Source organism: Ostrinia furnacalis, unplaced genomic scaffold (genome assembly GCF_004193835.3).
Source record: "Ostrinia furnacalis isolate ACB-3 unplaced genomic scaffold, ASM419383v2 OfSCF6932, whole genome shotgun sequence".
Classification (NCBI taxonomy): Eukaryota; Metazoa; Arthropoda; class Insecta; order Lepidoptera; family Crambidae; genus Ostrinia; species Ostrinia furnacalis.
The window spans coordinates 833,935-906,023 of NW_021137171.1; the positions used below are offsets into that span (position 1 = coordinate 833,935).

General features: G+C 36.5%; 6 protein-coding genes and 2 long non-coding RNA genes across 17 annotated transcripts; all 8 read left to right on the forward strand.

The window, feature by feature from the left end:
- Positions 1-6,257: 6,257 nt before the first annotated feature.
- On the forward strand, positions 6,258-8,448 carry LOC114362935 (uncharacterized). The gene is made up of 3 exons (XM_028318520.1): positions 6,258-6,314; positions 7,106-7,281; positions 7,823-8,448. The coding sequence occupies exons 1-3, from the start codon at positions 6,258-6,260 to the stop codon at positions 8,052-8,054; spliced, it is 465 nt and encodes a 154-aa protein (XP_028174321.1). The 3' UTR covers positions 8,055-8,448.
- Positions 8,449-18,165: 9,717 nt separating this feature from the next.
- LOC114362918 (uncharacterized) lies at positions 18,166-38,136 on the forward strand. Of its 9 annotated transcripts, XR_003656728.1 has the most exons (8): positions 18,166-21,941; positions 22,141-22,397; positions 22,747-23,562; positions 24,220-24,441; positions 24,931-24,965; positions 36,097-36,331; positions 36,696-36,933; positions 37,787-38,136. XR_003656728.1 is itself a non-coding variant. In XM_028318503.1 (6 exons), exons 3-5 carry the CDS (start codon positions 22,752-22,754, stop codon positions 24,948-24,950), a joined length of 1,053 nt encoding a protein of 350 aa, XP_028174304.1. In that variant the 5' UTR covers positions 18,166-21,941; positions 22,141-22,397; positions 22,747-22,751; the 3' UTR covers positions 24,951-24,965; positions 34,716-35,409. The 9 variants fall into 9 exon arrangements, 5 of the variants coding, with proteins under 5 accessions (XP_028174304.1, XP_028174305.1, XP_028174302.1 ...); XR_003656727.1 differs by lacking the exon at positions 37,787-38,136 and having other exon boundaries at positions 36,696-37,427; XR_003656730.1 differs by lacking the exons at positions 36,696-36,933; positions 37,787-38,136 and adding an exon at positions 34,716-34,881 and having other exon boundaries at positions 36,097-36,234.
- Positions 38,137-39,983: 1,847 nt separating this feature from the next.
- LOC114362970 (uncharacterized) lies at positions 39,984-42,861 on the forward strand. The gene is made up of 3 exons (XM_028318559.1): positions 39,984-40,542; positions 40,865-41,581; positions 41,801-42,861. The coding sequence occupies exons 1-2, from the start codon at positions 40,318-40,320 to the stop codon at positions 40,964-40,966; spliced, it is 327 nt and encodes a 108-aa protein (XP_028174360.1). The 5' UTR covers positions 39,984-40,317; the 3' UTR covers positions 40,967-41,581; positions 41,801-42,861.
- LOC114362936 (uncharacterized) lies at positions 41,382-43,779 on the forward strand. Its single transcript, XM_028318521.1, has 2 exons — positions 41,382-41,394; positions 42,621-43,779. Exons 1-2 carry the CDS (start codon positions 41,382-41,384, stop codon positions 43,121-43,123), a joined length of 516 nt encoding a protein of 171 aa, XP_028174322.1. The 3' UTR covers positions 43,124-43,779.
- Positions 43,780-55,306: 11,527 nt separating this feature from the next.
- Positions 55,307-57,948, forward strand: LOC114362985 (uncharacterized). The gene is made up of 2 exons (XM_028318573.1): positions 55,307-55,781; positions 57,158-57,948. The coding sequence occupies exons 1-2, from the start codon at positions 55,637-55,639 to the stop codon at positions 57,364-57,366; spliced, it is 354 nt and encodes a 117-aa protein (XP_028174374.1). The 5' UTR covers positions 55,307-55,636; the 3' UTR covers positions 57,367-57,948.
- Positions 57,949-59,436: 1,488 nt separating this feature from the next.
- LOC114362973 (uncharacterized) lies at positions 59,437-61,452 on the forward strand. The gene is made up of 3 exons (XM_028318563.1): positions 59,437-59,738; positions 59,918-60,208; positions 60,441-61,452. Exons 1-3 carry the CDS (start codon positions 59,471-59,473, stop codon positions 60,692-60,694), a joined length of 813 nt encoding a protein of 270 aa, XP_028174364.1. The 5' UTR covers positions 59,437-59,470; the 3' UTR covers positions 60,695-61,452.
- A 488-nt stretch (positions 61,453-61,940) lies between these two features.
- Positions 61,941-63,868, forward strand: LOC114362974 (uncharacterized). 2 transcript variants are annotated; one of them, XR_003656744.1, is made up of 4 exons: positions 61,941-61,954; positions 62,442-62,495; positions 62,636-62,729; positions 63,278-63,868. It is a non-coding gene; the product is annotated as an uncharacterized LOC114362974 (long non-coding RNA). The 2 variants fall into 2 exon arrangements; XR_003656743.1 differs by lacking the exon at positions 61,941-61,954 and adding an exon at positions 61,997-62,169.
- Positions 63,869-65,948: 2,080 nt separating this feature from the next.
- On the forward strand, positions 65,949-68,688 carry LOC114362980 (uncharacterized). The gene is made up of 3 exons (XR_003656745.1): positions 65,949-66,423; positions 67,635-67,822; positions 68,302-68,688. It is a non-coding gene; the product is annotated as an uncharacterized LOC114362980 (long non-coding RNA).
- The last annotated feature ends 3,401 nt before the right edge of the window (positions 68,689-72,089 follow it).

A 72,089-nucleotide genomic window follows, 5' to 3' on the forward strand; every position in this document is an offset into this window, starting at 1 on the left:
TGATTAATTTCATTGCGGGTCCAATGACAGTTTAACTTTCCCCCGGGACAAACTTGACCTTCATTGGTTGGGTTTTTGTGGCGGTCAATCTGTAGATCCTGGCTACACAGGAGTTGCAGTGGTGGGAACGAGAGGTGGGAATAGTCCCGTAGGTACTGATTGATCGGTCTCAGTCCAAATGTAATAGTCAAAGTCAGCTAATTAACTTCGACTGCCGCCATCTTGACGCAGTGACAATCGTTACAACTTGTAATCCATTATTTGGGAAGTTTCACCATTTGGGGTGACAATGGTTTATTTTAGTGCTAGTAGGTTTTACAGACTGGGCGTTTCACAATGTAAAACTTTATTCGTAATATTACTTCTTGTAACATCCACTGAGTTTTACCAAAGGTACGTACAGGTAGAAAGGCTTACTATACTGTTTATTTCTAAAAATTGTGACTTCTTTTTTTCTTTTTTTATTTGTTCTGACTTTAAGTCTAAAATTGACGTTTTTTAATAGCCGCTGTGGCTGTAGTTTGACTCTCTCAACTCAAAGTTTTTAGGTTCAATTATTACTAGGTTAAACACGCATAATGTAAAAACACTACACCTATGTTCCCAGATTAGTCAAAAGTGTCAAAACTGCAGGCTGGAATGAAATATTAGGTAATCCATGTAAATAAGAATCTAAGTATAAATATCATAACGGGAAATGTCCAATCTGACCGCCCTAAAGGTTTTTGCCCTAGAAGTTTTTGAGAGGCAGCTGGGCCGAAATCGCCGAACTTTTGGGCCTCGTCATACTGCGGAATGACTATCAATTAGCTGCCCTTGATTGGTGCGGGAATCAGTGGGATTGCTCAAATACAAATATTTAATAATTAGTGATAAGATTGTCATTAGAACTCAGCTGAAGAGCACTTTTTGCTTGACAAATCGTCGTTTAAGTTCTATCACCACGTAAGTCACTTTTAGCAACTTTTCAGGAGATTGGACGAAACGACGCGTCTTTCGATTCTCTAGCTAGAGAATGCCATCAAAATATCAAAACCGCCAAAAAATTACTTGTGTGGCATGTGCGTTACATGCCGTGCAAAGTCAATAACCGGAAAAATAACACACATTAATTTGTAATAAGCGAGCTTTTAGGTACTGAGGATACAATAGCACATATTATTTTTATTTTTGTGACTATGACTTGTACACATGGCATTCAAAAACCCTGGTCACTTAGTACTAGCGACCTCTATCTATCTTATCCTTTGAAAAGAATCCTGCATTTTTGGACAAGGGGCGCCTGCGAAGATTAGCACAACAAACAACCCTTCCTGTGCCCGCAACCAGGCGCTTCCCACGGCCTCCGTCAGGTCATCGATCCATCGAGTGGGAATAGGAAGCCTGCATCTTCACTAATTCATCGAGTTGGTGGCCAGTACCTATCTTCACTGCATATAGGTGGTACGCCCATTTCTGGTTTGTATCTACCTATCCCAAGAACCCCTAAATTCAAACTTCCTTGCAGATCGCAATCGATGTAGTTGTAGACAACAAAAATTATATTCTTTATTATAACTGTTCTAGATTTAAATATAGTTTTTGAGATAGCGTATAGGTAAGTCCAGCTGGCAGCACTTGCCATCTGGTACGGTCTACTTAACCGAGATCGCTCCACAGACGGACGACAGCACATCAAGCTTAACACTGGCACCTTATATAGTTGTAACAAGAACTATTTTCTAACAAAATTGCATAGTCTGATGAGCTGTGGCCTGTACCAGGAATGCGGCCCAGAAGGTCGAAGGGTTGGACATAAATATTTATTTACCTACTCCGACCGAAATCAGCATTAACTTAAACTCGGGCATCCATTTCATTTGGGATTTTATGTGTTTAGGACTAGTTCGGCTTAATTCGAATGGAGTCCGCTGCCCGCATCATTTTAATTTCTCTACAAGTGTAGTAATATTTTGATCGTTTAAATAAAATAAATAGTTACTAAAAGTTTTTTCTGTATGTTATTCTCATTTCAGTCAATAATAAAAAGACGTTTCCGGTGCTGTTTTTTTTTTAGTTATTAGTAGGTAATAAATAGCTTATTATGGTAGCCTTATTAGGATTTTAAATATATCTAGCCTTTTACGTGACACTATAAATCTAATAAATAGTAAAATTATGTAACCGAATTCATTTGTAACTAGCTGACCCGGCGAACTTCGTACCGCCTTAGCGTAGAGATTTTCTTAATATTTTTTTCCGTAAGAACCATCCTTGGACTTCCACAAACATTTAAAAAAAAGAATTATCGAAATCGGTTCAGCCGTTCACACGTGATGCCGTGACAACGCGAAACGGGTTTCATTTTTATATATATAGATGTAAAAAAGTTTACATACAATTTTGAAGAAATTCTAATAAGGCGCCCTCTTCTGTCATTCTTGCGCCTCACATTGTAGGTATATAATTAATAACTCACATCCTAAACAATGAAAACTAAAGTTTTGCAAAAATTCTAGCATGGATTGCTAGATGGCGTTAAAATCCTTTATAAAGTAACACTAATGATTCATACACTCCACGATAGATGTCGCTGTATACACTAAAAACAGTAAACGCACTGAAAATACCTATAAGTTTTTTTCTAAGGTCTTGAAGATTACTAAAATGCAGGCAATTTGCTAAAAATAAAATTGATGACAAACAACTGTTTTTGTATTTATTTTACACAACCCATCAGATTTGGTATTCATTCATTTACAAACATTCTCACCGTGGCTGTTTTTAATCTTTTAGGAAACAAAAACGATTACAAAATAAATATGAGTTGGTATGGTAGACTAAATAATGGAATGTATTTATTTATTGCTAATTAAATAACATTTCATGCCAAAGCAAGCAACATAAACTTAATGTCATTAAATAAGTACGAAAAACAGAGAGAGGTCACTAGCGTAAACAATTTGAAATTTTTAAAATAAAATATTAAACGATTGTTATTAGAATAGAGTAATACTTGACTAAAGTAAAGAACAAAATAAACGAATTTTATATCAACGATGTGCCAGAAATACCCACCGAGACTTTATTCAAATTTTTCCAATCGAATCATCGAGTGCGCGTCAATCTTAAACTTAGGTTTAATTCTCTATGGCGACAACTCTTGGCAAAAGCTGTATATTCGTAGTACTTTCGCTACCCGCAGTTTTTTGCAAGCAAAAAAACACTGACTTAACTTTTGTCTATGGTACATTGGTTTCATTTCTTCCTTTTCGGTTTATCGCAGTTTCGACATCTTCTTTCTCTTTCGGTTTGCATGCAGTCAGTTGAAAGCAACATAGTGAGTTAAAATCGGCCGCTACTTCATGCAGTTCAGAATACGTACGTGATTACTTCGTAAATGTCAAAATAACTCTTTCGATGCCAAATAATATTGTTGTTTTAGTTTGTTGTGTGTTTTATTTTACCGAAATGCATCGAAATCGAGTCGTGCTTGGTTATAATTGCGTGGCCGCGGAGTCGCAAATACCGTTTTGCGTGTTTGCTTTAGTTTTTCGTTGATCTTTTAAGTTCTTATGTCAGATTTGTTTTTATGTGTTTTACGCATAGTTTTGTTTGAAAACACGGTGTTTTTGTAAAATCAGTGCCTTCTTATAAGTGTTATGTGCCTTTTAAAGTTATTTGTGAAAGCTCAAATGCAGTGTTTTGGTGTAAATAGTGTTGTGAAGTGTATTGTGATGAGGTTAGTTTTTGTTCCCGCTATTTAGGGATCTGGTCCCTGTATCCTGGCTCCGGCTCGGTGAGTAATAGCGAGTAAGTTTCTATTGAAAAATTCCCAATATGCCAATACGTAAATCCTAGAACAAGTGTTTGCAAGTGTGAACAAGTATATTTTGAAAGCTTTGTTATTGTATGTCAAAGGCAGATGGCTACTATGAATGCATGAAAACAAATCTGTGAGAAAAGATGTAATTTTGAATTCAAATGCTCCGTTTTAATAAATTTTATTAAATTTGTATTGTATTGTAACAAATGTTTTTACCGTTGCACATGACTTCCGATGATTTCTAATTTTGATGTTTTTATTTCTTACTATTCAACATTGATTAAGGTAAGTGTTTCATGATAGTACATTTATATCCTTTATTAGACTTATTAGTGTTTATTGATCAAAACAATGGTGCTATTGAGATAAAACCACAACCATAAAATATATGAAACATTACCACCATCATAAAGCGAATGAAGCCGCGGGCAACAGCTAATATTAATTACTTAAGGATAAGTAAGCAGGCGAAGCTGCTGGCATCAGCTAGTGTTTATTAAATTAAGGATAAGTATAGGATTTAAAGTATTAAATTAAAGATAAGTAAGCAAGTGAAGTTGTGGGCTTCAGCTAGTATTTATTAAATTAAGGATAAGTATTAAATTAAGGATAAGTAAGCGAGTAAGTTGTGGGCTTCAGCTAGTATTTAATTAACTTAAGGATAACAAAGTGGTTGAAGTCGCGGGCAACAGCTAGTATAAGAGTAACTCTTAACATTATAAGAGTTATGGAGCAGCAGAGACTGAATCATTTGGGTTCTAAGCCCTACTATTGAGGCTAATGCTCTAACATTTTACAACATAAGTTATTTTTAAGTGGCAAATGGAAGATTTGGCTCATTATCACTGCAGTTTATGCTATGAAGCTGCAAAACTTGTAGTTTTAACAAATAAGTTTTAAGGTAATTTTGAATTGGCAAATAGAGGATTTGGCACATTATTACAGCAGTGGTGAAGAAATAAGTTGGTGTCATCATTTGGGTTCTAAGCCCACAAGAATGATGCCCTACTATTAAAGCCCTTAAGCTTATAGTTTTAAGATATTTTTTAAGAAGGAAGACAAATGGAGGATTTAGCATCAACTAGGTCAATCAAAACGGTAACATCATTTGGGTTCTAAAGGCACAAGGCTAATGCCCAACTATTACCACATAAGCTTATAGTTTTAAGGTAATTTTTAAGGAGGAAGACAAATGGAGGATTTGGCACTTACTAGGTCAACAGGGCAATCAAAACGGTAACATCATTTGGGTTCTAAACGCACAAGGCTAATGCCCAACTATTACCACATAAGCTTATAGTTTTAAGGTAATTTTTAAGGAGGAAGACAAATGGAGGATTTGGCACTTACTAGGTCAACAGGGCAATCAAAACCGCACTTAGCCTCTCGATTGGGCTATTGTGTATGGAGGATTTGGATTGAAGATTTATCACAGCAATGGTGTAGCAAATTGGTTACATCATTTGGGTTTCCACATAAGCTTATAGTTTTAAGGTAATTTTTAAGAAGGAAGACAATAGAGGATTTGGCTTACATAGTGGTAGTCAGTCAATCTGTCCTTCCACTCATGATTTAGCAAGAGGAAGACCCTCTCTAATTTACTAGAGGCAAATTAGAGGATTTAGCACACTATTAGAGTAACGGTCCGTGGACGAATGGAGGATTTTGCATGCATTTCCCACAATTTGGATTATTATCTAAACTAAGTGGAAATGTGGTAAGTGGTCAGTAAATCTGTGCTGCCACTCACGATTTGGGTTCAAACCCCAAAATATTATGATTGTAACCTCAGTTGTTACATCTCACGCAGAGAAAAAGAAGACGGAGGGGGTAAGTCAATTATTTTTGGGTACACCAAAGAAATTGTGCCACTACATAGGTAATTGGTTAGCACTATTTTTAATTAAAAATAGTTATGTTCTCAACGCCTGGATTCAAGCAGTGCATCGGTAGTTATGGTAATCCGTGGAAGAGGCCTTTGTCTTACACTACAATACAAAAGGAATTGATTGGTTTTATCCTGCAAAGAAATCCCGCTTTGATGTAAATTCTAGTTTTAACATAGTTTTAATTTAATTATATTAGCAGGTAAGAAATTTTAAAGTACAAATTATTATCGATTCAAGTGATTTTTATGTGTTAAAGGAAGTCAATTTTGATTTTATTTTGACATCATCTTTCCTAACAGAAANGAAGGAAGACAATAGAGGATTTGGCTTACATAGTGGTAGTCAGTCAATCTGTCCTTCCACTCATGATTTAGCAAGAGGAAGACCCTCTCTAATTTACTAGAGGCAAATTAGAGGATTTAGCACATTAGAGTAACGGTCCATGGACGAATGGAGGATTTAGCATACACATCCCACAATTTGGATTATTATAGTGGAAATGTGGTATGTGGTCAGTAAATCTGTGCTGCCACTCACTATTTGGGTTCAAGTCCCAAAATATTATGATTGTAACCTCAGTTGTTACATCTCACGCAGAGAAAAAGGGGACGGAGAAGGAGGTATGTCAATTATTTTTGGGTTAACACCCCAAAGAAATTGTGCCACTGCAAAACAAAGGTAATCGAACTTAGCACTATTTTTAAGTTAAAAATAGTTATAATGTCCTCAACGCCTGAATTAAAGCAGTGCAAGATCGGTAGTTATGGTAATCCATGGAAGAGGTCTTTGTCTTAAACAATACAAGAGTAATTGATTAGTTTTATCCTGCAAAGAAATGATCCCGCTTTGATATAAATTAGTTTTAACATAGTTTTAATTTAAAATTATATTAGCAGGTAAGTAATTTTAAAGTACAATTTATTATCAATTCATTTTTATGTGTTCTAAGGAAGTCAATTTTGATTTTATTTTGACATCATCTTTCCTTACAGAAAGTTTAAATTCGGCTTAGTATCTGCCTTTGATAATATTGGGAGTTCTTCTTTTCTCTTTGATGGTTTTAAAACCATGGTGCCATTACATCGAACTTTTTCAGCAAAAACTTTTAAAATTTTTCATTAGGGATTTACTTTTATATATATTTTTTTGTTATTTTATTATCTTTTCGAAAATGTATTGTATTGTTATTATTACCTTAATAAAGAAATGGTTTTGTGTTATTCAATAAAACAAACCCCCTACCTTCCCCGTTTTGGAAATAAAACATTATGAATCGGCTCGTCTACTTATTTACCCGTCCCATCCTTTTTACCCCAAACTTACTTCCAAAAAGGTAACAAGGTAATATGGGAAATAAAGTATTTTTAGAACTTAGTATGTAGTTTTATTTCCCTCCACAACAAGGTAATAATTTTGGGTTTTTCTCACAGTGCCAGCTCAGTTTATCCCGGGCCGGACAGGGGCTGGTCTGCTTATACTCAACGGCTTCACATTCTACATGAAGAACCACCAAGCACACGGGAAGAAACAGTGGTACTGCTCATCCAGAGATGTCTTCGGGTGTCGGGCTGATGTTATAACGTACAAAGGGTTGGATGGAAGGGACTATATATCAATATTCAGGGGGAGGCACATACACTACCCTCCCCGTTTGAGGCAATGTCATGACGGTAGATTCATTAGGGAAAAAGACTTTATCAATAGACAATCGTTGAAATGATTTTAGTTTTTTTATTGTTATATGTATACTATTGTATAGTTTTTACGGTTTAATTTTTCTGATGAAATTATGTGATGAAGTACTTATATTTAATTATACAGAGGTGTCTTTTGAACGCATGTTTCTGCTGTAGGGACCTGCTAGATTGTAGATTGACAGTATAAATTTTGTGAAGATTTTAGAAAATACAGTATTCTGATAAACGACTATTTGTTATTAGAGATTTTAAACATATCATTTGACTGTTATTGATTCTCAAAAATAAAAATCCCTACCTACTCCCTTCGTAATGCATGAATTAAACTAAGATATTTTTAAGGTGAGTAGATTAGCGGGGATTACAGCATATAGCATGTAACTCTAAAACCTCCCTCAAAAAACTGGTAATAAGCTAAAGGTTTTAATTTCAGAAATATACTATCTTCCGTCGCACCGCACTGGCAGTATGGTGTTGATATTCAAAGACAACAAGTACTGGATCAACAATAGGTATCAGAACACCATAAATTGGACGTGCAGGGACCGCAAGAGGCTGGGATGCAACAGCTGCGTCCAGACAACCGTTGAAGGACGGTACCTGAAGCATAAGGGGTTCCACAACCATGCTGACAACTACACCAAGTATAACTTCAATGATTGATCTATAAAAATATCTATCGTAACTTCAGATGAGAGTTGTCAGCAAGCCAACTAAGGGTAAGGCTCTCCACGTGTTCATTGAAGCGGAGAGGTGAAGCGGAGCGGAGGTGTGCCAATATTAATCAATACTTCCTCTCCGCCCCGCTGTCCCACTCCGCATCAATGGACAGTTCTCCGCTTCAAAGGGGCGATTTGTATATAATATTTCACAATATGTCTAGAGAACTTAAATATTTTGATCTCATTTTTGACGCATCAGTGAAGTTTTAACTGTGCCTTCTTACTGGAACTTTTTAAGACATTTCAGAGTCTGCAGAAGAATCTCTGGCAGTATAAAGGGTTAATTGAAATGAGATAAAAATTTCAAGGGTTCCTTCATCCTTGGCGTATCCAGTAGCAGGGTTCGAGGATATATATCAAGGGATATATATCAAGATATATATCGGATATATATGCGATATATATCACGCCGGTTTTGACGATATTATATCAATTTTTAAAATTTGATACTGTATTTGTACTTTTGATATAAGATTTTTATTTTTTTAGTTGATTTTGCCGTATTTAAAAGGAGATTTTATGTTTTTGCTTTATTTGTCTGATTTTAAGTTTTAAAAACATTAAAAACATGTTAATGTAACACATATGCAATAGTATTCATAAATAATACAATAAAATAATAGTATAGCTTTCATACAAAATTGATATATATCAAAGTTGATATATATCGGATATATATATCATAAATATCCGATATTTTGATATTTATAATAAATATCGGATATTTTCGAACCCTGTCCAGTAGTAGGTACTTAGTAAAAGGGTGTACATACATAGAGCTCTGATTTATAAATACTAGTGTAAAGAACTCTATTGGTAAATGTGCCTACATTTAAGGGTTTCTAGCCCAGTTGTCATTAATATGTTTTTCTTTGTGAAATATTTTCCAGACATAATTTTTTATTGGTTCTCGATCCCGATTTTGCTATGAAATTCTAAGGGATAGGCTTGCGGGATTGGAAACTCTGATTCGTAGTTTATTGATTTCCTTTAGGATTAGTCGTTTGCACATCGAGATTTTCATTATTTAAAATTACTCTAATGTGCCATACCCGTAAAAATGTAAATCGGACCACATAGGAGTGTTGGTAATGGTATTATAACATTTTGGTGCCAAATCAAACGTGTGTATGAATTTTAGGAACGCTGTTTATTATACTCGTATGTACTTGTATTAAATAGTCAAATGAAATTAGTCTTAAATAGGTAATTAAAATTTACAATCATAAAAGACATTTAAAGAGATTGGGTTGGGTTAAGCTTATTTATAATAATTCCTATAAAATAAACTATGAACGTAAAATCATCATGACCCCACGAAATTCTGTATGATAGTCTTTTAGTTGCATTTTGTTTCTTAGTTAGGTACCTACTTAGTTTCAATTGCCAGTTTTTATTTTAGTAGGAATATTAAATTCATAAAAGCTTATTTTATAATACCTTAGCTAGAAGACGTGTGCTGAACAACTTCTACCTGTACGGATGACAGCATCATTCTAAACACTGTGAAATCTTTATTAGTGGTAATAAAGCCTGGTCCGTGAGCACGTAGAATTTTGTCCAATGACCCCAAGCTACCCATCCTTATCGCTCGCGCGTAATTATATTGCTGTCGCGACTGTGCGACGATCGCCCGCAGTGAGTGTGCGAGTGCGACGGCAACATAATTACGCGCGAGCGATAAGGATGGGTAGCTTGGGGTCATTGGACAAAATTCTACGTGCTCACGGACCAGGCTTTAGCTATTATGTATTCTGTGGTAATAGTAGGTATTTTCATATTTTGCAACAAAATTGTTTAGTCTGATGTACTGGAAATTATACTCTCCCGCTATGTTACGTCAGTCCTCTGTTTGAACTTAATAACTTAATAATAATAATATGTCAGTTAACTAAATTGTGTTCATTTCATTCCGGTTGGATTAATTATGTACTTTTAGGCCAAAATACACCAATAATAATGACCGTAAGTAAATACAAATGAGTAGGTCATCTTCATAGAAACGCCCGAGCGCGGTTTGTATGACTGTGAGCGCGCCAATACGTATGCGGCGCGCACGCACGCACACACTGACAAAATTTAGCGTGGATTAGCGGTGAGTTGCCCCGAATTAAAGATGACCTACTCATTTGTATTTACTCTGGTATAATCTGCTACTCTTCTAAAGGATTTGCCACATAGGTACATTATGCGGGTTGCATTATTTGACCAGTCGGGCTAGGATGTGCGCCGTGATAAAATCTTATCGAATGTAGGTGCTTATCGCGTAAAATCGATATAGTGGCGTGATAACTGCTTATCGCGGCGCGCATCCTAGGCCTACTGACCGCAGATCGCATCCACTGTGGCAAATTCTTTAGTCAGGATTGTAAGCACGTCGACTTAATGTAAATTTTTGGATAAAAATCACCCTTTGTAACGACCTAATAGGCCACATTATTTTGCCTGATGTGCCGACGTTTGTAAATTTAACCAATGTTTAAAAAGTACTTATTCTAAATATGTATAAAATAAGCAATAAAGACAGATTGTCTGTGTTAGTAGTTAGCGTAATGTTTAGATTTTAAGTTGTTTGTTTTAGCGCTGTGNTTCATTACACAGCTAAAGACAACATCACATTTGAATATAAATGACAGTTCTATCATAGCGGTTCCAGCTAGCCAGCTCTACGTTATACAGCATGAAGGTGCTCATCAACAATAACAAATCTGTCGAAAAAAAGAAATCCGAAAAAAGTCAACCCAGAAAAAAGATAAAAATGTTTAAAGCCTACTAGGTAACAAAATTTTAAAATATCACAAAATTAACTCTATCTCCTAAACTAAGCACAATCGTATTACATACATGGGGGTGATTTAGGTACACCTTGATGTAAGGAATCTAAATTTTTCTTTTAGACCTCACTGTTTTGGCCACCCTGTATGTATCGTCGAATGTTTGCATAGTTATTTATTATTTATAAGGTAGGTACTTAATTTTCTAGAAATACTCGTAGTGATGGAAAATACTATAAAACTTAATATCATTAATTAGGGGTGTTGAAAAAAGTGAAAAGACATGAAAGATATTATGTTTCAAAATACTAATGTTATTATGAAAACACTTATTAGTTTAAATAGTGTCTTTCTAGTGGTTTAAGGCTTTATTTTATAGCCTTTTTTGTCAATGTATATAAGGCTCTGTAATGAAATTTCGAAAATTTTTATTTACACATTAACGTTCCTTTTCAATTTTTTTTTCGGATTAACTAATAACTAAATTCATACTAGTCATTTTGTATCTTATATGTACATAATAAGATATCGTGCCAAAACCTAAAATATCAAGTTGAAAATAAATTATGTAACTCTGATAATTTTCTTAAAAGATTTCGTATTGTAGTTGAAATTGTGTAGCTTTTATAAATCTTTACATTAATGTTAACATCTTAATTCCAAAATATATTGCGACTTGTCAAACTTGGGGTTTTCCTTTTGTTTCCATAAGTTTAACGACAGAGACAGAATAAGGATGTATTTGTCATTGCTATCCTTCTTTTATTTTTTAATTAAATGCGCTAAAAATGGTTCTACATGATGGATCTGTATCCCCATGTAAACCTTGGATTCGGACCTTGGGTCTGGTCTCCAAAAGCGTACAAATTAATTAAAGATCAATATTATCAATTTAATAACACACAGGCCCAAACCACAGCACATAAAACATCGGTACTTGACTTGACTTGACCTTGTTGCGGGCCGCAAACCCATAGATTTACTCTGCAAATAATAACCCCCTTACTAATAAAAAGTTACACAGTTTTTGATCACTGTTTTAAAATGACATTTCTATACTAAACGTCAATTTAAAACACTGATCAACGAGCGTGTAAGTTTTATTAGTAAGGGGGTAAAAGTGGTCTTAAAATTTCTCGGCGGGACAAGGGTTAAGTGGCGCTGGCGTAGATCTGCAATTATTACGGACGGGATTGCTAGAATTGCTACCATGTATGTACCTTAATTTTGAGTTTCCGATATTTCGGCACTGTTGCAAGCGCTATGGTTACGGAGTAACTGAGGATACTTACGGGTGAGATGTTATGGACACTATTTTCTCGCAACTGATGTTGTTATTCTGCCTGCTATGTGCCTAGATATAGTACCTATCCGTATTCGGAGCTTGGCGCCATTCAAATGTTCAAGTAATGTGATTAATGTGTCAGCAGCGTCATACATCATAACACTTCACAACAGTAATTCACAATAGTACCTAATTATTGTTCAGCGGCTAGCTTCTTGAACCTGATCAGCAGCACCGAGCTAAGCTCATGGTTACAATCCTGGTCCTAAAAGAATAACTAGAACCTTTCTGCATCTTATGGGAAACGAAGTACCATTGCTGCATTGTATGTACAGTCAGTACCTAACTCAATAAAGATTTTCGTCATCGTTTGAATTTCGTTACACTACAGTTCACTACACTATTTCGTTACGTGGTTACTGTTGTTAGGAAATTGTTAATAAAATGGAGTTTAAATCATAATGACCCGGTTTCTGTGGAGATATTTAGTTGAGCGTGCGCATCATAAACTTAAAATGATGACTTACATGAAAAATTCATACTTAAGTATGAGATGAGCTTGGCAGCTAAATCTCAATTCAAAAACCGGGTCTAAGTTTCTTGCTCGAAACGGTTCAATCGACTCATATCTCTGTGATTTTGTCTTATATTTACAGAATTAGTAGAAGAAAAGTACATAACGCTTAGGGGCGGAAGGGTGCTACTAATGTTCAGAGAACATACATACTGCAAGCAGTACCGGACGAAGGCTGGCACCGAGCGGTGGCAGTGCACCAAGCGAGTGACGCAGAACTGCAAGGCTTACCTGACCATGAGCCTGGACAAGGAGATAGAGGTGGTCGTAGGAGACCACACTCACGAACCCTCGAAGTACCACCAAAATAGCGATGGGACTTATGTCAAAATATAATTTAAAAAAAGATTTTACTAAAGCCCGGTCTGTGAGCACGTAGAATTTTGTCCAATGACTCCAAGCTACCCATCCTTATCGCTCGCGCGTATTTATGTTGCTGTTGCATCCTTAACCGGACTACTGATACTAATAAAGTCTCATTCTAACCGAATGTCTAAATTATTTCAAGGTCTAACCGAACTAATGAGACTTTATTAGTATCAGTAGTCCGGGACCGGACAAAACAACCGTACTACTGAGACTAGAGGGCGCTCGCACACTCCACTGCGGCCGCCCGTCGCACAGTCGCGACAGCAATATAATTACGCGCGAGCGATAAGGATGGGTAGCTTGGGGTCATTGGTCAAAATTCTACGTGCTTGGCAACCATACCAGACTATAGTCAGGGTGAGCAGGGTATCATTTGAAGGTGTGTTCTGTCAATTCAATTGAGGAATGGGGCAATCGTTCTTATTTGCAGTCACCAGTTGGCGCCAGTGGCGAATTAGGTAAGGTCTTCACTAGTGGCGCCAACTAGTGAAGTAATATCGTAGTTGGCGCCACTGCTGGTGAGTTAGCTAAGACTTTTACTAGTGGCGCCAACTATTGAAGTAAGTGCAAATACGGTAGCTCTGCCAATTAACTATAATCACAGGTACTTATCTAAAATAGTTATAAAATAAAATGTAGATATTCTTCTAACTGTTGTTGTATAAGAAAGCGCTAACAATTTAGTACTTAATGTCCCTATGACATATCTCATGAGATGTATGTGTAAAATAATAATGGTAACCTACGTTATCGAAATAATGTATGAATGAATGTGCTTGAATTATGTGTCTTAATTTAATAATGAATGTAAATAATATGAGTGATATGTATTGACAATGTTATAAAATGGTACAACTGCTATCAATATTGTAAATTATAAATATACAATATGACTCGAATTTATATCAATGAATTTAAAAACAATTTGTTTGTAACAAAAATTGCACAAATCTTAATCGAAAGTTTTGATGTGATGTTATTAATATATTCGTTCGTACGTTCGTTTCAGCCAAATGACGTCCACTGCTGGACAAAGGCATCCCCCAAGGTTTTCCACGATGATATTAATTAATACGTATGACGTATTTACTCGTATTGACGAAATCTGGAAATTAGAATTGAGAGAGACTGAATGTAATTTTCTTGCCATTGTGAAAAAAATAGCATTTTGTGCCTAGATTTCCAGTTTTTTAAACCTATAAGTAAAAAATAACTTATTGGATCAATTTAAAGTGTAATTAAGTTAAACATTGGATGTTTTAAATTGTAACTGGTTGTTCGTATTATGATATAGAATTCTAACAAGCTGAAAATGTAGTCCATAATCAGTGTTAATAATGTGCAATATTTTGTAAGATAGGCTTGTGAAAGTAATGTCAATTTCAAAGAAATAGACGTCTTATGTTATTAAGTGTAAATAAATAAGTCGATTCTAAGATCGGCGATCGCCGAACGCAATCATTGTTTTGCTAAGTTTCTTAACAAAAAACATTACCAGATACTTTCAACTTTATGTAGATAAAGTTAAGTGTCTGGTAATGTCAAAATAAAAGCTTTTTACATACTTGAGCATTATGAGGACAATGTGTGTGTACTTTCAACGTATTTTTAAGTGTTATGGCTGTATGCGAGGGGTGACTCTAACTTGCATTGAATTTTAAATCTGTGACTGAAATTCACGAAAATTCACGAATGGCAGAGAAGCTATGGTCTGGTCTCTGAGCACATATAATGTTGTCCAATGACCCCAAGCTACCCATCCTTATCGCTCGCACATAATTATATTGCTGTCGCGACTGTGCGACGGGCGCCCGCAGTGAGTGTACGAGCGCAAGGATGGGTAGCTTGGGGTCATTGGACAAAATTCTACGTGCTCAGAGACCAGGCTTTAGTCTGAATACCTGCAGAACTGCCTTTCTCTTAATTAGTGTTTAATTATGTTTTGTAGCGCCATCAAATATTTTACAACATATTCCTGTTTTAATGCCAAAGTTTAGAATCATAATTTATTTTACCAAATGGAATGCAATATAAATTACAGTTGTACTATGAGTATTTACGTATTCGCTAATAAAATAGTTACAGTTACCATTATTTACTATTGTATTTTTTTACCATGAAAATCTTATTTTTTGAAGAATCCAATTGAATTTACTAACAGTCATTAATCTTATTTTCAAGAATACAAATGAAAGTTTTATAAATGCGTTTTGCTGACTTTCCTTTAACAGTAGGGTTTATTTTTGAAAATCAATCTATAAAATCGAATTATCATCATCAGACCTGGTTACCTGTGACTGGTTACCAATAGGATCAACTGGGCAATACTATACAAACGATCCAAAACTCGATGGGGTTGTGTCGTTTTATTGCGGAGTTCCTACGGCCACTATCCAGCTCCATCATCAGAACAGCTCCGCGTATTCATTATATTGGATTGGCACGCGATTTAGGGTCGCCGCACACGGGTTTCACGCCACCATCAGCATATTTACATACATTTTGGTGTGGCGGCCACCGGTGTCAACGCCATGTGAAAATGCGTCAGTGACCCTTACACATGCATTACAAATTTCAGCTCTAAAGAAACCAGAAAATGTGTCTTTAACTTGCAATTGAAACCGTATCTTCATATGGTTCTTTAATTTTAGCTATTGAATGTAGTGGAAAGCAACTGATGCTGCATGATAACCACACCTATTGCAAGCACTACATGACCAAGATGGGCGAGCGATGGCGATGCACCAGGTGCAACTTGAACTGCAAAGCCCACATCATCCTCGGCGCCGAAGTCCGTGAAGGCTGGAGGAAGGTACTCAAAAGCGACACGAACCATAACCACAAACCTCCGCGGTACCATAAGACCAAATACGGTGTTTATGTCAAACTTTAATAATATCTTTAAGTTGGCTTATTCCACTATTCCCCGTACTAAAAAGTTCATTAATCCCCGTTATAATATTAGGATTTTATTTTTAACGTAATGGGGATTAATGAACTTTTGGAATAGTGGAATAAGCCTTTTTTTGTGATATCGATGAATACAAGATTAAAGCTGATTAATTACGCATCTAACGCTTTTTAATTAGCTGTTTCAAGTAAATAGCCGAACGGGGAAAGTGTTGGACTGGCCGACTCGAGATCCGAGGAAAGCTGGTTTCTGCTGATTTTTCAAAAATAAACCTTACTTATTTTTGAAAAATTTTGAAACGATCCTTAACTCGATGCGGCTTGTGTTGTTTTATTGCAGAGTTTCTATGGCCACTATCCAGTTCCATCATCAGATCCCCCTATTCCACATATCCCTACCGACATATTCCCACTGGTAGGGATACTTGGATTGTTTTTCCAATTATTTCTACCGGTAGGGATATATGGAATCTTTTGCTCCATATTTACATTTATNATCTCCACCGATTGCACTGGTTGGGATAGCTATATTTTTATTTCCATTTATCGCTACCAGTAGGGATAAGGTTTCTAGGGTTTCTTATTAGGACATAATAATATTGATTGTTTATAAAAATAGCGTGGTATACCAGTAGGGATAAGTTTTCTAGGGTTTAGCTATAACGATTTTTCAAGATTCTTTGTTATTTTAGCTATTGAATTTTGTGGAANACATTTATCGCTACCAGTAGGGATAAGGTTTCTAGGGTTTCTTTAATATTAGGACATAATAATATTGATCTATATATATAAAAGAAAGTCGTGTTAGTTACTCCACTTATAACTCAATAACGGCTGAACCGATTTAGCTGAAAATTGTCAGGGAGGTAGTTTAGAGCCAGGAGAAGGACATAGGATACTTTTTATCCCGTTCGAAAAAAAAAAATTCTGCTTATTTATTGCCATTAAGGCGGAACAAAGTTCGCCGGGTCAGCTAGTTGTTTATAAAAATAACGTGGTATACCAGTAGGGATAAGTTTTCTAGGGTTTAGCTTTAACGATTTTTCAAGATTCTTTGTAATTTTAGCTATTGAATGTTGTGGAAAGCTACTGATGCTGCACAATAACTACATCTACAGCAAGCACTATATTATGACCGAGTCGGGCTCGCGATGGCGATGCACCAGGTTCAACATGAACTGCAAAGCGTACCTCATCATCGGCGCCGAAGTGCGTGAAGGTTGGAGGAAGGTACTCAAAGGCGATACAAACCACAACCACGAACCTACGCGGTACCATAAGAACAAATACGGTGTTTGTGTCAAGATATATTAATGAGGGCTATCGTTTTTATACTTAACAGTTGCCACCCCTGGCGATTGACAGGACCTTACTCTACAGTGGCGCCATCTTGATGAGTGCAATTGCGATAGTCCTCCTACCACTTTAGCGCTCACCAGTTGGTGCCACTGTCTTTGCTACTAGCAAGTGACAGGACCTTACTCTATAGTGGCGCTAACTGGTGAACGCTAAAACGATAGCCCTCATTAGGCTATTTTTATGTTTTGTGATATCGATGAGTACGAAATTAAAGCTTAATGATTATGCGTCTAAGGTGTTTGATTACCTGTTTAGAGANTTTAAAGCTAAAATAGCCGAACGGGGAAAGTGTCGGATTGGATCACTTGAGATCCGACAGAGTAAATACAAATGAGTAGGTCATCTTCATAGAAACGCACGGGCGCGGTTTGTATGTGAGCGCGCCAACACGTATGCGGCGCGCACGCACACACTGACAAAATTTAGCGGGGAGCCAGTCGTGGTTGCGCCGAATTTTGTCAGTGTGTGCGTGCGCGCCGCAGCATACGTATATTGGCGCGCTCACATACAAACCGCGCTCGGTGCGTTTCTATGAAGATGACCTACTCATTTGTATTTACTCTGGATCCGAGGAAAGCTAGTTCGAACTCCGCCGCCGCTAGATTATAAATTGTGGTGGACCCACTTGTACACAAACATATTTGGCCCAAGACAAGGGGTTAACGGGACTTATTTATTATTAGTAATTTGTGCAATATTGAAAGGTCTTCGATTATCTCGTGTGTATAAAATAGGCTTATGTACCAACTACCAACATGTTTTCAGCTGGCATACATGCTCAAGTTTCCAAGTTGGTGATGTGCAAAATAAGAAACTTCGTAGTAAAGTCCACCACAGCATCTAATCTTTTGAAGCCTAAACCATTTGTGCTTTATTTCAGCCATCATAATTAACGGAAAAGAGTTCATCAAGTATTACCAACACGTGTACTCCAAACACTGTTATACGCTGAAGGGAGAGAGATGGCGGTGTTCCAAGCGTTGCAGCACCGGTTGCAAAGCGTTCTTGATATTAGGGCTGGGCACACGCGGCTTAAGACCAGTTATCAAAGCTGCTGGGGATCACAACCACATGCCACCACAGTACCAACAATGTCCAGATGGTTCTTACATTAAGATTAGTGGCTAGTTCATCAACAGACGTAAATCCATTACAAGTTATATTTTTTCAAAATTTTCTTGTAAAAAGTTAAATTCGTTAATGGAACGTTGCTGCTTTTGTAAAATTTGCTTATAAAAATGATTATTTGTGAATCAATACTAATGCCCGTTTTCACCATCAATCCCTAATTTATGTGACCCCTGTAGTTGGTAACACTATAACAGGAGTTTGTTTTCGAAGGGATCACTTAAAAATTAAGGATTGATGGTGAAATCGGGCATAAGTCCCTCGAGGAAGTAAAATCAATCGGTTTGTTGGAGAACGAAAAATGTTGAAGTTTTTTTTTTATATTTTTTGCTTCAGTGATAACACATGGCGGCAAACAGCTCATGATGTATTGTCAGCATGTCTACGCCAAAGATGTCTTATAAAAATTGGTCAGAAGTGGCGGTGCTCACGACGCCTCAGCGCCGGTTGCAAAGCATATAATATGGTCTTAGGGCCTGAAGTACCTGGAAGCAAATTCAGAAGCGTTTTAAAAGTTTGCAATGAACATACCCACGGGCCGTCAAAGTTTTACCAGCTAAAAGATGGCACTTACGTTAAAATGTGACTGCTGTAATACGATTAAATGTAATAACAAAATGTTAGTTCCATCAAAGTACCAACGATTTCCAGAACTAACTTAGCACTCTTTGAGAATTTACTGTTTTTTACTATCCGTCGAGTTTTGGTGAACATGGGCTTTGAACATAATTTTTCCACCAGCAGGTTGGTAGAGACTAGTGTGTTTGCCAATAAAGTTGTTTTATTTGCAACGACAATTTAATTCTAAGTATTAATTGAAAAAATAATAATAAACCCCCAGTTCATCACAATCGGTTTGGTGAAAGAGGGAAAAATTGAATTTTTTATATTTCTGCTTCAGTGGTAATATGTGGCAGCAAACAGCTCATGATGTATTCTCAGCATGTCTACGCCAAAGATGTCTTTACAAAAATTGGTCAAAGGTGGCGGTGCTCACGACGTTACGTCGGTTGCAAAGCATACATGGTCTTAGGGCCTGAAGTATCTGGTAGCAAGTTCAGAAGCGTTGTAAAAGTTTGCAATGAACATAATCACAAGCCGCCACAGTTCCACCAGCTAAATGATGGCACTTACGTTAAGATTTGACTGCTGTAATTATTATGTAACGTTTGTTAAATATTTTTTTTTGCTAATTCCATCAAACAACAATTTACAGATTCCATACCATTTGTATTTTTTCCAAGAAAATATGTGAACTAACTGAGCACTCTTTGAGAAATTACTGTTTTAAAAACTTTCTGTTGAGTTTTGGTGTACTTGGACTTTGAAAATAATTTTGCCACCGGCAATTTTGCTACTGTAAATAGTTTGTCAATAAAGCTGTTTTATTTGCAAAGACAATTTAATTCTAAGTCCCGGTATTTAATTGATAAAAAATAATAAAACCCCAGTTCATCACAATCAGTTTGTTGAAAAAGGGAAAAATTGAAGTTTTTTATTTCTGCTTCAGTGGTAATATGTGGCAACAAAAAGCAAATGATGTATCAGCAGCACGTCTACGTCAAAGATGCCTTTATAAAAATTGGTCAGAAGTGGCGGTGCTCACGACGTCAAAGCGCCGGTTGCAAAGCATATATGGTCTTAGGGCCTGAAGTACCTGGTAGCAAGTTCAGAAGCGTTGTAAAAGTTTACAAAGAACATACCCACGGGCCGTCACAGTTTTACCAGCTAAAAGATGGCACTTACGTTAAGATGCGACTGCTGTAATGCGATTAAATGTAATTACAAAATGTTAGTTCCATCAAAGTACCAACAATTTCCAGAACTAACTGAGCACTCTTTGAGAATTTACTGTTTTTTTGTTAGGTTTGATAAACATATAAGCTTTGAACATAATTTTGCCACCAGCAGGTTGCTACTGAGACTAATGTGTTTGCCAATAAAGTTGATTTATTTGCTACGAGAATTTTATTCGAAGTCCCGGTATTAATTTAAAAAAATAATAAACCCCCAGTTCATCACAATCGGTTTGGTGAAAGAGGGGAAAAATTTAAGTTTTTATATTTTTGCTTCAGTGATAATATGTGGCAGCAAACAGCTCATGATGTATTGTCAGCATGTCTACGCCAAAGATGTCTTTACAAAAATTGGCCAAAGGTGGCGGTGCTCACGACGTTTCAGCGCCGGTTGCAATGCTAGTATGATCTTGGGACCTGAAGTACCTGGTAGCAAGTTCAGAAGCGTTATCAAGGTTCTCCATGAACATAACCACGGGCCGTCACAGTTCCACCAGCTAAAAGATGGCACTTACGTTAAGATTTGACTGCTGTAATGCGATTAAATTAATATAATAACAAAATTTTAGTTCTATTAAAGTACCAGTTTCCAGAACTAACTAACTCTTTGAGAAATTACTGTTTTTTTTAATTATCTGTTGAGTTTTGGTGTACTTGGACTTTGAACATAATTTGCCACCGGCAATTTTGCTAAGTAAATATTTTGTCAATAAAGCTGTTTTATTTGTAATTCTAAGTCCCGGTATTAATTCAAAATATTAATAAACCCCCACTTCATCACGATCGGTTAGTTGAAAGTGGGAAAAAATCAAGATTTTATATTTCTGCTTCAGTGGTAATATGTGGCAACAAAAAGCAAATGATGTATCAGCAGCACGTCTACGTCAAAGATGCCTTTACAAAAATTGGTCAAAGGTGGCGGTGCTCACGACGTTACAACGGTTGCAAAGCATATATGGTCTTAGGGCCTGAAGTACCTGGAAGCAAGTTCAGAAGCGTTATAAAAGTTTGCTATGAACATACCCACGGGCCTTCACAGTATTACCAGCTAAAAGATGGCACTTACGTTAAGATGTGACTGCTGTTCTGCTTTTAAATATCAGAACAAAATATTAGTTCCATCAAAGCACCAACAATTTCCAGAACTAACTTAGCACTCTCAAAGAGTGCTAAGAAATTACTGTCTTTTTTTAAATTATCTTTTGAGTTTTGGTGTACTTGGACTTTGAACATAATTTTGCCCCCAGCAGGTTGCTACTGTAAATAGTTTGTCAATAAAGCTGATTTATTTGCAAAGACAATTTGATTCTAAGTCCCGGTATTTGAAAAAAATAATAAAACCCCAGTTCATCACAATCGGTTTGGTGAAAGAAGGAAAAATTGAAGTTTTTTATTTCTGCTTCAGTGGTAATATGTGGCAACAGAAAACAAATGATGTATCAGCAGCACGTCTACGTCAAAGATGCCTTTACAAAAATTGGTCAAAGGTGGCGGTGCTCACGACGTTTCAGCGCCGCTTGCAATGCTAGTATGATCTTGGGACCTGAAATACCTGGTAGCAAGTTCAGAAGCGTTGTCAAAGTGCTCAGAGAACATACCCACGGGCCGTCACAGTTCCGGCAGCTAAATGATGGCACGTATATTAAGATATGACTGCTGCAATAAGATTGAAATAATTATTTATCTAGTTTTAATTATTTAGAACTTAGTTTAATAGTTAACTTAAAAGTACTATCAGTACGTTAAGCTTATAGCTGTATGCTCCTGAAACTGTAAATTGTAATAAAATAAAATGTCTAAGGATATTTTTTATTTCTTGATTTACCTTCCAGCTAGATTCATCAGGACACCAACCGCCACACTCTTGCTGTTTCGCGGTTACACCTATGCAAAGAGGTGTTCGTCAAAGACCGGCGAAAGGTGGAACTGCACAAAACGCATTTCGAAGCAGTGCAAATCGTACGTGAGTTTAAATTTGAATAAAATGATCGTCAATTTCGAAGAAGATCATAATCATGAACCACCACAATACACTTGCGACCGTAATGGGATTTTTATAAGATTGAATTAAAAAAGCCGTAATTTCAAGGTAAGCTTACTAGGTATACATTTCTCAACGTTTCACATTATTGAATTTATCATTAACAATATAAATAATAGTACAAAACATTGTCTGTCTTGTAATTTAGTTGTAATCTTTTTATGAAGTAAAAGGCAGCCCCAGCATTTTTTACTGAATTTCTTGTAAGATAAAATAAATCTAAGAATGCCAAAGATCTAGAAAACATTTTTTGTAGTAGGTAGGCTCGCCTTATTTTACCGTTTGTTTTTGCACTTAGGCCAGTCAACTTGTCATTGAAGTAGTTGTTAAAACACGGATGACGTCTTATTTTTAATAGTATTATAAAATTTAACTAACTTTGTTGCACTTTTTACAGACACCATGCCGCTGAAAAGAAGGGTTTTCATCTATAAAAAGGGAGATGTCACAAAAGCTATAAAAGAAATAAGCAATGGTGGTAAAGTGAGAGAAACATGTCGAAAGTATAATATTCCCCGTGCAAGAGTTATTAATAAATTGAAACATAAGTACTCATGGGATAGAAAAATGGAACCGCCTACTATATTGACCACACAAGAAGAATCCACGCTTAAATCCTGGATAATAGCGATGGCAAATAAATGGTTTCCAGTCAATAGAGAAATGATCCTTGACACTGTTAAAGATATTATAATTGAACAGAAACTGCCAAATCCATTCAAAGATAATGTACCTAGCAAAAAATGGTTTGCAAGTTTTTTGAAAAGACACCCAGATGTTTTTGCACGCCTTGTGGAATATAGGAATATTTCCGAAAGTCCAGTAACAGTAAGTGCTTTGAGAATGTGGTACAAAAATTTAAAAGATTATCTAATCACTGAAGGCGTCGCCGATATTTTAGAAGATCCGGAAAGAATCTTTGGTGCAGATGAATGCTCATTTCAAACAGGCTTTACTGGCTTAGTGCACGGTCCTCAAGGGTTAAACTATGATGAGACAAGCAACAAAGATAAAGAATCCCTAACTGTTGTTGGAACTATCGCAGCATCTGGGAGTATATTGCCACCTTTAATTGTATATCCATCAAGACTACCACCTCAGGTCTTTAGACTAGTCAATGGAGAGTGGTGCGTCCGTCAGTCCGATAAAGGAAATCTGACATCAAAATGTGTCTTTGATTACATATCAGATACCCTTGTTCCAAAATTGAAAGGTAAACATGTTAAGTTTCCCGTATTATTGCTGATAAATGGCTATAAATTACACATAACTAAAGAAATCTCTCAGCTATGCATTGATAATAGCATTATATTGTATTCCTTTTATCCAAATGCAGCCCATATCATTCAGCCAGTTGATGTGTCTATATTTGGGCCGTTAAAAGATTCTTGGATAAATATTGTTAAAGATTGGAAATTAAAGACTGGCTATATAAGTGTCACCAGAGCTTTATTTGCGTCCCTTTTGGAGGACAGATTCAGGGACATCACAAGGGATGAAATCTGCAATGGTTTTAGAAATTGCGGACTTTACCCGTTCGATGCTAATGCAATCAGCGACTTATGTAATTGAAAAGAAATCTAAATAAAATATTTAATTAGTTTTAAATCTAGAAACACAATGTACACTTGTACAGTTCAACCAAAAATTTAATATATTTCTATTTGATGTAACTCTACTTATTTTTTCTTTCTTCAGATAATATGAACAAATTGCAACTTTTAATGGTTAGATAGATCGATTAACAATTTTATTGATACACACACAAGAATATGCAACATATTAATCATCCCCGATCAGTTTTCATTAAGATGGACGTTCTTTTATGACAAACTGAATGACATTTTTGAAATGTAACCTCACATTGCAGTTCAGTATATTCAAACGCACGTCGGCTCGAAGCTGCTCATGGTGAATAACTACTCGTACTGCCGAAAGCACACGTCGAAGATCCGAGAGAAGTGGCAGTGCACCAAGAAGATGTCCAAGGAATGCCAGGCTTACGTCATATTGGACCTAGTCAATTCGGGCATGACGCTAAATGGGCAGCACAACCACGAACCAACCCAGTACCACCGCAACAGTCAAGGGTTGTACAGTCGCGGAATGAAAAGGTTCGTCACCTTAGTGTCGGTTTTCGCTTGCACTAGGTGCTGTGAGAGTCAAACCTGCCAACATAACAGTGCAAGAAACAGTGCTGCTAACATTTAAATAAATATGAAGTTTGCTAACGAATAAGGTTTTGCTTGTTTATTTTTCTATCCCATCAGTGCAATGCAATGATGACATTGACCAATTGACAATAGTTTTTTTTATTTAAAAGAAATAATAATGGCAGGTTGAACCAACAAGAAGGTTTTAGTTTATCAATCATAATAATCTTCTTGACAAGATAAATCGTCAAACATTTTGACGAACGATGAAGAACGATCTGAATAATTTTGAACTTTACTGACGAACAGTTAAAGATTATTTTCTCTAACTCGAGATTATTCTGCAACATAGTTTCAAAAGGTAATATGTGCTCGTGATTCGTTGAAGGAATCAATTTGAAAACTGACGAACCTTTTCATTCCGTGACTGTACATTAAGATTGGTTGACTCATTGAATCTTGGGTAAGGGAAATTAGAAATAGCTTGGTATTCAGTTCGGTGATTTGAGACACCCCGCACATTACAGACTTTCTGTCGACATTATACCGATTTAGTATCGGCCGATTCCTCAAATATGAAGCAGACCAAAGTATTGACCGAATAAAATTCATAGTCTGCGGGGATTCTGAAAATGTACTTTGGACAGTTTTTCCGATTGATAAAGTTTCTGTAGTTATCTGTCATAATTATTACGCTGTCTAATATTGCTCAATAGATACCGTCGATTTTATGTGCTCGATTACCTATACATCGAAATCGAATCGAAATCTGAAATTGTAATTCAAGACATAAAACTATCAGAAACTATCAACACGTGGTGATTTTGAAGATCAACACGTGAAAATAAATGATAAAGTAGAACAAACGCTGGCACATCAAGGTAATCACTGTGACATCTAAAGTCAATATTGTAACAGGTGCTATTTTGCAACAAAATTGTATTTTCTGATTATGTTCTAGTATGCTCGGACTAGTAGTCTCTAGTACTCTAGTATGATGGACATTTATAATTTATACTTGCTGTGATTGTCCGGGTGCACGGAAATTTTCCTTAGTTGTTTTAGGCAAGTTTAAAAAGGTAATAAATAAATATAATATTTGACATAATTTCAAAGTTTAATTATAAATGCATGTTTTTATTTATAATAGCATTTGTAGTATGCAATGTTTATTTAATACAGAGTTTATTTTTATGTTTGACATAATGCCTAGTTCTTAAATAAATGCATTTTGTGCGATGTACTTAATTTTGCCGTAATTATTAATTTACTGTTCTTCACAAACTATTATTATCCTATATAAATAGTTGTTATAATCCTGTATTTCAGTGCAGTTCATAACGTCCAGGTGTGGGAAGCCTTTGGTCATGTTGAACAACTATACTTACCGGCGACACTGCTCTCTGAAGTCTGGCGAGCGGCTGCAGTGCTGCATGAGTGTCAGCAGGCGGTGTCACGCGTACCTCATAGTGGACCTCAACGGTGTCGTGGTCAAAAGGAACGAAGTGCACACCCATCCTCCGACGGCGTACGCTAGGAACGCGTCGGGCGCTTACTTTAGGATTTAAGTTGAATAAGGGCCAGTTTTATGAGCTGCACTAACTGTAAAATTTTATTTGTTTTAAACTTTCATGGTCATGGTCATGGTCACAAACATAATAATTATTATTGACGGGATAGAGGGTAGACCGATATGTCTGGTATGTCTGCCCATGACATCTCACCCGCTAGTGCCTCAGTTACTCCGTGATCATGGCGCTTGTAACAGTGCCGAAACAGACTCGAAATTAAGGTACATGGTAGCAGTCCCGTCAATAATAATTGATCTGTTAGATTTTCATGAATCGTTATGGTTAAATATCAGCTATTATTAATATAAATATAATAATAGTTAAATTCATNCACCGCCTGCCATTTTTTCAGTCAGAGACTATGAACCAGGCAGGTGTCCCGTAGTCTCCCTCCATCCATAGCCCAGTAACCAGTCCATCCATCCTTCATCCATAACCCTAGTCCATTCTCCAATAACTGCAATAGCTCCTGTGCACAGGCTGGGGATGGTCTCTAGCTACATCCCATGATTCAGTCAGAGACTAGATCCAGCATGTGCACCACTTTCACTTTTGTCGATTATTTTGCGCTTAAAACGGCCTCTACGTGTTGGATCTGTATCCCCACGCAAGCCTTATAAAGGACCGGGCCACTTTTGACCCGTGAGCTCCAAAGCGTACAAACATAATAGTTAAATTCAAACATAAAATGATATCCTGTAATATTAATGCAACAGTTTGTGGAGATGTATGTTTGTTACTGTGAACGTAAAAGCTACGGAATGGATTTTGTGAAACTTTACAGTATTGTTGTTTATTAATCAAAATAACTTAAATGCTATAATCGATCTGTGACAAACTGAATTTTGCGGGCAAAAGCTAGTAAGTTCATATTATGTTTGTTAAAATATAACTATTTGTTATTAGTTGTATTATATTATTATACGGATCAAAACTGGCCTTAAATCTACTAGAAAATATTGTAAATGTAAATGCGAAATCAATTAGGTATACAGCGAAATTTTATTTTCATTGAAATGATGGAATCAATATTAAATTGATCTTTGAAATAAATTATTAGTATTGCAACCTCTAGCAGTTTTTGAAATATTTCAACAACCATTGTTATATTATTATTCTCGCATCTACCAGTAAACCTACTGCTAATGGCTACTAGTAATTATTAACCTGATATTTTCTAGTAACCGACTAGAAATGATGCCGAATAGTCGGCTTTCCCGACTATTCGGTGACTAGTCGGCCCATCTCTAGTAACGACTATTACTAATTGCTAATCTGTTCATATATTTTTAGTATTAAAATTGAGCTACCCGAAAAAAGGAAAACGATCTAAACCAGTCGTAGATTTCAAAACACAGAGAAAATTATTTGAAAAATACTCAGAATATCTAGATGGTGAGGTCAAATCCACTCATCCGGTCTTCTACACACTCGCTAAGGAGGTACAATTCAGGATTTCGCCTAAAGCTTTTTATTTGTCATACAAAAGACAAAATTATTTGAAGTTTGAAGATGATTAATCCTTGTAAGTACCTAGAAATTTGAAAAATTCTGTATAATAAAAATTTACGAAGTAAAGTTGATTTTTATTAAGAAATATCTGTTTTAAAACAATTGATAAAATAATCTTAAGTCTAATTAAAATACTAAAAAAGTATTTAAAATATTCCCGCAAAACGTCAGCACAACGCATGAGAAGATACAGAGAAAGATTGAAGCAAAATCCACAGAAATACGAAGATAATCCACAGTAAATTAATAAAAGCTGCGAATTTAAGCAGTGAAAATATAAGCAGGTAGGCATGTTCAAATGTAATGTATGTTTGCTTTCAGATGTCATGGATGAATCCAACAGGAAGAACAGAAAGTACTCTGAGTTCGTTCTCAAAACTGCCGTTGAAAATGTTTTGAATTCAACAATGACAGTCTACAGAGCTTCTAAGTTGTATAAGATTCCATGGTCGACGTTGAAAGACCATGTCACGAAGTACAAAACTCTACGAGAGAGCAATCCAGATGTACAGATCATAATCCCCAAGATGGGAAGGCCGTTTGCGTTACCTATTGAAATAGAACAGAAGTTACTGGCCTACATTAATGAGATGCAAGAACTTGGTTTTGATCTTTCAGTAACCAAAGTAAAGGAAATTGCGTTGTCTTTAGCAAAAGCTGCGAATATTAGTTGCACATTCAATGACAAAAAGGGTTCTGCAGGTCGGAAATGGTGGGCGAAGTTTAAAGAACGATACGGGTTGTCTATGCAAACATCGGAAAAACTTTCAGAAGGTACAGCGATTTGCTCAAACCCGGTTGTTTTGGAAGATTTTTACCAAAAATTAGAAGAGCAATTAATCGAACATGACATTCCACCTGAACGAATATGGAACTGCGATGAAACTGGTCTCATGTTTGTCAACAAACTCAACAAAATTGTGACAAGTGTTGGAAAAAAATATGTTTATAACAGAACAAACGCAGAAAAAGGTACGACAACAGCATTATTGGCATGCATAAATGCGACAGGATGTTATGTTCCTCCATTTATTATATTTGAAGGTGAAAGAGTCATGCCTAGACTGACAGAAGGATTTATGCCAAACACCCAAGTACGATTTTCTCCAAAAGGGTGGATTACGGGTGAACTATTCCTAGATTGGTTAAAATTATTTGTTCGGTGTATCCCTCCAGCAAGACCTGTTCTATTGATAATGGACTCGAACGCCAGTCACGTTTTGCCACCTGTACTGGAGTACGCTCGATCACAAAATATAATATTATTTACAATACCTTCGTACACCACCGCAATTCTCCAACCACTAGATGTCGGTGTTCATCAACCATTGAAAGTAGCCTGGAGGACGACAATCGAAGCTTACAAAATGAAAAATCCATGCGACACCCCAACCCGCTATGATTTTCATAAATTTTTTACTCCTGCGTTTGAAGAAAGCTTCACCCCATCAAACATACGAGCTGGGTTCGAAAAAACGGGTATCTGTCCATTGAACAGAACAGCTGTGAATCCACTGGCATTTGCTCTATCAAAGTTTACAGACGAACCGTTTCCGGAATCTATAGAAGAGGTCACAGTTCATGAAGATTTCATTGATTAATTAATTTATGATATTAGGATAGTGATGGGCTTGGCCAAAATAAACAAGTTTGAGTTGGTAAAAATGCTGATTTATTTAGCATAATAAAACAACAGGCTACAAAGCGCCGAACGACCATCAAAACCAGAGAGAGACAGAGGAAAAACAAAATTTTCATTGACAAACAACATTAGCTCAAATCAAATCAAATCATTTATTTTGCGACAATGGGTTCACATCAGTAGGTGTTACAATTTTTCAAGTAGGTATCTCCATATTCCACCTTTAGGCATGCAAAATTATTACTGTTATTGTCACATTGTAATAAAATATAATTCACATTTATAATAACTAATGTCAGACAACTCAGGGTCAATAATTACATTAATGTCAATTCAAAAATAATAAAGCTGTCAAGCTTTTGAAATTCACAAATCAATTCGTGTTTAAAATACATTTCACTCAGACAACATTTCTAATATTTATAGTGTGACTCTGCATAAAGTGAAACCCCGGGAGGGGATGAAACTACATGATAAAATTATCGACAAAAAACTTTGATGTTTTATTACAAAAATAGTTACCTACAATTTTTTATTGATATAATCGAATTCATTGTAACGTTTTCAAGCATTACTGCAACGCCATCTTATTTTCTCCGATTACTTATAAGTTTTAAGAGTGACGACTGCTAGTAATTTAATAATCGTTCATATTTTGTTATTTTATTTTATTTTTATTTTAGTACTAAAAGGAAAACAAGGACGGAGACCAGTCGTAGATTTGAAAACACAGAGAAGGTTATTTGAAAAATATTCAGAATTTCTGAATGGTCCCGATGAGGTTAGATCCAACCATCCGGTCTTCTACACAATCGCTAAGGAGGTACAATTTAAGATATCGCCTAAAGCTTTTTATTTGTCATACAAAAAGCAAAATTATTTGAAGCATTAAATTATTTATGATTAAATGTTCTTTGAATTCAACTATATGTATATTATTATTATTTGAATATCTGTTTTCTTTAAATGTAGACTTGCAACCTTACAATTTCAATTTTTTCATATTCACGCCTATACTGCTGTAGCTTTGCGCGTGACTTTGTACGCGTGAAAACATTTTAATATTACTTTTTTATGTAGGTAATCTTTGAATTATTAAACTATTTTAGTATTTGAAAATTGTTTAAAAATATATTGTACTGTCTTTGCTACATTCCTTAGCTTCCATTGGTCGTGTAGCTACATTATGTTTTTGTTTGAACTTCCGATACTTTAACCACGTATACTTTGTTATATTTCATCGGTAAAATGTCGGAAGTCCAAACAGAAACACACTGTGTAGCAACTATAGCCTTCCTCATTAAATGGACTATCCAACACAAAAATATTTGTTCACTTCGAACCAGTAATAAATTCATAAGACTAACACTGTCAACTTCTGCTAGTAATTTATTAGTTTGTTAATTATTATTTATTTTTTATTTCAGTATTAAAATTGAAACCTAAATTGAGATATCCGAAAAAACTGAAAAGAAGAGGAAGGAAATCAGTCATAGATTTCAAAACACAGAGAAAGTTATTTGAAAAATATTCTGTATTTCTAGATAGTCCCGATGAGGTCAAACGCAATCATCCGGTTTTCCACGCACTCGCTAAGGAGGTACAATTCAAGATGTCGCCTATGGCTTTTTATTTGTCATACAAAAGACAAACTTATTTGAAATTAAATGATAATTATGATAATTAAGAATCAACTGTCATACTTTTTGAAGCTAAACAGCTTAAACAAGCGCATCTCCAACAATTCGTCGCCGACGCCGCAAAACGGCTAACCTTTTTTTATAAAATTATACACGAGAGTAAAAAACGACATAGTGTCCGAAAAATGGAGATTTTTTTAATACTTAACTAAATTTTTGGCCGTTTGTATGATGTTCGTCCCTTTGCAGCGTTGGCGACGATTGTATCTCAATCAATGTCATAATGTAGGTATAACCACAGAATAATAATAAGTACTACGTACAGAAGTTTTACTTCGCGGAGGTATTTAAAAAAATGTATGCTCAATGTCATTAACAATATGGTGTAATTTAGCCTGTCTCAAGAGTCAAGCACCATTTTGTTGACAAACGTCAGTGATCGGCACTGCGCCGAAGCTATAGGGCTGACTTCGGTAAAATGATGTGACGTGAGGTGCCAAACTGCGGAAAATGGCGGAGAAAGTACATGATTTAGCATGAATTATCATGAATAATATTTACCTCTCAGTGTCTTGAGGCAACTTAAAAAAGTACATTCTGTGTTTTTATTATTATTTAGGCAGTTAAATACTGCACAGTATTTAGTACACCATTTTCTTTATTTTCTTCCATCATACACAAGAATACGCTTGCGTGAGACAATGTTCGCTCGTATGTGAGGCCTTGTCGAATAGTATCCTGTAGGTGGGCCATCGTGCGTGTTTTGTTTTCGATGTAAACTCGCGGAGATGAACAGGCCTGGTATAACTTGTTTTATATTTTATAAGACCTACCTACCTACACTGTAAAATGCATTAAAGTATTGAGTAGGTATTACTCACTTAGGGTCAAATGGGCGAACTTGTATTAAAAGGACCTTAACTATACATCCACGAAATTTGCCTCACCTTCCGCCAAACACCCTGTAGTATTGCAAAATTAGGACATTAGGTAAATACTTATATAATTACATATATTTATAATTCTTTTATTTACACATTTGTCCTGTAGGCTGTTGGTCATTTATCTTTATGTTATCGTTGGTTTTTATTTTAATTGAAGTTATGTTCTGTGAAATAAATTATAGTAAATAAACTTATAGTTGTTCGTATTTTATTAAGTTCGTTCGTTTCAGCCGCATGACGTCCACTGTTGGACAAAAGCCTCAAGGATTTCCACAAAGACCGGTCCTGAGCAGATCGTCGGTCCACCTAGTGGGAGGCCTGCCCATACTACGTTTTTTGCCTCAGCGGCCATCAGCTCTGCGAGCTATGTGCCCCGCCCACTCCCACTTGATTTTAGCGATTCTGCGGGCTATGTCAGTCACTTAAGTTCTCCTGCGGATCTCATTTCTGATTCGATCACGCAAATAATTTTATTAATTATTTTTATTTGTATTTCAGTACCGAAATTGAAATCAACACCGAAATTGAAATCAACTTCGAAATACCGGAAAACTTTTAAAAGAAGAGGAAGGCAATTAGTCATAGATTACAAAACACAGAGAAAGTTATTTGAAAAATATTCAGAATTTCTAGATAGTCCCGATGTGGTCAAATCTACCCATCCGGTCTTCCACGCACTCGCTAAGGAGGTAAAATTCAAGATGTCACATAAAGCTTTTTATTCGGCATACAAAAAACAAAAGTATTTGCATGAAGATTAAATTACATCTGTTTTTCTTTCAATGTAGATTTGAAACATTTCAATTACCATTTTGTTATAATGTATTAATATTAACGTTTATGCTGCTGTAGCTTGTCTGTCCGTGACTTTGTACGCGTGAAAATCGTTTAATTATTATTTCCTGGTTTTGTAACATTTTTTAGCTTTTATTGATTTAAGCAGCGGTCGGCAACCTTTTGGCAAGCAAGGGCCACTTGTGATTCCTATAGAAAAGATAAAAATGTTGTTAAATATTCACGGGCTGCAACTGCTGCTAGTAAGACGCCGCATGTTGCCGACCGCTGGACAACTATTAGAGTGATGCTGTAATGTAGGTATATAATGATAATTATAGTTATTTGCAAAATAAAGGACTTTCACATTTATGTTGCAGGACATTTATTTTTATGTTATAAATAAATTAGCAAACAAAACAAGGTTAAAAAATGTTTTTCGTACATAAAAACCTAAAACTTTCGATACACATTATGTACTTTAGTTTTTTTGGGTTATTTAAAGTTTGAAGATAATTAATTTGAATANACGCAGTACGCCGGCAGCGTTCGGATCGGATATAATGACGTCATCGTCCCCGCGCCGGGCGTTCAGTGAACTTTTTTAGTAATTTGTCCATAACTTCGTCAATTTTTGTCGTAGAACAAAAATTTTTGCACTGTGTATTAAGGATTTCTTAGCCCTATAAATCTGCATTCACAGCTAAAAATCGAAATGATCCTCATTATAATTATAGTTATTTGCAAAATAAAGGACTTTCACATTTATGTTGCAGGACATTTATTTTTATGTTATAAATAAATTAGCAAACAAAACAAGGTTAAAAAATGTTTTTCGTACATAAAAACCTAAAACTTTCGATACACATTATGTACTTTAGTTTTTTTGGGTTATTTAAAGTTTGAAGATAATTAATTTGAATAAATGCATGATTCAGTAAAAAAAGCCACGTTTTAATTTAATCCTATTTCGTTTCGACCGTAATTCTTCAAATCACTAAACAGATAACATGACATGGGTAATGAAAATAATTTAATCAGAACCTGCAAAATTTTCTAAAAATAATCAAAATCTTAAGAGATCCCTGATGCTTAGTGCTTACCATACAGGGGAAAATTGTTAATTATTGAGTATAAAAAAATCCATAGTCAATTTTTGATAAATAAATTAGCAAAACAAGTTTTCGTTTGAACTTCCGATACTTTACCCACGTGTACTTTGTTCATCGGTAAAGTGTCGGAAGTCCAAACAGAAACACACTGTAGCATACTTATAGCCTTCCTCAATAATTAATTGACTATCCAACACAAAAAATTTGTTCAATTCGAAACAGTAATAATCCATAAGATTAACACTTCCAACTTCTGCTAGTAATTTATTAATGTTATTTGTGATTTATATTTTTTTAGTATTCAAATTGAAACCAAAATTGAGACACCTGTATAAAGGAAAAAGTGGCGAGTGTCGAAGAGGACGGAAACCACTCATCGATTTGAGAACACAGAGAAAATTATTTGAAAAATATTCAGAATTTCTAGATGGTCTCGATAAGGTCAAATCTACCCATCCGATTTTCCAAGCACTCGCTAAAGAGGTAGAATTCAAGATGTCGGCTAAAGCTTTTCATCTTTCATACCTAAGAAAATCTTATTTGAAGTATTAAGATAAAAATGATTTACATATAAGAGTCAATTGGCATACTTTTTGGAGCTGTTTGAAATTCATCTCCCATATATTTTGCAACTCAATCAACATTATTATAATGTAGTATATTAAAATTTATTTTACATAAGATTTTTCATTTATATATATACTGATCAACTGCCCGACTAAACTATCGGCCGACGAAAAATCAACGGTGTGCGCCTACTCTTAGACAACCGCCCGAACGAACGACGCTGCAGCATAGCAGCCGAACGAAACGTCAAGCCGTGAGTATATAATGTAACTCATTAATAAACGTCGCGTTAAGACCCGTGTCTTACTATTTTAATACCCTTTCTTTTAAGTTCACTCAGCACAATCACTGCGATACAGGCCTGCGAGTTTAGTGCAGAAGTTGTGGCTCTTAGAATAATTTGACTTTTTTTAATAAATATTTATTATTTATTATTATTTTATTGTTTCAGTGCATTTTGTACGTGGCACAAGAGGAGCAGTTCTAGCCATGTACTGTCATTACACGTATCGTCGTCATCATCAGATGAGGATCAACGCTGCGCTTCGAAGATGGGTGTGCACGAACCGACATTGCTCTGCGTACATCGTGATAGACGATAGAGGCACCGTTGAAAAGTACGTGGACAGACACCAGCATTAGAAAACCAATAGGTCATCTTCGTCGCGGGTCCAATGACAGTTAACTTACCCCCGGGACAAACTTGACCTTCACTGGTTGGGTTTTTATTGGCGGTCAAGCTGTAGATCCTGGCTACACAGTGCAGCAGGAACGAGAGGTGGGAATAGTTCCGTTACCATTAGGTCATGAATTTCGACTAGTGTTTATTTTTAACGCAATCGCGCAACAAAGATTGTATGGGCTTGTTCCCACGGATACATCCCGTTTTTTGCAGGATTTTAACGATCACACGGAGATCCCGTTTGCAAAAAACCAATCCATTCGAACTTTTAATTCGAATTTTAAATAGGTACATTATGTGTATTCACACGATAGTCCAGTATTGTTCCTGCATTACTGGATCCTTAAACTGGCTATTTTTATATTTTCTTAGTTCGTAGGTTTAAATGTTGTCCACAATTTTGATATTATTATGAATACAGTTTTATACTTGTTTAATTAATCCGAATTAGTTATGACCTGTTCCGTTATTAAATAATTATTCTTCTATATTATTTAAATTGTTTTATTACGAATTAATCCATTAATAAGTATTGCTAATTAACAAATAATATACACAAAATTAATATATTTGAATTGAAACTTAACTCTTTGCAAAGAAAAATTCCGAGTGTCCTCATTTCACCTTGGAACTATTTCACCCAACTTTATTTTCCAGGTGAATTGAGTCGACTAAAGCGATGGCCTTTGTTCACCTAGGAATTATGGTACCGAGGTGAAATGAGGATATTAAAATATCTGTTTTGTTCACCCAGGTGAACAAAGTGGAATAAACCCCACCAAACGCTGGACCGGGTTAGATTATGTACAGTCGAGAGCACATTAGACTTTTCATTTTTGTTGCAAAATAGCCTGTATTACAATGATATAAGACGCTGTGTTTAGTTTGATGTGCTGTTGTCCGTGCGTACAAGTATGTTTATAATAGTCCAATGTAGTTTAAACATGTGGAATAACGTAATAATCTTCCTTTTTCACATCGAAATACTTTTGTTGCTAAATAGACAATGTGCCATCATTTGTCTCTTGATTTTCTGTCGTCAATACAGGGTTTAAAAGAATCACCATCTGTCTGTAGTCCTTATCCTAAAGAAATGTCAATGTTATTTGAATATGTAACGGTTTTAAAATACCGAAGTTAAATTTTTCAGCGCAATTCATAAAGATGATGAATGGGAACACTTTAGTGATGCTTAACGGCTTCACTTACGGCAAGGATCGGGAACTGAGGACCGGGATTAGGTGGAAGTGCTCCCAATGCTCCTCGAAGAGCTGTCATGCCTACGTCATAGTGGGCTATGATGGGATATACGTCAAACGAGTCGAGAACCACACACACCCACCAGGCAAATACCACCGCAGTGCCGAAGGAATATATTGTAAAGTGTAAGTTAAGACTCAAAGTACATGGTAATAAGTGCTATTTTGATAAGAGACTGTTAAGAATTGTTGCAAATGTAGATTAAAAAAGTAATCTGATCATCTATGGTCTTCATTCTAAACTTTTGTGACTCTTGAAAGTGAAAAATTTAAACTTCAGTCAGTTCAAAAATACTTTACTATTCGGGAAATAAATAATCATTGTATAATTTAGGAGAAAACGTCAATAGATATCGAAATAGGTATCTCAGATGCATCATCACCTTGCAATTTCTTCTCATCACAAGAAACATCATTGTCAACTTCAATGGGCTTTATTTGTTTAACATCAAAGGGAAATCTTTAATCTAAAGTGAATGTTGTTTTCCAGCGGAGTATATACGCACACATAACGGCAGATATTTGGTCTTCCTCAACGGTTTCACCTACTGTAAGCACTATCGGTTGAAGGTGGGAGCCAGGCGGTGGCAGTGCTCCATGCATGCGTCCAAGAACTGCTCAGCTCACCTTATCATCAGCGACGACGGCTGCATCAGGAGGAGGAACGAGACTCATAGTCATCCGCCGTCGAAGTACTATAGGAATAGGGACGGGTCGTATATTAGAGTGTGAGTCTTAAGTGCATTGTCTAAGACCCCCCACGTCCCCACAAAATGATATATCCATTCCATCTGGCTAACTCGCGATGTCCGTTGTAACTATTATCATCTCACAAACGCTGGAGACTCGCTATAGTTAGCAACCATTATTTATTGTTACATTCTGTATCAAATACAAGTATTTTCAGCCACTTTTCAGTGACAATACTATGTATAATTGGAAGCAAAAGTACGGAATCACCCTCGTCCTGTGCTTTGTTCCATACTTTTGTTTTTCCACACTTTAGTCCACATTATTCCTTTAAAGTCAGGTACAATCATAACCGTTTAAGTGTTAATAAGGATTTTTTATTAAGTAGAGTTCCAAATCACTAGGATTTTACTTAACTGTAATCTTATTCGTAGGAGTAGATGCAGCCGCCTAAAGTAAATTGGTGTTTATATTGGATTATGACTTAAGCTAGATAATAATGAAGAAAATAAATCACTATCTATGTTTCACATATAGTTTTTTTCTTACTTCAATTTTCACATTAGGTACTTCAATTTCAGGAATAAATCGTATCAACTAAGCTTTTAGTCCATTGTTACAAACAATACCATTCTAATGAGGGTTTTCGCGATTGAAAAATCCGCCAGATGGCAATACGTACCTAGACGGGAGGTCCAAATGCTGCGTGATTGGTGGACCTTGACATATCTGTCAATGTCATGTCAATAATAACCAATCATGCAGCATTTGGACCTCGCGTCTACGTATTGCCATCTGGCGGATTTTTCAATCGCGAAAACCCTCATTAAAAAACAATTTCGCAATAGTTTCTGTAGGTATGTTGTTTCTTAATCTTCCTTCTGCTTTCAGTGGAGTTTATAAAAATGGATAAGAAAGGCAAGACATTGGCTTTGCGGAATAGCTACACCTACTTCAAGCACTACAAAGTGAAGTCTGGAGTCAGGTGGCAGTGTACCAGGCACTTTTCCCAGAACTGTTCCGCTTATCTTGTAGCAGATGAAGAGGGATACGTCTTGAAGAGCAACGAAGAGCACACGCACGCTCCCTTCAAGTACTTCAAGAACGACAGCGGGATCTATACCAAATATTAGAATAAGAAATACTATGTAACTTTACCTAGATTATTCAGGGGGCGTAGTGTGAGTTTACGTCAAACGCACTCGATGTCAACTGCGTAAAAAAGTGATATTAAATGTATAACGGATTGTACAGCGGAAACTTTCAAGAATTAAATTTTTTTTTAACGCGCTCGCTAGTGACGACGATTGAAGTAAACTCACACTAAGCCCTCAGACAGCATCGCTTCATACTAGCAAATATGTTCCTAGTATACTCGTAGGTACCAAATTGTCATAGTGATAGTTATAAATCATTATCGCATCATGTTGGATCAATTTATACAGGGTGTTAGGTAAATAGGTATATGAGCCGACACTAGCCTTTGTTAACATGGGCATATAAATGGTATGGTGAAGTCAGAAAATTTATATCTACATTTTAATTATTTTAATTTTCATACAAATCGGACTTTAAAAAAATTATTTTGTATGAAAAAAAAATGATGATATGTAATTTCTGACTTCACCATAAAATGTATATTGCCATGTTAACATGGGCTAGTGTGGGCTCATATACCCATTTACCTAACACCCTGTATACTACAATTATACAATTGGATCTTAATTACAGTCATTGCATTTTATCACAATCAGTTGAAATAGAAAAGAGCTTTTTTTATACACGCTTAATGTATTTTACATGAATAAGTAGCAAATTAATGTAACTTTTGTCCTAATTATACGAGTAATTGTCGGAAAGAATGGACCATAACTGAATTACGTATATTATACTTAACTAGTCTCTTTTTTACCAAATATGAAATGTTTTTGTTCGTGTGTTGTCACGTTGTGTGTATGTGTAAGTGGTATTTAGCCCACCAAATAAATTAGCTATTGAATATGCTTTGTTTTTATTTTAACAGTACAGATCATCTACGGGACGCGTGGCACTGTTGCGTACGTCAATGGATATACTTATTCTAAACACTCAACGCTGAGATTCGGCTCTACTCGTTGGAAATGTTCCCAGCAGGTGACGCAAAAATGTCGAGCGCACTTCTATATGTCCAAGGAAAATGTTATCCTTAAGCTCCATGATGACCACAACCACTATTGAAAGAAAAAGAGGGAAAGAAGCGACTTGTGCAGATCGTGATAGGTATATGCATGTCCTGGTTAAGGTAAAACATTAGGAAATATGAAGCCAACATCAGTTTGCTTTACTGTTGACGGCGAGATTTGCTATTTTCAAAATAAATCTTTATATCTGCTATAATGAAGGTATAGTCCATCCATAAATAAATGATAGCTTAACTAAAATTTTGTTTTATTTTCATCAATGGTTGCTTTAGTGTGAAGCTCTACACTGTAGCATTGTTCGAATATTCTTGTACCTATCTGTTTGTCTTACTCGTACCAGGACTCCATGACAACTGAGAGAGATGGGCAAAACGGAATTTTGTGAAGTAACTTCAAATGAAGGATTTCATTGTGTACATTGTGTACTTTTCAGGTCAGTACATTAAGTGCACCAATGGAACTACTTTGTTTATGTGCGATGGCCACTCGTTCTTCAAGCATGGGAAGGTGAAGGTGGGGTGGAGATGGAAATGCTGCAGGCACTCCTCCAGGAAATGCGGGGCGTATGTCGTCGCGAACGACAGTGGGGCCGTCCTGCGCGGGAACTACATCCACAACCATATGCCACTGTCGTACCGCATGCTCAAAGACGGGACGTATATGCGAATTTAAAGTCACTCCAACTCGAAAATCGCAATCTCGTATATGACCGATTTGTCAAGTTGTTTTATGTAATATAGCTTTTATTTATTCAAGATTTGTCATAGCACAAAAAGATTTTGATCGAATCTATTGTACCTAAATACCAACTGTATTACATTTAATTTGTCTAGTCTTTGATTTATTTTGACTCGTTAATAGCACCCAAACTACTTTTATGATTCGTATGGGGAAGTATGTTATTTTAAGTAAGTAGCCCTGTTCCTTTTCGTGAAAAAAGATCCATATTATCTATTCTAATTCTGCCATTATTTAAGGAAGTTGTAAGATATAAACAGATATCGAAGTAAGCTTTGTGATTGTCACCGAAATATACCGCAAATTCGGTGTGCAACAAAACCTGTAATGAACTGACCACTGCAATGTATTCCGATGTATAAAAACTGAAATGAGCATATCCCAAAGGTGCTCAATAGCTGCGAGGAAGTATTTTCCAACTTANACAACTTTAACCTGCTTATTGGCTTGACACCAAAATTCCACCAACCTCCATTTGTTAACGCAGTGACATTTTCAGTTCTCATGGTGAAGGGTCGAAACGGGAAGTTCCTGCTGATGCACAATGGCTACACGTACTACCAGCACAAAATCCTAAGGGACGGCTTCCGGTGGAGCTGCACCCAGATGGGATCCAGGTCTTGCAGGGGTTTCCTGCACGTCACACGTGACATGATGGTGGTGCGAGCGCATACAGACCACACTCACATGCCCTCGCATTACTTGCTGCAAAATGTCAAAAAGGCTCAGGTGAGACGCTTGTTTATAAAACTATATAGTTTAAATGCTAGGCCAAAGTATGGCACAAAAGTAAACCACCTAATAAAATAAAAACAATGGCTTACTGACAATATGTGTCACTGACTAACTGACCTGATCTGATGTTAACGCGCGGGTTCGAATCCCTCTGGGAGCAAATAAACAGAAGTATTAGACGTTTCTACATGCAAATATTTAAGAACCCATCTGATATAGTAACGTGCCATCTGCGATTAAATTATGTGAAAGGCTACCTTATTTTATCTTAACTAGCGTTGATATTTCTACTAATCAAATGTGTTCTATGTTGCAGGCCAAGAAGCGGACAATGGAAACCCGTTCTACAAAAGCGCTGAATCCGTTTTCTTTGAAAATAACTAGCATACAGAGTAAAGTCGACTTTTCTGATGATTAACTAAGTTACTCTCTATTTTAAAAAATACTTAGTCGCCCCAATAAGAAAATATGTCGACTTTTATTCAGTGCCTGTAGACAAAGTTACATTCGTGATAGATTTCGTAAACGCTCTGCTGTATTTTTTTTTCGTTATCTCGGGCAGGACGTAGCGGAGCGATCAGGAAATTAATTTTGACACGTAGTTTAAAGAGTCCATATTTCAGACGAGTATTTTTGGATCATTTGATGCTCGCTTTAGCATTCCAAAAAACGCTAGCGAACTTTAGAGTTTGCTCACAGCACAGGACAAAACGTGCCTGCGTGCATGCCTATTGTCTACTTCTGCGTGTTGTCTCGAGCGAATATGATCACTACGCTGTAAGATATAAATGTCAAAAACGAACTTATGCGCCAAAAATTCGCTCATCTGAAAGATGAACCCTCGACGTAAATAAAGACGTTGACGCTAGATTTCTACGCTCGCCGTTACCGCCTGCCGCTAAATCAAAATACGTGGCTGAGTATTCAATAATATTCCGTAAGGCAATAGGGTGGAGCTTATTTTGGATTAACGTTTTATTTTAACAAGATCTCTTAACTAAAAAAAATTCAAAAAACTTTCTATTTATTAATCACTAGCTTTCCGCCCGCGGCTTCGCGCGCGGCGACTACATTATCTACATATTTTACGGAACCCTATTTTTTTCCAAAATAAAATTTAGCCTATGTTACTCGTGGATAATGTAGCTTTCGAATGGTGAAAGAATTTTTAAAAACGGTCCAGTAGTTTTTGAGCCTATTCATTACAACCAAACAAACAAACAAAGTTTTCCTCTTTATAATATTAGTGTAGAAAAGTAACATATTTAGAAAACTTTGTATTTAGATTTTAAGCATAATCATTTAACGTCGCAATAATTTTATTTAAGTACGCTTTAGTGAGATATAAAAGCTGAGAGGCGAATATCCGTAGTACTACCCGACTGTAAAAAAATATAAGCTGGTTCCAAGACGACACTTAAACAAGTGTTCAACGCGCATGTAACTTTTACTTTAAACAAACTATTTTAAAATGATGGTTAAATTGACGTGGTCGGGTAATAAATAACAGTATTAGGTGTGTTTATTAAATAAAATGTATATTCTGGTTTTATTAGTTTTAAATCTAAAATTAGTTCATATTAAATCAGTATAATATTTGTGTATACTCCGTTATAATAAGTTACTTGTATAATTATTTATAACAATGTTCTCAATTTCACTAAATTGCCAATTATTAAGACGAAGATGTTAAAAATGTGAAGGCATTTAGTAAATGAATATGAAGGATTTTGTCTTAACAACACAAAAAAGTGTTATGCATACAATAAAATTACTGTAGTTATTTTATTGCTATAAACCTTGATCTTTATCAACGATCTGGGAACTTTGGATGAATAGAATAATAGAATATCTCCATCGTATAGTGTACAGCTTAAATCATGTATATTTTAAAGTAAAAGTATATTAACTGACAAACTACTATTCGTACATTCATTTTATTCCCTTGCAACATTCCAATGGTCTGGTATCCGTTATTCAAGAAAAAAATCCTGATTAAAATGTTTTTAAGTTAATTTAGTGGTAAGGTAAGAAGGTCTAAACACAATACTAATTTGAACATTCTTTCGCAGTTGAATTTTACCTTCGCCCCAGTGGACGCATCAACCTGCGTCTCAACAACTTCACCTTCTACAAACATTTGAAGGCCAGGACCAACGCCCATCGTTGGAGCTGCACCGCCTACGGTTCCAAGTGGAAGTGTAAGGCCCACCTCATCATCACAGACAAACTTGAAGTCCTTAAAGCCAACATCACCCACAGCCACCCGCCTTCGAAGAAGAAGCCTGACGGTGTCAAGCAGACCGGTACCAGTGCTGGAAAACTGAAGGTCTTAACTCAGAGCGAACTAAATAATAAATCTTTTAAAGCTGGTCCTGGTAACCGTCTGCCAAATCCTTTCCATAGTGAAATGAATGGACAAGCTCATTTTGTCGACGCAAACGAAATGAATGGAGGATCTTCAAACAGGGTTCGCGTGAAGCAAGAAAGTGATCTGGAAAACATGGCATACTTTAACTCTCTCACGCCACTACAGGATTACTTAGTAGCTCACAGTGTCTTTACCGACTACTAAACGTAGAAAATTTATAGTTTTTGTGGCTGTACGCTTTTATCTAATAATTTCATATCATTGGTAGCTCCTAAGACTTGTATTCGATATTCCCTAGCATTTATATTCGATATTATGCATTTATACGATGGCATTTATACCTTTTTAAATTACAAATTAGTAGTGAGTCATTATTAGAAATTTTTCCTTGCCTTAGCTTTGATGTAATCATTCGTGTTTACCACTGAGATATCAAAAAGTGCCTTTTGTAGATCGTGTCTTTAAGATATTATATCTTTTATACCGTTTTAGAATGTAGATGAATTTCACGTTAGTTTTATAGCAATAGTATTGTGTGATATTTTTTCGATAACATTTGTGACAAAACCAGTATTATACAGTAATTAGTATTAAGTAACACCTACGTAGTTATTATTACCATTTTAAGACTGCATGCTTGATGTATGTGATATAATTTGTGTATCTCATGTTTTAGATCTCATATTTTATCCATTTATTGAAATTTCGACTGCGTAGTTTTGAAACATATCGATGTGTTAGGCTAATTTAGCGTTGTAGTTACTATTACCATTTTTATTGTACTCATTACCATTTTGCCTGCTTATTTTAGTGATAAATTGTGTGTCTTTTATTTTTTTATTTCAATAAAATTTTACAAAACGCAAAATAGACTTTTTATTTTTTCCTTTCTGATCGTAGTCGCCGTTCTTTGTACTTATGATTCATTTTTTCAAATAGAGTTTTGTTTTCAGAACAAACTGTTTGTTTCAGATGAAATAGCTCAGCTCCTTTTACGCTCAAATGGGCGACAAGTACTTATAGTAGACGGATATCCATTTTACAAGAAGGAGTTATTGTTTAGATATAAGTTTTTAAGCCATCGTTGGTGTTGCACCAGGAAAAACTGCAAGATGTACATATCCACGTATCGGATATAGATTTGCGGATTCTGAAGCGCTTCCATCATCATACGCACCCTACCAGAGATGTATGGCAGACTGAGTCGGGCGAATATTTCAGAGGCTAAAGCAAGTTCTGACTACGGTTGATATTGTTTGACCCGGTCGAGGTTAACTGCGCACTTGACAGCCGTGATGTGAAAACGACGCTCCGATACGGACGGGGCAAACGCGGGGGGAAGTTTGGGGGTAAGAAGGAGGGAGAGTCGCATTCCAGCGAGGTGCGCAGTGTGCTCGATAGGCTTGTAGTCCCTGACGAACTGAGTAACGAACGTTGGCTAAAATCGCCTCCGCATAGACGACAATTGAATATTTTTTTAACTTAATATTATAATATTATANCATAAGTTGTTTTAATTTGTTTTTAAATTATAATAAAATATGGTACCCACTTTTAATGGTTTATCACTAGTGGAAGTAGCTATGTCCTGCTCAACAGTAGGATTCATAAAAAAATATCAAACTTTTTCGGTTCACCGATACCAACTAAAAAAAAGTAATCTAAATAGGTATTACAAATTACGAACTACTCTCTATGTTTCAGAACTCTAACTATTTTGACGTGAATTTGTCCCCAGGGAAGTTGATCGAGTTTAAAAGTGGCAAAAATTTGACTTGACTTTATTGTCCCCAGGGCAGCTAGTCGAGTTTACAAATGGCAAAAAGTTGTTTTTGTGCGAAGGGTACTTGTACACAAAGCGGCCAGGGAAGAACCCATTCAAGGTCAGATGGACTTGTAGCTCTACTGGGAGGTGCTCTGCCACTGTTTACTTGGATCAAGACTTGAATGTGGTGGAAGGACCACTAGGGTTTCACGCCCATCTTCCGCCCAATCTCCATATGACTAACGATGGGAAATATCTGAGGATATGAAGGTCACATCACGGCCAACTCTGTCTATTGCTCATGAGATTCAGGTGAATTAAGATTGGATTGTGTGAAGATTTTTCCACCCACAATTCAATGAGAACAGCCTATGCTGCAATAGACTTTCATAATTTTGTATAATAAGTTGTTTTGTATTAATTTGAATAAATTGTAAGACCTATTAATTCTATAACTATGTTGAGATCGTATAACAGGAGGAGGAACATATACATCGTCGTAGTTAAGCATCTGAAAGTAATTGAGTCCTTGACCATGTACCTTCTGATAGAACATATTTGACTTGACTCTATTGTCCCCAGGGCAGCTAGTTGAGTTTACAAATGGCAAAAAGTTGTTTCTGTACGGAGGGTTTCTGTACACAAAGAGAAGTGGGAGAGCCAACCAAGCCAGGTGGTTTTGTAGCTACACCAGTAGATGCTATGTGGCTATTTACTTAGATCCGAACATGACGGTGATCGGAAAACCATCAGGGATCCATACCCATCCTCCGCCACGTCTTATGGTGTTTAATGGAAAATATATGAGGGTTTAAAAACCAAATTGATGATGATTGATCATCAGGTTTCAGAGCATGAGATATGTGACTTGACTTGAGTTTCATTTGTAACTTGAAACTGGTCTGAACTGTATTTCAGTGATCGTAGCATAAGTGTTCTAATTTGAACTTGAATAATATGTAATAAATCACACCAAAATTATGTAATTAAGATAATAAAAACATTATTTCCACATTAATCTTGATATTTGATTGGAGCATAGGAACTTGTCCTACTTAAATCAAATATTGGCTAATTTTGTAGCAGCTCACTGATTTTTCATGAAATTTCTGAAATTGTCCCCAGGGGACCTAATCGAGTTGTGCTAATGATTTTGTACAAAAAGTATTTGTATAGAAAACGGAGTGGATGGAAGGGAACCAAAGGTAGGTGGAGTTGCAGTCTTAATAGCAGGTGCAACTGTGTCGATGCATTTGGACCAGGATTTCATCCATCCAAACACTTTCAGGGCGTATAATCGAGTTTCTCAATGGGAGGAGTATGTTCTTGTTCAATGGTTACACATACACCAAGAAAGGCTCTTTGAAGAACTCAAAAACGTCTAGGTGGGCCTGCAGCATGACCAACAAATGCAAGGTTTATATGCATATTGCTAACGATAAGAAGATCGCCGAGCCACCCATAGGCAAGCACAATCATCCGCCTCCGAAACTCTTGCAGATAACGGACGGGAAATATATTAGACTGAAATAGTACCCGGAAGACGTAGTGTAGACAGGCCTTCCATTAGGTGGATCGACGATCTGGTGAAGGTCGCGGGAGGAGCCTGGATGCGAGCGCGCACGACCGGTCTTTGTCCAGCAGTGGACGTCATTCGGTTGAAACGAACGAACGACAATAGTAGATTGTATTGCAACATTTGCAACTATCATCATCAACGTTTCAGTCACAGGATGTCTATTGCTGAACATAGGCCTCCCCCAATGATTCGCTCTTGTAATTTTGCTTACCTCTTAATACAAATGAGAAAAAATCAATAAATAATAAGGACTAAGGAAGGAAGATTTTTTTTTTAAATAAATAAATACATAATATTTTTTTTGTTTTACAGGTCAACTGATACAGTTAGTAAACGGTAAAACTGTGTACTACTACGAAGGGTACACCTTTTACAAGGCGGTGTCGCTGAGGAAAGGGCTCGCGGTGCGGTACCCCTGCACTAGGTCCGACATTTGTAAAGGCTACCTACACCTGGACCAACACTTTAATGTTCTGGAAACTTCTAAAAACGAACACACCCACGCTCCTGGGATACTCCACCAGACGGCTGATGGGAGGTACATCAGATTAAAGAGTTAAAATGGCAGCATTTAGTTCTTATTATATTTTCAAAGGATGGGTTAAAATTTTCTTTTGTAGTTTGACTGACTAGTATCACATAAGGCACGGTTTCCATCAAAGTGGAGTGGAGCAGAGAAGTGTGCTAAATAGCAATCAGATTTCATTATTTCCACTTCTCGTCTCCGCTCCGCACAGCTCCGCGCCACGCCGCCGCCGCTGTCAAATTCTATAGAAAAATTTGACGGCCCGACACTTCTAACCACATTATGAACTATGAGTTGTTCGAAATAAAAACTTTTTATTTATTATTTATTTACTTCTCCGCTCTGCTCCGCTTTGGTTGAGATATTTTTTTGTTTTGGTGGAAAATTGGGTTGAGGCTGTATACGATGTAAAAACTCCCCACTATTAGGTTCGCTTCGCCCATCTCTGAATTTATAAGTTAACTTAATTTTATTCATATGACAAACCTGGGTACCTAATTAATTTTCAAGTTTTTCTAGCATCGCATTAGACTTCTTGCTTAACTAGAATAGTGTGATTTATAGCTAGATAAATTGGTGTGATTTTGAAAATAATGTACATGTTATTGTTTGGTTAGGTTGGACCTATTAATGAATGTGTATCTATTTAAATTAACTTAACTAACTGTGGTTTCTAGGTTTATCTTATTCATAGTCCTGTTTAAAACAGATAAGTAAGTACCTAAGTAGGTATGTTTTTTTTATCTCAACAGTTATATCCAAAATGCAATGTTAATTCTGTGTTATTTACCAAAATCGTATTTGTAATTTATTATCAAAAATATTATGTTTTGATTAAGTTTGTTTATAGTTTCATTAATTTACAATACAATGAATAGTTTATGTACTGTCAGTCTTTTTCGTTTTATTAAAAATAAATTGATCAATTTAGACGATGTAAAATATCTTAACCCCATATACATCAACCTTGTTCCATTGCAATAAAATATGCTTCTCTTTACCTATTCCAAACAATTGTCCCGTTGGTTGTCTAGAGTGTATCGCCTTAGAGCTATAAGAACGCCTGAATAGTGCCGTATCTTTTGCATAATGTTTTTTTTTTTTCTTACCTGGTATGATGTACAATAAACTGTAATGTGGTAATAGTTAGGCCTCAGCCTCGAATTTAGCGGGCAGCGGCGCGGGAGCGGCGGCGGCGCGGGAGCGGCGGCGGCGCGGGAGCGGCAGCGGCGCGGGAGCGGGGCGGGCAACGCAGACTTCGCCGCTAAAGCGCCGCGCGAGCTGCCCGCTAAATTCGAGGCTGAGGCCTAAGACACGGTTCTTAACGCGACGTTTATTAATGAGTTACATTATGCACTCACGGCTTGACGTTTCGGCTGCGATGCTGCAGCCGTGGAATACAAGCAGACTGGCGGCTCTTACTATTTTAGTTGAAATAAAACGCGAAAGTTTAAAATCTTATACAATAAACTGTGTTGTAACTATCAATCATTTGACCTGTTCTAGTTCTAACTATCTAAGCATTGTCCTCCAGGGGAACCAGGTCACATGGTCGAGCTGATCAGCGGGAAGAACGTATTCCTCAAGGATGGACAGACGTACTATCGGAAGTACGTCGTTAAGAAGTTGAACGCTACCCGCTGGTCCTGCACCAGGGCTGCAACCTGCTCAGCATTTCTACACTTGGATGAAACCATGAATGCGCTCTCGACCTCTAAAATGGAACACAACCACCCCTCCTCAAAGTATCAAATATCAACCACTGGGAAATACTACAAAATATAAAGAACTAGCGGCCGCTCGCGACTAGGGTTGCCAGGCGTCCCTGTTTCAAAAACCGGGATAAAAATTATCCTATGTCCTTTCCCGGGACTCAAACTATCTCTATGCCAAATTTCATCAAAATCGGTTCAGTGGTTTAGGCGTAAAAGCGTGACAGACAGACACTATTAGACTTAATCTGTCTAAACCATACAATTACAAAACATTATTTTAGCGAGCGCGCTCTACGATGTCAAAAGACTCGACGTTCCTGTAATGTAAAGTTTCACCATGATCTGTTCAGTAGTTTGGGCGAGAGAGTGACAAACATCTACCCATTATCGCAATCTTTCACATTTGTAATAAGATAAGATAAGAATTTATTCATAATATTCATTACATGTCAAAATGCTAGTCAGTAAGTAATCCATCAAGAAGTCAATGTCTAGAATTTAAGAACTCGTGAATTTCGGTTCGGTGGCTATTTTAACTCCCTAAGATTAATTGGAATCATATTACAATGCAAAATAAATGTCGAACATAAATAAATCTAAAATCTGAAGTAAAATAATTTTTATATTTTTGATTAATCTGTTTAAAAATACAAGTTAATAAGCTTCATCATGGGATAATAAATTCTCTCAAATATTATTCCTACAGGCGAAATGATACAGCTGCTAAGCGGAAAACTGCTGTATATGCTGCATGGTCATACATACTACGAGAAGGCTCTGGTCAAGAAGCGAAAGGCCACCAGATGGGCCTGCACCAGGGGGTCCACCTGCAATGCATACGTCCACCTCGACCAGCAACTAAATATGCTGAACAGTTCCAAAATCAACCACAATCACCGCCCAGCTACTTACCATATGATGCCCTGCGGGAAATATGTCAAACTTTAGATAATGGTGTACAATAATTTGGTGGGTAAGGCGGGAGTCTTGGGAGAGACGGGGACGCAGACCATCTTTTAGCCTAGGCGTAGACCATCGATTTTTCGTCGGCCGATTAGTTAGTCGGGCAGTTGATCAGTATGGGCATGTTTGGAAAGTGCGCACATTACACCGATTTGATTTGGCCGATTCTTCATACAAATTAAAATCGGGCCCAAATATCGGCCATTTAAAAATCTTAGACGGCCGATAAATAGTCTAAATTCTAATTTGTACGAGTATGAAGAATCGGCAGATACCAATGTGCGCATTTTCATACATGTCCACTAATTCACAGGGCGACCCAACTATCGGCCGACAAAAAGTCTGGTAGACTGCAGCTAGGCTTAACCACGCAAATCAAGTACAAACTTTGATAGATTGCCGCCAAATAATATTGAATAGATAAGCTACAATATTGTGTTTTCTGTGATTAATTTCCCAAATTAAACTAACTTTAAGCTTGAGTTCTTGAGAGACTAAGAATGTGTACCTTGACTCTGCATTGTTCTTGATCTGATAGGACTTACATAGATCTGTGTTTTTTTCTGTGATTCTAGAACAGTTACTGTGTTGTGTTCTTAATTTTATCAAATATAAATGTGTTATTTAAAAATAATACTATAACCACGTATTATTATTTATTTTTATTGTCTCCTTTTTATTTTATTTTTTCTGTTATCTAAGATCAACTCTGGTCAAAATCTTGTTTCATCCTTCAAATGTTTGCTTCAGTTCTGTTACCCATCTAATAAGCCCATGACGCAAATCACCTTATCATATTTCCCATTCCAGGGGAAATCATCGTGATTGATTGAATTATCACGTACTTAAATCATGTCTTTTTTGTGCACAAAACAACAACGTGTGTACACAATTTTTGGAAAGATTTATTAAATGAAAGATGTTAAGAAAATAAGCCTACATTATTTTTCATAAATAAATTGATTGTCCTAACTATTTCTAATCATATATTTTATATTTCGGTTATTTCTAATATTTAACAAATTAGCCAGAAATACATAATATTCACCATTCTACCATTAAAAACGTTCATGTTGTTTCCATTAGCTCAAAAGATGCTTTTATGTACCAGTCCTTTGACCCAATTAATAAGAATGGAGACCGTGTCTTAACAAATGAGCTGTATATTTGCAATATGAAATTTCTCTTCCTTATGTACTTCTTTCTTAAAGCCTTAAGTACGATCCTTCGCTTTTGAACAAGCTTCAATAGAAATTGGGAATCATTCAAAAGCATGAAACCTACTAACATTAACATCAAATCGTCTGCCCGGAATGATGTATATTGTAAATAAATCATTGATTGCCAAGCGAAGTAATATGCAGATTACTAATACAATGAAATCTCTATAGCCTTTGATCATATTCTTTAACATTAATTTGATTTACTATAACAGCTTGTCGTTTCAGTGAACATTTTCATGACGGCACGGGGCAAAGAGCGGCTGATTTACCACAACTACACGTATTACAAGCAGCAGCGTACGCGCAGCGGTTTCAGATGGGGCTGCACCAAGAACCGCTGGCACAAGTGTAAGGCGTACCTCCATTTGGCAGACGATATGACGATAGTCCGGTGCAATTTGAACCACACGCACAGTGCGTTTAGCTCGACTTAAGCTAGTGAAATAATATTAATATTGCGTTAAGCACCGCAATACCCGGACAGCTAGTATCCACAGCTTCAAGCTGCGACTGCATATCAAACTTCAGTATTCTACGTACACACTTTAATATTGCGTTAAGCACCGCAATGCCAGCAAAGCTAAGCAGTTAGAATTAAGCTGCGACTGCATATCAAACTTCAGTATTCTACGTACACACTTAGGCTCGCCATAAACAAACAGTTTGAAGCAGCTAGTATCAACAGCTTTAAGCTGCGACTGCATAGCAAAAACAGTATCCTACGTATACACATACACGGAACCGCTTGAGCAGTTACGTAGTTTGCTATGCAGGGTTGGAAGCAGTCGATATTAGCAGCTTCAAGCTGACCGTATATGGCGGTTCTTTTCTTACACGGAATTGCTCTAGCAGTTGTGGTTGTGACTGCTTCGAATGGTTGGCGGTCAAGCAGTCGCCAGTCATACACTGACTGCTCGATCTGTCGACTGCTCTCTAGCAGTTACCTCCGCTCGCACTTTATTCCACGTCACGCGCGCATGTGACTTGTTGAGCAGTTAATACAAACTGCTCAAGTAGTTATCAATGGCAGCTTCAAGCTGTTGACTATGTTCAATTGTTCATCACTGGCTCACTGCTCGGGCTGTCCGTGTATGGCAGGTCTTAGAGCTGCCTTTCGTTTTTGTAGTAATCTAGCTGTTTCAAAATTTATTTACGCCAAATTTTCTAGTCACCTCACCAGCCTCAACTACATCTATTGCAATAGGTACAGTATTTTCTAATTTAATTAAGTCTTTTTACTTCTAGTCACCTCTGAATGGACCTCTAATATAATGTCCGTAATTACATCAAGCTGTGATCTTATTAGGGTTAATGTTATTTAGATGATGATAGGGTAAGGTGGGGCACANCATTGGAGCATAGGAACTTGTCCTACTTAAATCAAATATTAGCTAATTTTGTAGCAGCTCACTGATTTTTCATGAAATTTCTGAAATTGTCCCCAGGGGACCTAATCGAGTTGTGCTAATGATTTTGTACAAAAAGTATTTGTATAGAAAACGGAGTGGATGGAAGGGAACCAAAGGTAGGTGGAGTTGCAGTCTTAATAGCAGGTGCAACTGTGTCGATGCATTTGGACCAGGATTTCATCCATCCAAACACTTTCAGGGCGTATAATCGAGTTTCTCAATGGGAGGAGTATGTTCTTGTTCAATGGTTACACTGGTTACACATACACCAAGAAAGGCTCTTTAAAGAACTCAAAAACGTCTAGGTGGACCTGCAGCATGACCAACAAATGCAAGGTTTATATGCATATTGCTAACAATAAGAAGATCGCCGAGCCACCCATAGGCAAGCACAATCATCCGCCTCCGAAACTCTTGCAGATAACGGACGGGAAATATATTAGACTGAAGACGTAGTGTAGACAGGCCTCCCATTAGGTGGATCGACGATCTGGTGAAGGTTGCGGGAGGAGCCTGGATGCGAGCGCGCACGACCGGTCTTTGTCCAGCAGTGGACGTCATTCGGTTGAAACGAACGAACGACAATAGTAGATTGTATTGCAACATTTGCAACTATCATCATCAACGTTTCAGTCACAGGACGTCTACTGCTGAACATAGGCCTCCCCCAATGATTCGCTCTTGTAATTTTGCTTACCTCTTAATACCTTGTACAAAATACAAATGAGAAAAAACAATAAATAATAATGACTAAGGAAGTTTTTTTTTAAATAAATAAATACATAATTTTTTTTTTGTTCTACAGGTCAACTGATACAGTTAGTGAACGGTAAAACGGTATACTACTACGAAGGGTACACCTTTTACAAGGCGGTGTCGCTGAGGAAAGGGCTCGCGGTGCGGTACCCCTGCACTAGGTCCGACATTTGTAAAGGCTACCTACACCTGGACCAACACTTTAATGTTCTGGAAACTTCTAAAAACGAACACACGCACGCTCCTGGGATACTCCACCAGACGGCTGATGGGAGGTACATCAGGTTAAAGAGCTAAAGTAACAGCATTTAGAGTTCTTATTATATTTTCAAAGGATGGTTTAAAATTTTCTTGTGTGGTTTGACTGACTGGTTCCGTATGATATAAGGCACGTTTTCCACCAAAGTGGAGCGGAGCAGAGAAGAGTGTTGAATAGCCAATCACATTTAATTATATTTCCACTTCTCGACGGTTCTAGTTTTACTAGCATCGATAAAATTGTGTGATTTTATAGCTAGATAAAATGGTGTGATTTTGAAAATAATGTACATGTTATTGTTTGGTTAGGTTGGACCTATTAATGAATGTGTATCTATTTAAATTAACTTAACTAACTGTATTTCCTAGGTTTATCGTATTCATAGTCCTGTTTAAAACATAGATAAGTAAGTACCTAAGTAGGTATGTTTTTTTATCTCAACAGTAATATCCAAAATGCAATGTTAATTCTGTGTTATTTACCAAAATCGTATTTGTAATTTATTATCAAAAATATTATGTTTTGATTAAGTTTGTTTATAGTTTCATTAATTTACAATACAATGAATAGTTTATGTACTGTCAGTCTTTTTCGTTTTATTAAAAAGAAAATTGGCCAATTTAGACGATGTTAAATATCTTAACCCCGTGTACATCAACCTTGTTCCATTGCAATAAAATATGCTTTCCTTTACCTATTCTGACAATTGTCCCATTGGTTGTCTAGAGTGTATCGCCTTAGAGCTATAAGAACGCCTGAATAGTGCCGTATCTTTTGCATAATGTTTTTTTTTCTTTTCTTACCTGGTATGATGTACAATAAACTGTAATGTGGTAATAGTAAGACACGGGTCTTAACGCGACGTTTATTAATGAGTTACATTATGTACTCACGGCTTGACGTTTCGGCTGCGATGCTGCAGCCGTGGTTACAAGCAGACTGGCGGCTCTTACTATTTTAGTTGAAATGGAATGCGAAAGTTTAAAATCTTATACAATAAACTGTGTTCTAACTATCAATCATTTGACCCGTTCTAGTTCTAACTATCTAAGCATTGTCCTCCAAGGGAACCAGGTCACATGGTCGAGCTGATCAGCGGGAAGAACGTATTCCTCAAGGATGGACAGACGTACTATCGGAAGTATGTCGTTAAGAAGTTGAACGCTACCCGCTGGTCCTGCACCAGGGCTGCAACCTGCTCAGCATTTCTACACTTGGATGAAGCCATGAATGCGCTCTCGACCTCTAAAATGGAACACAACCACCCCTCCTCAAAGTATCAAATATCAACCACTGGGAAATACTACAAAATATAAAGAACTAGCGGCCGCCCGCGACTTCTTACGCGTGTAGAGTTGCCAGGATATGTTTGACTTTTTATGGACTTGTCTGACCAGCTTTTGTTAGGCTTTTATGTAGCTGCCTAGCCAATCGAAGTTAGTGAGGGACAGGGTTAAATGTCCGGCCAAATTAAGCACCGAGTCTGGCTTTTGTGTTTTTGGACCTGGCAACCCTATACGCGTGGATCCCGTTTTACCCCCTTAGGGGTTGAATTTGCAAAATCCCGTCTTAGTGAGCACCTACGTTCTAAAAAGGAACCCCCATGCCCAGTTTGAGACTCCTAGCACTTGTAGTTTCTGAGATTTTGTAAGTCAGTCAATACTATAATTTATTATTACATATTTAACCGTTACATCTTTTATTATAGTAGTGTATTGTCTGAAATCCTCTTGACGTTTGCTCAAACACTATTATAGATATCTAGACACACCGCAACATCCTCAGCAAGTAAGAAATTATAAGTCATACAAAATACTACAATGTCGAAAGACTTGACGTTCCTGTAATGTAAAGTTCAGTAGTTGTGGTGTGAGAGTGACAAACATCTACACATTATCACAATCTTTCACATTCGTAATAAGATAAGAATTTATTCATAATATTTATTACATGTCAAAATGCTAGTCAGTAAGGCCCGGTTTTTTGATTCGTAGTTAAAATAACCAATAGTCAAATCTGACAGATGTCAAATGACAAGTGGTTAAATATCCGAAAAAACATTTTTTCGAACAATGGTTAGCTTGACTTAGTACATTTTTTAACTATTAGTTACAATTTGTTAATATTTAACCATTAGTAGCAAAATTTAACAATTAGTTATTTTAACTATGATTCAAAAAACTGGGGCTAAGTAATCTATCAAGAAATCAATGGCTAGAATTTAAGAACTCATAAATTTCGGATCTGTGGCTATTTTAACTCCCTAATATTAATTGGAAACACAATGCAAAATAAATGTCGAACATAAATAAATCTAAAATCTGAAGTAAAATATTTTTTATATTTTTGATTTTATCTGTTTAAAAATACAAGTCAATAAGCTTCATCATGGGATAATAAATTCTCTCAAATATTATTCCTACAGGTGAAATGATACAGCTGCTAAGCGGAAAACTGCTGTATATGCTGCATGGTCATACATACTACGAGAAGGCTCTGGTCAAGAAGCGAAAGGCCACCAGATGGGCCTGCACCAGGGGGTCCACCTGCAATGCATACGTCCACCTCGACCAGCAACTAAATATGCTGAACAGTTCCAAAATCAACCACAATCACCGCCCAGCTACTTACCATATGATGCCCTGCGGGAAATATGTCAAACTTTAGGTAATGGTGTATAGGAATTTGGTGGGTAAGACTCCCCGCAGACCATAGACTTTTAGTCGGCCGATAATTGGGCCCAATTTTAATTTGTATGAAGAATCGGCCGATACCAAAGTGAGCACTTGCATACAGTCATGTCCATACTGATCAGCAGTTCTGTTTCCTCGTGGTCCTACTAATTTGTTCTACTAGTAGGACCACCAGGAAGGCTAGTTCCTCGTGGTCCTATTATTGTTAAGTCCCACTTATCAGCCGATAAAAAATTTGTGGTCTGCAGCTAGCCTTAACCGCGCAAATCAAGTACAAACTTTGATAGATTGCCGCCAAATACTATTGAATAATAATAAGCTACAATATTGTGTTTTCTGTGATTAATTTCCCAAATTAAACTAGCTTTAAGCTTGAGTTCTTGAGAGACTAAGAATGTGTACCTTGACTCTGCATTATTCTTGATCTGATAGGAGTTAGATCTGTGTTTTTTTTTTCTGTGATTCTAGAACGTTTACTGTGTTGTGTTCTTAATTTTATCAAATATAAATGTGTTATTTAAAAATAATACTACAACCACGTATTATTATTTATTTTTGTCTCCTTTTTATTTTATTTTTTCGTTTATCTAAGATCAACTCTTTGGTCAAAATCTTGTTTCATCCTTCAAATTTTTGCTTCAGTTCTGTTACCCATCTAATAAGCCCATGACGCAAATCACCTTATCATATTTCCCATTCCAGGGGAAATCATCGAGATTGATTGAATTATCACGTAAATCATGTCTTTTTTGTACACAAAACAACAACGTGTGTACAATTTTTGGAAAGATTTATTATATGAAAGATATTAAGAAAATAAGCCTACATTATTTTTCATAAATAAATTGACTGTCTAACTATTTCTAATCGTATATTTTATTTATATTTCGGTTATTTCTAATATTTAACAAATTAGCCAGAAAAACATAATATTCACCATTCTACCATTGAAAACGTTCATGTAGTTTCCATTAGCACAAAAGATGCTTTTTGCTTTTATGTACCAGTCCTTTGACCCAATTAATAAGACAGGAGACCGTGCCTCAACAAATGAGCTGTACATTTGCAACATGAAATTTATTTTCCTTATGTACTTCTTTCTTAAAGCCTTAAGTACGATCCTTCGCTTTTCAACAAGCTTCGATAGAAATTGGGAATCATTCAAAAGCATGAAGCCTACTAACATGAACATCAAATCGTCTTCCCGGAATGATGTATATTGTAAATAAATCATTGATTGCCAAGCGAAGTAATGTGCAGATTACTAATACAATGAAATCTCTATAGCATTTGATCATATTCTTTAACATTATTTATTATTAGATTTACTATAACAGCCTGTCGTTTCAGTGAACATTTTCATGACGGCACGGGGCAAAGAGCGGCTGATCTACCACAACTACACGTATTACAAGCAGCAGCGTACGCGCAGCGGATTCAGATGGGGCTGCACCAAGAACCGCTGGCACAAGTGTAAGGCGTACCTCCATTTGGCAGACGATATGACGATAGTCCGGTGCAATTTGAACCACACCCACAGTGCGTTTAGCTCGACTTAAGCTGGTGAAATAATATTAATATTGCGTTAAGCACCGCAATACCCGGACAGCTAGTATCCACAGCTTCAAGCTGCGACTGCATATCAAACTTCAGTATTCTACGTACACACTAAGGCCCGCCATACACGAACAGCTTGAAGCAGCTAGTATCAACAGCTTCAAGCTGCAACTGCATAGCAAAAACAGTATTCTACGTATACACATACACGGAACCGCTCGAGCAGTTACGTAGTTTGCTATGCAGGGTTGGAAGCAGTCGATATTAGCAGCTTCAAGCTGACCGTGTATGGTGGTTCTTTTCTTGCACGGAATTGCTCTAGCAGTTGTGACTACTTTCGATTGGCTGGTGGTCAAGCAGTCGCCAGTCATACACTGACTGATCGATCTGTCGACTGCTCTCGCGCAGTTACCTCCGCTCGCACTCGCAATCTATATTCCACGTCACGCGCTTGTGATTTGTTGTGTATGTTCATCACTAGCTCACTGCTCGAGCTGTCCGTGTATGGCAGGCCCATGATCTGCTTTTCGTTTCTGTATCTAGCTGTTTCGAAATTTATTTACGCCAAATTTTCGAGTCACCAGCTTTCACTAACTACACCTATTGCAATAGGTACAGTATTTTCGAATTTAATTAAGTCTTTTTACTTCTAGTCACCTCTGAATGGATCTCTAATAAAATGTCCGTAATTACATCAAGCTGTGATCTTATTAGGGTTAATGTTATTTAGATGATAATAATAATAATGATAAATGCTGACTGTTGAATTCAATATCTTTTATTTATAAACGTGACCTACGTTCTACCTGTTTAAAAATTACTCCTTGCAAATCGTCGAGGTACCTAATTGATTGAAGGAAATGCTAATAATTAATTCTGTAATTTTGAAGGCAAATATTGAAATCAACAGCCAAATCTTTGTTAAGATTCTAGTCAAATGATTTTTTGCTTTTTTTTACTGAAATAATATAAATAACTTGTTTGCCTATGAAATTTTGAAGATAAAAATGTAAGCCTTAGCAGTACAAGAATTCGTAGGTAAAACCTACTCCTTGGTTCTCATACAATATTAAGTTTTTTTTTATTATATTTAATTTATTTAGTTAGACATATTTTTGGTTAATATTCATAAATATTTCCCCGTCCTGGTTAAGAAATGTAGTATCCAGCTTAAAGAATACTAGATGCAATAAAATCATGTGTGGTTGTTTTTTTTAATGTTACAATACTGTTTATAGAATGAATTAATATTTTTACACGGTGTAAATATAGCTTTAAGTTCAGCAGAACTACTCTCTTATGTGTTCATATTTTCGGGTCTATCTCTGTCACTCAATCCAGCATATCCCTATGGGTGATAGAGAAAGATAGATCCGGACTAAGAAAGTAGCTCTGGCACGAAAATGATCTCAATGTAAAATAAGATCTCACTAATTATAAGCAATAAACACTTTTTATTTGAATTCTGATGTATTTTATTGTCCTCCCTAATGGCAGTTAAAATTTTACATGTAATCTATTCTATAGCGGAATAAGTAATATCAAACATCATAATATTACTAACCAGCTAACACCTGCTTGTTTATAATAAATCGATTACAAATATTAAAATGTGAGTACTATACAATTTTCTACTTTCCACTTGCACCATTCGCGAATGTCCTAACAACCTACTATTGTAATGTGTCGTCCGAGTCTCCTACTAAAACATGGTATTTGTGTATAATAATTGTTTGTTTCTGTTGTAGTTTTACTTTTATGTTTTTGTGGTGACAAATAAACATTATTACACTTTATTTATAGTTATCCTCTTACCCATATTCACCTAATAACTTTTGTTTTTTCTTGGTGGTTTATCATAAAACGTTGTGCCGTCGCTTATGCTACAATTCCTGTAAATCCATCCATTTTCCTGGGTTTTTCTTTCTTTGAAAAGGAAATGGTATCGATATGGTTTAGGGTAATTGTTGATTTTGTTATCCTGTCAAAACTGACAGTAAGTTGTCCTGTCCTGTCCAAATTCAAGTTTAAGCTTAAACCTTACTAATGAAGCTGTTGTTTGTTCCAGCGGAATTCATCACAACAATCCGTGGTGCCACACTGCTAATGCTTAACAAGTACCCCTTCCACAAGAGCGGCCACCTCATGAACGGGGGCAACCGTTACACCTGCACCAGCATGTACAAAGGTTGCAGGTCCTACCTCCACGTGAACAAGGAAAACGTCATAGTTACCACCTTCATCAAACACAATCACCCCCCCATTAAGTTCATCAAGCTGGAAGATGGGAGATACGTCAGAGAAGATAGATTCAGTGACAGCCTGTTGACAAATGGCAGTTTGCAACATGAAATTTCTTTTAATTTAGGACCAGGTAAATATGGCCATTTTCATATGTTGAATGAAGATCGATTTGAAGCTTTTGCTAAAAAAATGTGTCAATAGAATCACTAGTTTTCTGTTACTTTAACGCTTCCAATACCGCTACATTATTTGGCTTTATCACTATACTTTATTCAGTAAATGTAGAAGTGTTTATATTGTTGTTTCCAGCACAATTCATCACGACCGTTCGCGATACCACGCTTCTAATGCTCAACGAGTATACTTACTACAAAGGTGGGCGTAATGTTAAAGGAGGGGTTCGCTACACCTGCTCTTACTTGAGCAAGCCCCGGTGCAAAGCCTGTGTGCACGTCGATAAAGACAATAATATTACCACAGCCATCGGAATCCATAAACACGCTCCCACTAAATACGTTATGATGGAAAGCGGGCGGTACGCCACCCAACACGACATTGATGCAGAAATCAAAATTGAAAGCTCTGGGTATTTGGCAAAAGGTAATTTTAACCTTCTTTCTTGTAACCCGGTTTAGTTAACTGCGCACTTGGCAACCGTGACGTCATATCGACGCTCTTGTACTGACGGGGCAAACACGGGGATGTATGCGGTGCGGGTGAGTGCGAAGGAGAGTTGCATTCCAGCGAGGTGCGCAGTTAGCTCGTCCGAGTTGTATGTTTCGTTTGTAATTCAAATTGTTCTTTGTAATGTTAAATTTTAATATAATTTCAGCAACCTTCATCACGGGTAAGCGCGGCAGTGTGAAGCTGCTATACGATGAGAATACATTCTTCAAAACTGGGAAGGTATTGTCGAACGGCAGCCAACGTTATTTGTGCACCAAATACAATTCAACGAGCTGCAGGGCCTGCGTCCACTTAGATACGAACAATTGTATAATATATTCAAGAAGTAAACATAATCATGCTCCACCAGTGGATGTTAGGGATAATAATATGGGACTTGTTGTACCCATAGAAAATTAATTACAATTAGTTTTAGAATACAGGTCTCCAATAGGTCATCGAATCACAGTCCGCGTGAATAGATTTATCAAGCATCTTTGAAAATAAAAATGATGAAAATTGACTTTTAAAACAAAACGAACTGTATCTGGGATCAATCAAAAGTAAAGTTTATGATTTGATTATTTGAACCTATTTTTGTGTGAAAGATTTCGTAAATCTACTTGCGCGGACTAATCGTCGTTGACTACCCTTCAAGTCTATAAACCGGGTAGTTGAATCTACCTATTTGAGAAAATTAGGATTTTTGAAGGTTCAGTTAGTGTTGTACCGCATTTTATTGTTTTATCGAGTCTTTTGTAAATCTATTTCGCAAAATGATTTTATTGTAAAAATATCTCATGATGCCATTCAATTTTCGAGAGCTATGTTAGAACGACAGCAAGTCAGACTAGCCATTTTAAAATTGCCCCAATACATACAGTCAGCGTCATACAGTTCGTGACGTCCAATGTGACCAAAAACCATATTCCAATGTGAAAGAAGACGTGTTGCGAACTTTTTGGCTACTTTACGTCACGAATTATTTGACGCTGACTGTACGACTACATAAAGCTTGATTTACTGTCGTTACAGCATAGTTAATCTGCATTTGCATTTGTGACAAAAGATAAATTATGTCTCTATTTTTAATAATACTTTATGAAATTTTATCTCGCATTAAATTACAGCGATTTTAAACACATCATAGGTACTGAAAATAAATAATATTTTTAACACTTTGTACTTTCATACCCTGTCGCATCCGATACTATGAAATTTGGTCATATAATCAGAAGGTTGTCCAGCAGAAAAATAAAACTACAAAACCCCCATTAAGTAAGTACTAGTCACCATTTTCTACTCTCTCTAATTTCTGTTTTGTCCAAAGGTTGACGGCGAGAGAATACCATAAGCTTTAACATCGCGTTTTGCACCATTCTGCAGCAGTTTCATATTACTAACAGAACTATCTAAATCATTCATTCCCGATATTCTAGCTACATACATAAAGACGCATCGCGGATCGAAACTTTTGTATCTCGACGGCTACACGTACTGCAAAACTGGCCAAATCAGGGCTGGTGGTAGCCGCTACGGCTGCTCCTCCGTCAGCAAGGGCTGCAAGTCGTACGTCCACGTCGACAAGAATGACGTCATACTGCACTACGTCACAGAACACAACCACAAGCCAGACCAGTACTTCGTGACCAAGAGTGGGCATTACGTGAAAGTTAAATAGTATGAATTCTATTGAATACTGTACTGTACTGTGTNAAGACTGGCCAAATCAGAGCTGGTGGTAGTCGCTACGGCTGCTCCTCCGTCAGCAAGGGCTGCAAGTCGTACGTCCACGTCGACAAGAATGACGTCATACTGCACTACGTCACAGAACACAACCACAAGCCAGACCAGTACTTCGTGACCAAGAGTGGGCATTACGTGAAAGTTAAATAGTATGAATTCTACTGAATACTGTACTGTACTGTGTGTAGAAACTAAGATGATATTAACTCTTAGAGTATACTCTTGTTTAACTACTTATTACTCACAATTATGGCATTAGCTTGTAATATTGTAAACGTAGCTGACTTTCTAATAAATTAATAAAAAAGATTTTGTGTGGTTACATTGCATTGTAAATAGAAACGGGTACCTATGCACAGAAAATTTGTAAGATACAAGTTTTTTTAATTTAGTAACCGTTAATAATAACTTGTATTTTTAGTTTCAGTGTTACCATTCCTCAATTTGGCGCGAAGTGTAGCGGACTCTTATAATTGTAAGTATTAAATAATCGTTATTATACTTTTTTTTTGTTAATATGTTGGATAGACAGATAGACACACATATTCGGCTACCTCAGAACAATTTAATTTACTCGTACAAAATATACAAACTCATCATTAAAATTTGTTTCAGTGCGCTTCGTGAAGACGTCCACTGGTGGGAACTTGCTCATATACAACGGATACACGTACAGCAAGAATGGACACATCAGGAAAGGTGGCACTAGGTGGGTTGTTTTTTAATATCCCCCATTCATTTTCGTAACAAAAAGTAGCCTACTTTCGAAAGTCCAATCTTTCTCTAAACAAAAATTCATCAAAATATTACTCAGTCGTGAAAAGGTGACAACAATAGACAGGATATTGTCCTTTTCCATCATCAGGTCTCATTTAGTCTCCATTGCAGGAGAACGATCCCCTCTAATTTACCAGAAACAAATGAAGGATTTGGCCTACATTCCCCACGCTGGCCCGAAGTTCGCATATTTCTATTTTTTTTCATTCATTTTCATTTTCTATTCTGCCTCAATCGCCTCTTACTAACGATGCGACACCTCACAAAAAGAGTGGGTCTTATTTCAAACCCGATCGAACTAAATGGGCACATCTCTGGAACGCGACTCTTCCACTACCCATACCCACCCACCCTACATTCGCCTGGTCCCATACCCTCCCTACATTCACCTGGTCCCGTACCAGAGCGTCGATGTGACGTCACAGCTATGCAGCTGCCATTTAACTCGACCGGGTTGTATATTTGTAATGTTGTGTTCAGGTTCGCGTGCTCCAAGCTGCAGAAGCAGTGCAAAGCCCACCTGCACCTAGCGAACAGCGGGGAGATTCTGAAGGCCGAGGAAGACCACAACCACCCGCCGCCAGGATTCTACATCACCAAGGACGGGTACTTCATCAAGACGGATACCGCTCGACCGAGAGACATGGATCGAATTTTTGGTACTGGGATGATGCCTCGGTAATGAAATAAAAACAAAAGAAAAAATACGTGTCTAATATTTTCTGTCTGATAGACTAAATATTTTTTTTTTATTATAGTTAAACCTATTAGGGCTGTTCCGCCAGCATGTTTGAAAATACAGATTTATTTCTTGAATGGAAGGTAGATATCTGGATCACCACACTATTTGTACTTATAAATAAAAGAGTGAAGAGAGAACATAAAGAAAAAGTGAATTCAATACATAGGTAGTTAATGCAGGGAATGAACCAGTAAAGTCGAGATACTTACTGTTAAAATGCTGTTCCTCCATAGATTTTGTAAATACCTATACTATTGTCTTAGTCATTATCCTATTGTATGTCTGGAGTCATATGTAGATTCTATTTTACAGATTATTTCTTTATTTTAAAGTCCATGTGAATAAAAAAACACATAGGCACTTATTTATGTTATTATATCAGAGTTAACAATTGTTATCTAATAAAAATAATGTTAATCAATATGTTTTTGTTAATTTTTTGGGGTTGAAGGATTGTTTCCAAATCTAATTCTATTATTGGAAATTTAAATAATTTCTGCTTTTAAATGTAATGTGGGCAGGCCTCCCACTAGGTGAACCGACGATCTGGTGAAGGTCTTGGGAAGCACCTGGATGCATACAACGCAGAGGTGGTCGTTGTGGAAATATCTTGCCTTGCTCGACTTTTTTTTATTTCTTTTTATGCTAGACAAGGCAGGTATTAGGTAGACTACTGGACAAGGGGGAAGCCCTCGTCGCCATTTGGCTGAAACGAACGATGCTTTTAATTAGGTATTTTATTTTACAGAATTCCAATACATCCAGCTTTTCAATGACAAAGTTTTGGTAATGGTAAACCAGTACACCTTCCACAAGTATGCTAGTGTGAAATACGGTGGCGGCTATCGATGGTGCTGCTCGTCCAAGACGCGCCATAAGTGCCCGGCTTTTGTGGTCGTGTCTGAAGACGGAAAAAGACTCCTGCGCAAGCCCAAAGATCATACACATAGCCCACCACAGTACATGAATGTAGGAGGAAAGGCTATTAAATTATAATAATGGAGATATGCCCTCATAAAGCGTCAGAACTGTCCTTTGTCTTAATCTAACTTGCCCGTTTTCACCATCAATTCCTAATTTTTAAGTGACCCCTTTGACAGCAAAATTCCTGTTATTTGTTACCATAGAGGTCACTTAAAAATTAGGGATTGATGGTGAAAACGGGCATTAATCTAACTATAAGTGGCATTTGGTAATTTGAATGCTGTTGTATTATTTAATAAAAACTAATTTAGTATATTTGTTATTATTTAAATTGAAATAGTTTTGTGTATTATTATTATTTGGGCAGGCCTCCCTCCCACTAAAGCCTGGTCCGTGAGCACGTAGAATCCCGTTCAATGACTGCGACTGTGCGACGGGCGCCCGCAGTGAGTGTGCGAGCGCGACAGCAACATAATTACGCGCGAGCGATAGGGATGGGTAGCTTGGGGTCATTGGACGGGATTCTACGTGCTCACGGACCAGGCTTTAGGTGGGTGAACCGAAGATCCAGTGAAGGTCGCGGGAAATAACTGAATACGTTCAGCGCAGGACCGGTCGTTCTGGAAATCCTTGGGGAAAGCCTTTGTCAAGCAGTGGGCTTCATTTGAAAAGAACGATGCTTTTAATTAGGACACATTTAATTTGCAGAATTCCAATACATCCAGCTTATCAATGGAAAAGTTTTGGTAATGGTAAACCAGTACACCTTCCACAAGATAGCTAGTGTAAAATACGGTGGCGGCTTTCGATGGTTATGCTCGTCCAAGATGCGCCATAAATGCTCGGCTTTTGTGGTCGTATCTGAAGACGGAAAAAGACTGCTGCGCAAGCCTAAATGTCATACACATAACCCTCCTAAGTACATGATGAGAGGAGGAAAGGGTATTAAACTAGAATAACCAACTTTCCATCTTTTTTCCCAACTGACCTTTGTCTTGATCTCTAAATTCTTAATAGTTTGATGTCCAAACAATAAGTGCCATTTGGTTATTCAAGGCTGTTGTATTATTTAATAAAAACTAATTTAGTAGGTATATTTGTTATAATTATTTATTTATTTAAAGGCACAGCAACAAAACAATTAACAATAACAAAATTCCCTATTATAATAAAAATCGTTTATGTACGACAAACACCTGTACGACTATAAAAGGCATATTATTGGGCCAATAATTTAAATTATTTACTTGTATATCCTATTTATAGGCTCTTTTTGGGTCTATGTAACTTGTGTGAGTACACGTCCTACCATTTGAGACAGCATCGCGTCAGTTACATCATACTTGAGGCATTTTATAGTGGTAATAGGTGTGATTTTAATATAAAAAAATCTGTCTTGTAGTCTGTTACGCGGTCAATTGTAAATATTTTAAAAGGCCCCATTATTTATTAATCCTTTATCACTTTGATTGGAATTTTCTTTTCAGTCCGCTTCATCAGCTTTTTAGACGGATCCAGACGGCTGATCATGAACGACTATACTTTTCATAAATCGGGCAGCAGGAAGAACTGCCCTACCGTGCGCTGGCGCTGCTCAGCCAAGATGAAAGGCTGCAATGCTTTCGTTGTCATGGATAAGGAAGACAGGGTTATAAAATACCAGGCAGATCACCAGCATAGTCCACCGACTTACATCAGGGAGAATAGGATATTGTCCAGTTGTAACTTAACTGGTTTGCCAATGTAGTCCTGTTTGAAGCCTCCTTAAGAAAGAACTAAAAAGATGATATTTTACATTAGAAACCATTCTACGTCATTTACCTTAAATTCTCCTGAGTGTATAATCTGGACACGGATTTCTTATTTTCTGTTAGTTTTGGCTGTGATAGTGTCGCAGATTGATGCCACTCTTCTTAGCGTCTGTCAAAAATTTTCCTCGAGGCGCTGGCAGTAATAACATGTAAGGGTATTTTTGTATAGTATTAATACATCCAAAATAATAAATTATTCGAGCTAAATTAAAGCAGTTGGCATTTTGTTTTTTAACTACAGGTAGTTTCCGAAGGTTTCTCTTTTTTCTACTGAAATGCCTCTCGGTAGAAAAAGAGAAAGCTTAAAGTTCAAACGAAATGAACATTCCATAAAAGGGGTAAAAGCGGGTTCTCGTCGACAATATAACCCTAATAAGCCCTGTAATTGGGGATTCAAAAATCATGCCAGGGTAGAGGTCTTAAGATTGATCTACGATTTCATGTTGTATGCAAACTATGATACTTTTAGAGGGATTAAATTTCAGCCTTAAGAAGAACATCTGGGTTTTGTATCTCTAGCTTTATGCAAATCCATCAAAAATCTTTGATAAATTGGTTAAATAATTGCGGCATATTAAGCTTAGTCACCGTTAGAAAAAATATATAAACTTTCAGACATGGCAGAAGGAAAGAAAATAAAAATACCAGCAGCTAAAAGACCAGTTGATTCTGTTAGGTACGACTGTGTTGACCACTGGCCAGAACATACCGAATATCAGCGGTGCAAGTACTGCAAAAATGGACGGGCTAGGACTCATTGTACTAAATGCAAAATTCATTTGTGCTTTGTGTCGAATAGAAATTGTTTTGTTGCTTACCATAATAAGTTTGTTTAATACTTTTCAAAATAAAATAATAAATTGTGTCTTAGTAATACTTTTGTGCTCTAAAAGTAAATTAATAAACCTTGTAGAAATCACTCGTAAAACTTAGTGAACAAGTGTAGCATTGTATATTTTACTGTACATTCCTAATAATAGATTTATTTTTGTGTCGGTAGTGATGTATTTTATAGTATAGTTAGTTTAAAATTTTAAATCAAATATCTCGGAAACTAAAACCCTAAGATTTTTTTATTGTTTTTTATAATTTTTCATGCCCAATATAGAGTAATAAATTTTTTCTAATCTAAGTTTTATAAAGATAAATGTCATGCGATCTCAAGGATTAAGAGCATCATTTTTTTAAAGGATTTCTTTAAAAGTACTAAATTCATAGTGAAACCAAAAAAGGTGACTAAATAGGCTTGCTCCCAATTAAACAGTTTTTCTAAAGGACTTAAGTTTTTAGAATTTTCAGTTCCCCTGCAGAAAACTTAGGTTGTTTAATGTGCCTTATTAATTCAATAATATTCTTCCAGAAGCTCATGATGTCTTCATTAAACTGGCAGAAGACGATATAACTTTCATCAAGAAGCAATTCGGCACCGGTGTCCTGTTATATGCGGGACACCGGTACGTCGCAAAACGGAGGTACAAAGATGGTGGCACAGTTTTTGAATGCACTTTTAGAAAGAAACTGAAGTGTAAAGGAAGAATAACCGTGCGTGTAAGTAAAATACCTACTAGGAATATTTTCATAATCGGTCGGCTCTTGACAATCTAGAGACAAAACTTACTTTTGTATCAAAATTTACTTTGGAAACCTCAAATCTTCCTGCTACCTTTATGAGGTAGTTCGTCCACCTTGCGGGTGGACGTCCCATAAGGTGGACGCTGGATGCAGGCCGCTACCAACCGATCGATGTGGAAATCATTGGGCCTCCCCCAATCCCTCTATGTTCAGCATTGGACGTCCTGCGGATGAAATGATGATGATGAAGAACTTTAAATCGCTATTGTTAAAAGTTAATAGTACTTATTACTCTGATTCATAATTTCAGTATGAAGTTTCATCAGTTTTTTACATTACATTTTGTCTATCCTAGTATCACACACTTTCGCGTCAATGTAACTGATACATACGAGTATAATCCCTTTGTGAGTTAAAGTGCTAAATTATGATCATAGTTTTTATCTCATTTTCAGGACAACACCATTTACAAGCGGACAGGCCACTGCCATCCCCCGAACCACGTTAAAAATGAAATAGACAAACAGATAGAGAACAGTAAAGCTTTGTTAGCAACCTCGAATATACCAGTCGCTTCGGTGTACAAGGCAACGGTAGCAGCCTTGAAGGACCAGGGTTATGACTTGACCACTGACCTACCTTCTTTCAAAAGTCTCAAAAGTTCCTTTTATAGAATAAAGAAGAGTTCTAACAAACTAAAGCCACAAGGAGAAAACGAAGGAGAATTGGATGATGATTCGAATTAAATTTTTGGTTAAAATGTTGTTGATTTGTTTAACCTTTTTTGTTTAGGTACAGCAGTTTGGTACCCATATTATTATGTTGTTTTGGACTCGGAATGTGCATTAGAAAAAAAATTATTTGAAATATTATTGTTCTCATAAAAAAGTTATTACTATGATTTTTTTGATGCTGCTACATTTAAGTTTTACTATTTTATTCCCAAATATTTACATGTTAAATAAGTTAAGCGCTACTTATAACCCACAAAATATGATTATTATTTTTACTTTCACAGTAAAACGCACCTTTAAAGTTATTAAACTCCTTGATTCTGATAAACCTTGTTTTATTTCTTACTTAACAATTGTTCATGTAATTATTCTTCTAGTTTACTTTAGTATATCTTAGTTAAGAGCACAATCAAGTGACCAATTACTAAAAATTAGAATTTTTCAGTTAAAAAACAAATTGTTGTTGGAGGCGTATTCGAGTCTCCCGCTGGGGACAAAATGCTAATATTCAAAGGCTACGTGTACAAAGAGCAAGCAAGAGACAAGCTGGACAAAACTGGCATTGTGAAGTGGAAATGTTCAGAAGTAGTCAACTGTCCAGCATACATAATGATCAACATTATGAACCATCACATAGAGAACAGAAATAAACATAATCATAAGGCGAAACCGGCGCTGTTGAGCCAAGCGTTTCATGCTTCCATGTAGATTGTCATGCCAAGTGTCACTGTCAGCCTAGACAAAGTAACAACTGTTACAAGTAAAATTTCGAAATGGTTTACCCAGAGCCAAGTCACTACATACAATAAATACTTCCCTATAGAATTCATGCCAAATAGCACTGAGCGAGCAATAGCCTAGACAAAGTAACACACGTGACAGGATTAATTTCGAAATCGTTTCACAAAGCCAAGTTTCTAAATACAAAAAAGAATCCGGGGCGTAGCGATATTGGGATTACAACTGGCACATTTCTAACTTTGTCTAGGCCCTGGGTGCTAAGCGTTTCGCCATTCCTTTCGGCCAAAATGTTACCGATAATTTTTGGCATTTACTGTCATCACAAAAAATTAAAATTCCAGCCGGCTCATGGACAAAATTGGATGCTTCTTTCAAGAAATTGGCAGCAAAAAGTTAATTTTCATAGAATAGTTTTATGTTTTTTATATTCATTGTTTTTATTAAATAGTTTGTAAGTTTGTAGGTTAACCATCATGATCAGAAACAGCCTTTTAATGCTCGTCAAAATGTATTGTAAATGATAGTCATCCTAGATTTTTATCTCCCACGTATTTTCAATGATTTAAATATTTTTTTGGACGTCATTTGGCTGAAACGAACGAACGAACGAAATATTTTTTTATTCTTTTAAAAAGTCTACTACTGGCCAAACTTAGTCTGTGCATTTTAATTACTTAATTAAAATTATAATAAAATATGATCCATGATTTTAAAATCTGAAAATATTACGTGTAGATTTCATAAGAGTCATCATACATTGAAGTATGTGCGTACGTAAAAAAACAACTCTAACAGACTAGACTTAGAGTGATGAATATACACTATAGTCTATCCAATATAGCTTGATTAGAATGACAGCTGCCATCGAAAGTAACGACATAACTTTGTAGTAGCGATCAATGAGAGCTAAATATTAGCGGACAAGAAATAATTCACGTCTGACCTACAAACAATATTTTCGACGACAGTGCTTCCAATAAAAATGTTAATTTCGTGTAAATGCAGCGTTTAATTACACCAATAAGTAGTAATTCGAAATTATAAAAATCAAGCTAGAGTATTAACGACGTCTCTACAAGGTTATCTCGAGTTACAAAAATGTTAGTGTTGGGACATATCGACAAATGTCATATTAAATTAAAACTATTTTTTTAACATATTTAACAAATATTTTTTTCAACTCATTTTTCAACATATTTAAGTCAAGTTGTACGTTTTTCTAAATGTTAAATGTTCACTATTAAAAACCAAAAAACATTTCATTCTTAGATAATCAAACATCGGAAATCAATCACCGGTAATTTTTTGGGTATTCATAGCACCGTTGCTCCAGAAGAGATGCCCACCGCCCTCTAGCGAGAGGAAAAAACCACTGAAGAACACTGATGATAATGACTACAACTTAGGTTGTACATGGATTTTAAATTTTACTGTCTTTAAATTTAAATCATAATTGTCATTTTTATGAATGAAGATATAAAGAAAAATTGGGTGCATTTTTTTATATCATTTTTTCGAAAACTTATCGATACATCTATGTGAACCGTACGAAACATACCCAGCACTAGTCACATTCGTTTGACAGCCGTCATTCTAATCAAGCTATATTGGATAGACTATAATGATTAATTTAAAGAAGATTCTACTAATACATAAAAACGTTGTAGATAATGAAAATGCAGTAATTAATATAAATAAAGCAGTTTTAAACATAAATACCTATCATCAAATGTTAAAGACACTCCGATGAGTTTTAATAATGTCTATTTCGAAATAGATTTAAATATTTTAAAGTTAATAAAGTTAATTTGCATTGTAAATGGTATGGCTGACTAAGGTTTTGTAATAATTGGTCTAATTACTAATCTGACAATTAACAATAGTGGTTTATTTAGTAAGGATTATAAATAGGAGAGTAAATTAATCTTTAGGCAAGGGTACGTAAAGCAAGATTTGAAAAATATTTCATATGTCACGTAGATACTAATGTTAATACTTAGTTGAGCATAGTTTAATTTTAATTAGAGTTTAATGCTAAACTAACAAGTCATTTTAGTGGTTTAATAGCCATTGGCCAATTTGTGTTATACGCTGTGGAAGTCATCAAATTTTAATCTCGCTAGCGTTATGTGATAATGTAACTATAGGAGCTAGGATTTAGCACAAGCCAATTTGCTCTCTCTAATTGATTTGCAAGGACTCACTTGCGCTAGACTCAAATTTATTACTATCGATTGCAGTTTGAAAATCTAGTGCCAGATATCAACAGATCAGAATATAGACGTAAGCATAAATAGTATTTGATTTTTATTATTTGCTGACTGTCGTAAATCCATATCTGTAGGCCTTGGATGCTCGCCGCGATAAGCGTTTATCACGCCATTTTATCGTAGTTACATTTTACGCGATAAGCAGGCATTGTCGTCTAAAATCATCGATAAGATTTTATCATGGCGCGCATCCTAGCCCGGCTGGTCTTTATAGAGAGTTGTCATCGTGATTTCTAATGCCACAACGTGTGCCATACATTGTATGGAACAGTGGTCATGATAGATCCTGATTTACATAAGCAACAGCTTAGCCTGCAGTGGTTCTTCTTAACCTTTAAGACACGAGGGATCGTTTTAACAAATTTTTGTCTTGTCAGGGACCACTTTTTTTTTTCAAAATCCTATGTAAGGGAAGGTCTATTTCTCGCCCACTGTGCGCCGTTTGCATTGTGTTGACTCGACTCATTACCTCACGTCACTTGTTTATTACGATATCTT

Coding starts and splice junctions, on each gene's coding strand:
- LOC114362935 (XM_028318520.1), top strand. CDS start 6,258: ATGATTGTAACCTCAGTTGTTACATCTCACGCAGAGAAAAAGGGGACG. Junction 6,315..7,105: donor AAAAGGGGACGGAGAAGGAG/GTATGTCAATTA, acceptor ACAAGGTAATAA/TTTTGGGTTTTTCTCACAGT. Junction 7,282..7,822: donor GCTGATGTTATAACGTACAA/AGGGTTGGATGG, acceptor GGTTTTAATTTC/AGAAATATACTATCTTCCGT.
- LOC114362970 (XM_028318559.1), top strand. CDS start 40,318: ATGGTGAAGGGTCGAAACGGGAAGTTCCTGCTGATGCACAATGGCTAC. Junction 40,543..40,864: donor AAAATGTCAAAAAGGCTCAG/GTGAGACGCTTG, acceptor TCTATGTTGCAG/GCCAAGAAGCGGACAATGGA.
- LOC114362973 (XM_028318563.1), top strand. CDS start 59,471: ATGCTTAACAAGTACCCCTTCCACAAGAGCGGCCACCTCATGAACGGG. Junction 59,739..59,917: donor TTCTTTTAATTTAGGACCAG/GTAAATATGGCC, acceptor TGTTGTTTCCAG/CACAATTCATCACGACCGTT. Junction 60,209..60,440: donor CTCTGGGTATTTGGCAAAAG/GTAATTTTAACC, acceptor ATATAATTTCAG/CAACCTTCATCACGGGTAAG.
- LOC114362985 (XM_028318573.1), top strand. CDS start 55,637: ATGGGCCTGCACCAGGGGGTCCACCTGCAATGCATACGTCCACCTCGA. Junction 55,782..57,157: donor GGAAATATGTCAAACTTTAG/GTAATGGTGTAT, acceptor CTGTCGTTTCAG/TGAACATTTTCATGACGGCA.
- LOC114362918 (XM_028318500.1), top strand. CDS start 22,752: ATGCCGCTGAAAAGAAGGGTTTTCATCTATAAAAAGGGAGATGTCACA.